This window comes from Lissotriton vulgaris, chromosome 7, assembly GCF_964263255.1.
Source record: "Lissotriton vulgaris chromosome 7, aLisVul1.2, whole genome shotgun sequence".
Classification (NCBI taxonomy): Eukaryota; Metazoa; Chordata; class Amphibia; order Caudata; family Salamandridae; genus Lissotriton; species Lissotriton vulgaris.
Genome location: NC_141695.1, coordinates 932,518,744 through 932,590,832, shown reverse-complemented (window position 1 = coordinate 932,590,832; position 72,089 = coordinate 932,518,744).

Here is a 72,089-nt window from a genome sequence, read left to right as displayed (position 1 = left end):
ATGATGATGACGAGAATCCTCCAGAGCGTGAAGATGGTGAAGTTTCTGAAGTAGATGAGGATGGGGAGGAACATTTGGCGGAGTGGGATGACTATCGTGCTCAAACACCATCTCCTTCTCAGGTGCCTGCAGCGGATTCTCCTCCAGTAGACATCGCAGGCTTCCACCAGTTAATGGATAGGGCAGCACAGCGATTCAAACTGCCACGAGCACACCGAGAGGAAGATTGCTTCCTATACGATTTCAAGAACCAGCCCTTGAAACAGATCCACACAGTCCCGATTATCGACTTCATCTGGTCTGAAGGGGAGAAAATAATGAAGACGCCAAACTCTCTACCAGCACAGCTGCCAAGGTTAGAAAAGAAATACAAAGCTCCTATAGGATCTCCAGCATGCCTTACAGGTCAACCTAAGCCCGACTCTGTCGTCACGCAGGCAGCTCAACGGGGTTCAAAGAATCCGGCGTCTACAATCACTGCTCCTCCGGACCGTGAGGGCCGTCGCCTGGATGCTATTGGGCGAAAATTTTCCTCCATGTCCTCTACAACAGTTCGAGTAGCTAACGCAATGGCCATTTTAGGCCGTTATGACCGTCAGGCTTGGGCTGACATGGCCGCCTACGTAGCGTTACTCCCAGATGCTTCCAAGGCAGAAGCACAGAAGATTCTGCAAGAAGGAGAAAGGACGGCAGAAGAACTTATAGATTGTGCAGTGGATGTAGCCTGCACAGGTTTTCGCCAGCTCGCTGGAGCGGCCGTCCTGCGTCGCCAGGGTTGGTTACGCTCAACTTCGTTTCGGCAGGAAGTTCAAGCACGAATCCTAGATATGCCATTTGACGGCGAGTCATTATTTGGAGCGCATATTGATGAAGCGCTACAATCTATTAAAAAGGACATGGACACTGCACGTGCTTTGGGTACCCTTCAGTTTAAGAAGCAGCCCTTTCGGGGTGCTCGAGGACGTGGCACTACGTCCACTTTTCGTGGAGGAAGCAGTCAATACCGGTCCTTCAACCAAGGTAACCAGCGTTACACCGGTAACCGCCAGCAGTCTTCCCGTCAGCAGCCTGCCAGAACTTACAGAGGGAAGTCTAATTTCAGAGGACAATCCAACAAACGTCAATGACTCCTCTGTCGAACGAAGGATTGGAGGTCAAATCTCTCTGTTTGGTTCTCAATGGTCCTCCATTACTACGGACCGTTGGGCACTCGACATTGTGAAGAGAGGCCATGCATTGGAATTTGTCGAGGTACCTCCTTCAACGCCACCTTCCGGACCGCCACCTCCGCACCTCAAAGAACTATTTCTTCAAGTTCGCCTTCTCCTACAAAAAGGTGCGGTGGAAGTTGTGCCAAAGTCGCAGAGAGGGAAGGGGTTTTATTCCCATTTTTTCCTCGTCATCAAAAAGAACGGAGAATGGAGACCAATACTGGACTTGAGAGCACTCAATCATTATCTCAAGGACCAGACCTTCCGTATGCTCACGCTTACAGAGATCTTGCGTTTGCTCTCAGTCGGAGATTTCATGACTACCATCGATCTCCGGGACGCCTACTTCCATGTCCCAATTCTAGCGGCTCATCGCAAATTCCTGCGCTTCAAGGTGGGGCACCTTCATTTCCAATTCAGGGTCCTTCCATTTGGCCTCCGTTCAGCCCCCCGAGTCTTTACAAAAATGTTGGCTCCGGTCATGGCTTTTCTTCGTCTCCAAGGCATACAGATATTTCCATATCTCGACGACTGCCTTCTGAAATCACAATCCCGCGCACAACTTCTACACCATACAACAATCTGCCAGACAGTGTTCCGTTCCTTGGGTCTGTCCATCAATCTGGAGAAATCTCAATTGCAGCCAACAACTTGCAAAGATTTCCTAGGAGCAACGCTGGATACCAACCTGGCCAAAGCATTTGTCTCCCAGGAACGTCAACAGAGGATCCTCCGGCTAGTTTCGCTACTTCTCGCAAAGAAGTGCGCTTCAGTCCGCTTGTTGAAGTCTTTTCTAGGGATGGCTTCGTCATGCATCGCTCTTGTCCCTCATTGCCGACTTCGAGCACGACCTATCCAACAGGCTCTGGACAAGCAGTGGCGTCAAGTCACCGGTTCCTTCAACGATCAGGTCTCCATCACCATTCCCATGAAGAAGGCGCTCAGATGGTGGGCACAACCACACCAGCTTGCAGCAGGCACGTCTTTTCTGTCCAACACCCCAGATCTAACACTGACGACGGATGCCTCCCTGGAGGGCTGAGGAGCTCACCTCCAAGACCTGTCCGTGAAAGGGAAATGGACCTTCCATCAAAAGTCCTGGCATATCAACAAGTTGGAGCTTATGGCTATCTTTCTGGCCCTGAAATCATTTCAACCAGTGCTGCAGGGAGAGTCAGTTCTCATACAAACGGACAACACGACCTGCATGCATTATATAAACAAGCAGGGCGGAACGAAGTCTCCGGTATTATCCCGCCTGGCAGAGGCGATTTGGGACTGGTCCATCAATCATCAAATCCAAATCACTGCAGTACATCTTCCGGGGTTGTCCAACCTCCTGGCGGATTCCCTAAGCAGATCCCGATCATCCAACCACGAGTGGGAACTCCACCAGCCAACACTCGATATGGTCTTTCACCGTTGGGGATTCCCTGCAATCGACCTCTTTGCGACTCCAGAGAACCGCAAATGCCCCGCTTACGCAAGCTGGCATCCCCACAAAGGGTCCCAAGGCAATGCCCTTTTGATGGATTGGTCGAATCTCTTCGCCTACGCTTTTCCTCCGATCCCTCTAGTGCCACGCGTACTTTGGAAGATGCGGAGAGAGCCTTGCCACATCCTTCTGATTGCTCCCAGGTGGCCACGACAGGCGTGGTTCTCAGAGCTGCTACTCCTGTCTCAATGCAAACCCATTCTTCTTCATCCTCGAATGGATCTTCTCTCCATGAACAAGGGTCAAATCTACCATCCGGACCCCTCTTCCCTGAGCTTGTCAGCCTGGAACCTGAGCACTGTGAATTTGCACATCTAAGCATCCCTCAGGAGTGTCGTAACATCCTCGCTCAGGCCAGGGCTCCATCAACTATAAAAACCTATAAGTTGAAATGGAAATGCTTTTGCCACTGGTGTGCAGACGCCGGAGTACATCCTTTGCGTGCCACGCCCGCTGAGCTCCTCCCTTTCTTTCTTCATCTGGCTCAGTCGGGTTTGTCACATGCTACTTTAAGAGTTTTTCTGGCGGCAATATCACGCTTCCGCCATGATGGCTCCGCCTCCTTATGCTCATCCAGATTGATACGTCAATTCTTCAAAGGACTTCTTCGGACTTTTCCTTCAGTTCGGCGTCCTCCTCCAGAGTGGCGCCTCAACATTGTTCTGTCACAATTAATGACTGCTCCGTTTGAACCAATCCATAGCGCAGACCTCAAGTATGTCACCTGGAAGGTTGCGCTCTTACTTGCTCTGACGTCCTCACGTCGAGTGAGTGATATGCATGCTTTCACGATTAAACAACCATTTCTACAGTTCAAACCGGATTCTGTGCTTTTACGCACTAACCCTACTTTCCTTCCAAAAGTGCCGTCAGACTTCCATATTAATGAACCTGTTATACTGAAGTCTTTCTTTGCAAATCCGCAATCACCTGCGGAACAACGCCTGCACTCTTTGGACATTAAAAGATGTTTAAAGTTCTACATCAGCAGAACAGCCCAGTTCCGAAAATCGGATCAGCTCTTCGTGGCCTATGGCCGTTTTCAAAAAGGGCGACCAGTCACCAAACCTACAGTAGCCCGCTGGGTGGCTTCGGCGATTGCTTTCTGCCATCAGAAAGAAAGCCTTTACAGTCTAGAGTAAGAGCCCACTCTACCAGGTCTGTGGCCTCTTCGACTGCACTCTTTGCCGGAGTTCCATTGCATCAGATTTGCAGAGCTGCCACGTGGTCCAGCAGGCACACGTTCACGAAGCACTACAACCTGGGTGCCATGGCTGAAGGGGATACCGCAGTGGGACAAGCTGTGCTCCGTAATCTTTTTCAATAAGGTGAGCCTCTGTTCTACCCTCCTCCTATGGTTTCCAGTCTTATGCATGTCTTTTCTATGTATACATATAGTTTTATAACTTCTATGGCATGGGTTTACACCTGTTGATTCCAACCTTTTGTGTATACATTGCATCCTGGAAACTTTGTGTTCGGATACGGACTGCTTACTATTCTATATTCAAGCATGTGAATCTATGAAAGACACCCCAATACTGGAGAAGAACAATTGTTACTTACCTGTAAACAGGTGGTTCTCCAGTATTGGTGTCTTTCATAGATTCACATGCGACCCTCCCATCCTCCCCTCAGAGGCTCGCTTCTCCTCATAGACTCTGTGGTCACTCTTGTGCTACGAAAATCTGAGGGCTTGAGCTCTGAGGAGAAGGTTCTAGAGGGCTGCTGGCGCCTGATTGGCTGCAGTTTGGACTAACATAATGACAAGGATAGGCTGCATTGGAACTTCTTTTTCCCCATGCATTCCTATGTGGAATCTCTTGGTTAGGTACCAGATGGTTATTGTATGCATTTTTTGGGTTTTTCCTTATTATGTATATATATATTTATTATATATTATTATATATTTAGCATTTATTGCTATTTTATTTACCGTGGGACTCCCACTCCGACGACGGGGAATATTCAAGCATGTGAATCTATGAAAGACACCAATACTGGAGAACCACCTGTTTACAGGTAAGTAACAATTGTTCATAGTTACCTAGTGCATAATTGCTGGTGTCTCCTCCTCCTGTGTTTCCTCGTCACTCCTGGCGATTTTTCACATGCTGTCCTGACATCATAAAGCTAGAGCAGGATGTCATCTGACATGAGGAACAATCAGTTGCCTAGCAAGCACTAAGATGCATTTATCATGGTATTGAAATGCGTTGCAGGGAAAACAGGGCATCCAGCTGAAGACCTAGATGGTGAGATGAATGAAACTGGTGCATTATTTGACACTTGCACATCTGTTTGAAGATGCGGTTAATCACAATGTTCTCGACTTCTCTATAACTTAACTGATAGGGATGTACTAAGATGAAGATGTTAAGATGTGGGTTATAGTTTTTATTCCCACTAACTTGTAGCGTAAACCTTCCTCCCTGAACTTATCAGATCACATAATTGCTATTGGTGTATCACAACCTAAAAGCATTGCACTGAGAAGGTGCCGCCATCACTTGGCTGGCAATCACACCTTTTTATCTAGGTCCTGATGTAAGTGCTAGAGTTGTGCAGAGAGTGGTAGCAAATGGGCATAGGATTGAGAGATGTACGCCAGGTTGAACATGAAAACTGATATTTAAATTTTTAGTAAGCTGTGGATTTTCACAATATTACTGACATCATAGTACTTATTATCAAGGCTCAGAAAATGTGTTTTCCATTGCTGTGCATACGCTAGAAAATATTCAAGTTCTAATGGACTAACAGTGGACTTTTCCATCTGCAGAATATACTGAATGACCAGAGGTGGCAGTGTTGCAGAAGAGAATTTGTCTGCGTTGCTGAGACCGCCCCCCCCCCCCCCCAAAAAAAAGAGAAGCCATTCCTCAGCACTCTGCCTTCCTTCATCAATTTACATGGTAAGTCAAACTCACATTGAATACTTTCTCTTGTCATTAAATAAGTTCATAGCATCTGATGGCCCTGAGTACCTTTCTAGTGGGGTTTGTGGCATAATTATATTTCTGTCACAACTGTAGCAAAATGGATGACGTTACGGTTATCATCATATTTAATCAAAGACTTTGTCTCCAAAGCTGACAAAGCCTGATTTAGATACCTGTGCTATCAATGTGTTTTCAGAGGACATTACTGTCTTTAAGGCTGGAATTAATTGCCTTAATTTGGAGGGATGGCGTTACTTTCTCATGGAGTGAATCTCGTTTGACCGGTTTCTCTGCACTCTGTATGTGCGACTCTGATACTCCAGATGGATTGCTGTTTAGGATACTCTGCTGTCTTCCAACTCCATCCTATTTTCAAAAGGGGCCCAATGCTTTCCCAGTACACCGCCTAGCTACCTTGCACTCATAATTACATATAGTTACCTAGTGCATAATTGCTGGTGTCTCCTCCTCCTGTGTTTCCTAGTCAGCCAGGGCGATTGGTCACGTGCTGTCCTGACATCATAAAGCTAGAGCAGGATGTCATCTGACATGAGGAACAATCAGTTGCCTAGCAAGCACTAAGATGCATTTATCATGGTATTGAAATGGGTTGCAGGGAAAACAGGGCATCCAGCTGAAGACCTAGATGGTGAGATGAATGAAACTGGTGCATTATTTGACACTTGCACATCTGTTTGAAGATGCGGTTAGTCACAATGTTCTCAACTTCTCTATAACTTAACTGATAGGGATGTACTAAGATGAAGATGTTAAGATGTGGTTTATAGTTATTATTCCCACTAACTTGTAGCATAAACCTTCCTCCCTGAACTTATCAGATCACATAATTGCTATTGGTGTATCACAACCTAAAAGCATTGCACTGAGAAGGTGATGCCGCCACTTGGCTGGCAATCGCACCTTTTTATCTAGGTCCTGATGTAGGTGCTAGAGTTGTGCAGAGAGTGGCAGCAAAAGGGCATAGGATTGAGAGATGTACGCCAGGTTGAACATGAAAACTGATATTTAAATTTTTAGTAAGCTGTGGATTTTCACAATATTACTGACATCATAGTACTTATTATCAAGGCTCAGAAAATGTGTTTTCCATTGCTGTGCATACGTTAGAAAAAATTCAAGTTCTAATGGACTAACAGTGGACTTTTCCATCTGCAGAATATACTGAATGACCAGAGGTGGCAGTGTTGCAGAAGAGAATTTGTCTGCGTTGCTGAGACCGCCCCCCCCCCAAAAAAAAGAGAAGCCATTCCTCAGCACTCTGCCTTCCTTCATCAATTTACATGGTAAGTCAAACTCACATTGAATACTTTCTCTTGTCATTAAATAAGTTCATAGCATCTGATGGCCCTGAGTACCTTTCTAGTGGGGTTTGTGGCATGATTATATTTCTGTCACAACTGTAGCAAAATGGATGACGTTACGGTTATCATCATATTTAATCAAAGACTTTGTCTCCAAAGCTGACAAAGCCTGATTTAGATACCTGTGCTATCAATGTGTTTTCAGAGGACATTACTGTCTTTAAGGCTGGAATTAATTGCCTTAATTTGGAGGGATGGCGTTACTTTCTCATGGAGTGAATCTCGTTTGACCGGTTTCTCTGCACTCTGTATGTGCGACTCTGATACTCCAGATGGATTGCTGTTTAGGATACTCTGCTGTCTTCCAACTCCATCCTATTTTCAAAAGGGGCCCAATGCTTTCCCAGTACACCGCCTAGCTACCTTGCACTCATAATTACATATAGTTACCTAGTGCATAATTGCTGGTGTCTCCTCCTCCTGTGTTTCCTAGTCAGCCAGGGCGATTGGTCACGTGCTGTCCTGACATCATAAAGCTAGAGCAGGATGTCATCTGACATGAGGAACAATCAGTTGCCTAGCAAGCACTAAGATGCATTTATCATGGTATTGAAATGGGTTGCAGGGAAAACAGGGCATCCAGCTGAAGACCTAGATGGTGAGATGAATGAAACTGGTGCATTATTTGACACTTGCACATCTGTTTGAAGATGCGGTTAGTCACAATGTTCTCGACTTCTCTATAACTTAACTGATAGGGATGTACTAAGATGAAGATGTTAAGATGTGGTTTATAGTTATTATTCCCACTAACTTGTAGCATAAACCTTCCTCCCTGAACTTATCAGATCACATAATTGCTATTGGTGTATCACAACCTAAAAGCATTGCACTGAGAAGGTGATGCCGCCACTTGGCTGGCAATCGCACCTTTTTATCTAGGTCCTGATGTAGGTGCTAGATTTGTGCAGAGAGTGGCAGCAAAAGGGCATAGGATTGAGAGATGTAAGCCAGGTTGAACATGAAAACTGATATTTAAATTTTTAGTAAGCTGTGGATTTTCACAATATTACTGACATCATAGTACTTATTATCAAGGCTCAGAAAATCTGTTTTCCATTGCTGTGCATACGCTAGAAAATATTCAAGTTCTAATGGAGTAACAGTGGACTTTTCCATATGCAGAATATACTGAATGACCAGAGGTGGCAGTGTTGCAGAAAAGAATTTGTCTGCGTTGCTGAGACCGCCCCCCCCAAAAAAAAGAGAAGCCATTCCTCAGCACTCTGCCTTCCTTCATCAATTTACATGGTAAGTCAAACTCACGTTGAATACTTTCTCTTGTCATTAAATAAGTTCATAGCATCTGAGGGCCCGGAGTACATTTTTACTGCGGTTTTTGGCATGATAATATTTCTGTCACGACTGTAGCAAAATGGATGACGTTTCGGTGATCATCATATTTTATCAATGACTTTGTCTCCAAAGCTGACAAAGCCTGATTTAGATACCTGTGCTAACAATGTGTCTTCAGAGGACATTACTGTCCTTAAGGCTGGAATAATTGCCTTAATTTGGAGCAATGGCGTTACTTTCTCATGGAGTGAATCTCATTTGACCGGTTTCCCTGCACTCTGTATGTGCGACTCTGATACTCCAGATGGATTGCTGTTTAGGATACTCTGCGGTCTTGCAACTCCATCCCATTTTCAAAAGGAGCCCAATGCTTTCCCAGTACACAGCCTAGCTGGCTTGCGCTCATAATTACATATAGTTACCTAGTGCATAATTGCTGGTGTCTCCTCCTCCTGTGTTTCCTCGTCACTCCGGGCGATTTTTCACATGCTGTCCTGACATCATAAAGCTAGAGCAGGATGTCCTCTGACATGAGGAACAATCAGTTGCCTAGCAAGCACTAAGATACATTTACCATGGTATTGAAATAAATGGGTTGCAGAGTAAACAGGGCGTCCAGCTGAAGACCTAGATGGTGAGAGGAATTAAACTGGTGCATTATTTGAGACTTGCGCATCTGTTTGAAAATGTGGTTAATCTCAAGGTTCTCGAACTCTCTATAACTTAACTGATAGGGATGTACTAAGATGAAGATGTTAAGATGTGGTTTATAGTTATTATTCCCACTAACTTGTAGTATAAACCTTCCTCCCTGAACTTATCAGATCACATAATTGCTATTGGTGTATCACAACCTAAAAGCATTGCACTGAGAAGGTGATGCCGCCACTTGGCTGGCAATCGCACCTTTTTATCTAGGTCCTGATGTAGGTGCTAGAGTTGTGCAGAGAGTGGCAGCAAATGGGCATAGGATTGAGAGATGTACGCCAGGTTGAACATGAAAACTGATATTTAAATTTTTAGTAAGCTGTGGATTTTCACAATATTACTGACATCATAGTACTTATTATCAAGGCTCAGAAAATCTGTTTTCCATTGCTGTGCATACGTTAGAAAATATTCAAGTTCTAATGGACTAACAGTGGACTTTTCCATCTGCAGAATATACTGAATGACCAGAGGTGGCAGTGTTGCAGAAGAGAATTTGTCTGCGTTGCTGAGACCGCCCCCCCCCAAAAAAAAGAGAAGCCATTCCTCAGCACTCTGCCTTCCTTCATCAATTTACATGGTAAGTCAAACTCACGTTGAATACTTTCTCTTGTCATTAAATAAGTTCATAGCATCTGATGGCCCTGAGTACCTTTCTAGTGGGGTTTGTGGCATGATTATATTTCTGTCACAACTGTAGCAAAATGGATGACGTTACGGTTATCATCATATTTAATCAAAGACTTTGTCTCCAAAGCTGACAAAGCCTGATTTAGATACCTGTGCTATCAATGTGTTTTCAGAGGACATTACTGTCTTTAAGGCTGGAATTAATTGCCTTAATTTGGAGGGATGGCGTTACTTTCTCATGGAGTGAATCTCATTTGACCGGTTTCTCTGCACTCTGTATGTGCGACTCTGATACTCCAGATGGATTGCTGTTTAGGATACTCTGCGGTCTTGCAACTCCATCCCATTTTCAAAAGGAGCCCAATGATTTCCCAGTACACAGCCTAGCTGCCTTGCACTCATAATTACATATAGTTACCTGGTGCATAATTGCTGGTGTATCCTCCTCCTGTGTTTCCTCGTCACTCCGGGCGATTTTTCACATGCTGTCCTGACATCATAAAGCTAGAGCAGGATGTCATCTGACATGAGGAACAATCCGTTGCCTAGCAAGCACTAAGATGCATTTATCATGGTATTGAAATGGGTTGCAGGGAAAACAGGGCATCCAGCTGAAGACCTAGATGGTGAGATGAATGAAACTGGTGCATTATTTGACACTTGCACATCAGTTTGAAGATGCGGTTAATCACAATGTTCTCGACTTCTCTATAACTTAACTGATAGGGATGTACTAAGATGAAGATGTTAAGATGTGGGTTATAGTTTTTATTCCCACTAACTTGTAGCGTAAACCTTCCTCCCTGAACTTATCAGATCACATAATTGCTATTGGTGTATCACAACCTAAAAGCATTGCACTGAGAAGGTGCCGCCGTCACTTGGCTGGCAATCACACCTTTTTATCTAGGTCCTGATGTAAGTGCTAGAGTTGTGCAGAGAGTGGTAGCAAATGGGCATAGGATTGAGAGATGTACGCCAGGTTGAACATGAACACTGATATTTAAATTTTTAGTAAGCTGTGGATTTTCACAATATTACTGACATCATAGTACTTATTATCAAGGCTCAGAAAATCTGTTTTCCATTGCTGTGCATACGTTAGAAAATATTCAAGTTCTAATGGACTAACAGTGGACTTTTCCATCTGCAGAATATACTGAATGACTAGAGGTGGCAGTGTTGCAGAAGAGAATTTGTCTGCGTTGCTGAGACCGCCCCCCCAAAAAAAGAGAAGCCATTCCTCAGCACTCTGCCTTCCTTCATCAATTTACATGGTAAGTCAAACTCACGTTGAATACTTTCTCTTGTCATTAAATAAGTTCATAGCATCTGATGGCCCTGAGTACCTTTCTAGTGGGGTTTGTGGCATGATTATATTTTTGTCACAACTGTAGCAAAATGGATGACGTTACGGTTATCATCATATTTAATCAAAGACTTTGTCTCCAAAGCTGACAAAGCCTGATTTAGATACCTGTGCTATCAATGTGTTTTCAGAGGACATTACTGTCTTTAAGGCTGGAATTAATTGCCTTAATTTGGAGGGATGGCGTTACTTTCTCATGGAGTGAATCTCATTTGACCGGTTTCTCTGCACTCTGTATGTGCGACTCTGATACTCCAGATGGATTGCTGTTTAGGATACTCTGCTGTCTTCCAACTCCATCCTATTTTCAAAAGGGGCCCAATGCTTTCCCAGTACACCGCCTAGCTACCTTGCACTCATAATTACATATAGTTACCTAGTGCATAATTGCTGGTGTCTCCTCCTCCTGTGTTTCCTAGTCAGCCAGGGCGATTGGTCACATGCTGTCCTGACATCATAAAGCTAGAGCAGGATGTCATCTGACATGAGGAACAATCAGTTGCCTAGCAAGCACTAAGATGCATTTATCATGGTATTGAAATGGGTTGCAGGGAAAACAGGGCATCCAGCTGAAGACCTAGATGGTGAGATGAATGAAACTGGTGCATTATTTGACACTTGCACATCTGTTTGAAGATGCGGTTAATCACAATGTTCTCGACTTCTCTATAACTTAACTGATAGGGATGTACTAAGATGAAGATGTTAAGATGTGGGTTATAGTTTTTATTCCCACTAACTTGTAGCGTAAACCTTCCTCCCTGAACTTATCAGATCACATAATTGCTATTGGTGTATCACAACCTAAAAGCATTGCACTGAGAAGGTGATGCCGCCACTTGGCTGGCAATCGCACCTTTTTATCTAGGTCCTGATGTAGGTGCTAGAGTTGTGCAGAGAGTGGCAGCAAATGGGCATAGGATTGAGAGATGTACGCCAGGTTGAACATGAAAACTGATATTTAAATTTTTAGTAAGCTGTGGATTTTCACAATATTACTGACATCATAGTACTTATTATCAAGGCTCAGAAAATCTGTTTTCCATTGCTGTGCATACGTTAGAAAATATTCAAGTACAGTGGACTTTTCCATCTGCAGAATATACTGAATGACCAGAGGTGGCAGTGTTGCAGAAGAGAATTTGTCTGCGTTGCTGAGACCGCCCCCCCCCCCCCCAAAAAAAAGAGAAGCCATTCCTCAGCACTCTGCCTTCCTTCATCAATTTACATGGTAAGTCAAACTCACATTGAATACTTTCTCTTGTCATTAAATAAGTTCATAGCATCTGATGGCCCTGAGTACCTTTCTAGTGGGGTTTGTGGCATGATTATATTTCTGTCACAACTGTAGCAAAATGGATGACGTTACGGTTATCATCATATTTAATCAAAGACTTTGTCTCCAAAGCTGACAAAGCCTGATTTAGATACCCGTGCTATCAATGTGTTTTCAGAGGACATTACTGTCTTTAAGGCTGGAATTAATTGCCTTAATTTGGAGGGATGGCGTTACTTTCTCATGGAGTGAATCTCGTTTGACCGGTTTCTCTGCACTCTGTATGTGCGACTCTGATACTCCAGATGGATTGCTGTTTAGGATACTCTGCTGTCTTCCAACTCCATCCTATTTTCAAAAGGGGCCCAATGCTTTCCCAGTACACCGCCTAGCTACCTTGCACTCATAATTACATATAGTTACCTAGTGCATAATTGCTGGTGTCTCCTCCTCCTGTGTTTCCTAGTCAGCCAGGGCGATTGGTCACGTGCTGTCCTGACATCATAAAGCTAGAGCAGGATGTCATCTGACATGAGGAACAATCAGTTGCCTAGCAAGCACTAAGATGCATTTATCATGGTATTGAAATGCGTTGCAGGGAAAACAGGGCATCCAGCTGAAGACCTAGATGGTGAGATGAATGAAACTGGTGCATTATTTGACACTTGCACATCTGTTTGAAGATGCGGTTAATCACAATGTTCTCGACTTCTCTATAACTTAACTGATAGGGATGTACTAAGATGAAGATGTTAAGATGTGGGTTATAGTTTTTATTCCCACTAACTTGTAGCGTAAACCTTCCTCCCTGAACTTATCAGATCACATAATTGCTATTGGTGTATCACAACCTAAAAGCATTGCACTGAGAAGGTGATGCCGCCACTTGGCTGGCAATCGCACCTTTTTATCTAGGTCCTGATGTAGGTGCTAGAGTTGTGCAGAGAGTGGCAGCAAATGGGCATAGGATTGAGAGATGTACGCCAGGTTGAACATGAAAACTGATATTTAAATTTTTAGTAAGCTGTGGATTTTCACAATATTACTGACATCATAGTACTTATTATCAAGGCTCAGAAAATCTGTTTTCCATTGCTGTGCATACGCTAGAAAATATTCAAGTTCTAATGGAGTAACAGTGGACTTTTCCATCTGCAGAATATACTGAATGACCAGAGGTGGCAGTGTTGCAGAAGAGAATTTGTCTGCGTTGCTGAGACCGCCCCCCCCCCAAAAAAAAGAGAAGCCATTCCTCAGCACTCTGCCTTCCTTCATCAATTTACATGGTAAGTCAAACTCACGTTGAATACTTTCTCTTGTCATTGAATAAGTTCATAGCATCTGATGGCCCGAGTACCTTTCTAGTGGGGTTTGTGGCATGATTATATTTCTGTCACAACTTTCGCAAAATGGATGACGTTACGGTTATCATCATATTTAATCAAAGACTTTGTCTCCAAAGCTGACAAAGCCTGATTTAGATACCTGTGCTATCAATGTGTTTTCAGAGGACATTACTGTCTTTAAGGCTGGAATTAATTGCCTTAATTTGGAGGGATGGCGTTACTTTCTCATGGAGTGAATCTCATTTGACCGTTTCTCTGCACTCTGTATGTGCGACTCTGATACTCCAGATGGATTGCTGTTTAGGATACTCTGCTGTCTTCCAACTCCATCCCATTTTCAAAAGGGGCCCAATGCTTTCCCAGTACACCGCCTAGCTGCCTTGCACTCATAATTACATATAGTTACCTAGTGCATAATTGCTGGTGTCTCCTCTTCCTGTGTTTCCTAGTCAGCCAGGGCGATTGGTCACGTGCTGTCCTGACATCATAAAGCTAGAGCAGGATGTCATCTGACATGAGGAACAATCAGTTGCCTAGCAAGCACTAAGATGCATTTATCATGGTATTGAAATGCGTTGCAGGGAAAACAGGGCATCCAGCTGAAGACCTAGATGGTGAAATGAATGAAACTGGTGCATTATTTGACACTTGCACATCTGTTTGAAGATGCGGTTAATCACAATGTTCTCGACTTCTCTATAACTTAACTGATAGGGATGTACTAAGATGAAGATGTTAAGATGTGGGTTATAGTTTTTATTCCCACTAACTTGTAGCGTAAACCTTCCTCCCTGAACTTATCAGATCACATAATTGCTATTGGTGTATCACAACCTAAAAGCATTGCACTGAGAAGGTGCCGCCGTCACTTGGCTGGCAATCACACCTTTTTATCTAGGTCCTGATGTAGGTGCTAGAGTTGTGCAGAGAGTGGTAGCAAATGGGCATAGGATTGAGAGATGTATGCCAGGTTGAACATGAACACTGATATTTAATTTTTTAGTAAGCTGTGGATTTTCACAATATTACTGATATCATAGTACTTATTATCAAGGCTCAGAAAATCTGTTTTCCATTGCTGTGCATACGCTAGAAAATATTCAAGTTCTAATGGAGTAACAGTGGACTTTTCCATCTGCAGAATATACTGAATGACCAGAGGTGGCAGTGTTGCAGAAGAGAATTTGTCTGCGTTGCTGAGACCGCGCCCCCCCACCCCCCAAAAAAAACAAGAAGCCATTCCTCAGCACTCTGCCTTCCTTCATCAATTTACATGGTAAGTCAAACTCACGTTGAATACTTTTTCTTGTCATTAAATAAGTTCATAGCATCTGAGGGCCCGGAGTACCTTTTTACTGCGGTTTTTGGCATGATTATATTTCTGTCACGACTGTAGCAAAATGGATGACGTTTCGGTGATCATCACATTTTATCAATGACTTTGTCTCCAAAGCTGACAAAGCCTGATTTAGATACCTGTGCTAACAATGTGTCTTCAGAGGACATTACTGTCCTTAAGGCTGGAATGAATTGCCTTAATTTGGAGCAATGGCGTTACTTTCTCATGGAGTGAATCTCATTTGACCGGTTTCCCTGCACTCTGTATGTGCGACTCTGATACTCCAGATGGATTGCTGTTTAGGATACTCTGCGGTCTTGCAACTCCATCCCATTTTCAAAAGGAGCCCAATGCTTTCCCAGTACACAGCCTAGCTGGCTTGCACTCATAATTACATTTCTCCAGTATTGGGGTGTCTTTCATAGATTCACATGCTTGAATATTCCCCGTCGTCGGAGTGGGAGTCCCACGGTAAATAAAATAGCAATAAATGCTAAATATATAATAATATATAATAAATATATATATACATAATAAGGAAAAACCCAAAAAATGCATACAATAACCATCTGGTACCTAACCAAGAGATTCCACATAGGAATGCATGGGGAAAAAGAAGTTCCAATGCAGCCTATCCTTGTCATTATGTTAGTCCAAACTGCAGCCAATCAGGCGCCAGCAGCCCTCTAGAACCTTCTCCTCAGAGCTCAAGCCCTCAGATTTTCTACCGCACGTCGTGTGTAAGGGAGTCTCCCTGAGCTCTGCTCAGTTTTCTTTCTTCAAGTGTTCCAGTTTCTTCCAAAATGTCTTCAAGTAAGAAGTCTCTCTTCAGAGCTTGTTCCTCATGTGGAAAGCTGAGATTATTTCATGATGACCCACACAGTAAGTGTATTTACTGCCTTTATCCGGACCATGAAGTGGGTACCTGTAAACTCTGTAGAAAATTCTCAGAGAAAACTCAAAAGGACAGAGAAGGCCGTTTACTTGTCTGGCTTCAGAGGCTTAAAGACAAAGATAATTTAATTTCTGACGCTGAAAGTCTTGGGTCAGGCCGTTCTAAAGCAGCTTCTAAGCGTGGTAGTGTGCAGGAGGTGCCTTCGCCATTTCTTAAAAAGAGGAAAGTTTCCCTCACAATGACCCCTGCGGTGTCTTCACCTTTGCCTACCACGTCTGGGCCCACGAGACAAAGCTCTCAGGCTCTTTCTGCTTCAAAGTCCAGTTTTTCTGTGAGGAAAACGGATTTACCGTCGACGACGGTGGTTTCTACTCCGTCGACGAGAATGGCTGTCTCTGGTTCCAAATCGACGACGACAGTCACAACGACGCTGGCCTCTGGATCGTCGCCGGCTCTAGCGTCGACGTCTTCATCGTCGATGAGAGTGGTTCTCAGCTCTAAGACTGTGTCTTCTGTGATTCCTATTTCATCTTCAACGACGAAAAAATCCCACTCGTCGACGACCCGGTCATCGTCGACTAGAGTTGTGAAGGCTTTGACTCCGTCTACGCTCTCGTCGACGAGCGCACCGTCGATGGCTATCCCGTCGACGAGGGGACCTGTTCCATCTGTTCCGTCGACGACCGCTCCGTCGACGACCGCTCCGTCGACGACCGTTCCGTCGACGACCGCTCCGTCGACGATGACTCCGTCGACGATGGCTCCGTCTACGATGGCTCCGTCGACGATGGCTCCGTCGACGATGACTCCGTCGACGAAGACTTTGAAAGTGAAGGTTCCGTCGACGATGACTCCATCAATACCAATGAAGACTGCTCCGTCGACGGTCTCCTCGTCGACGATGGCATCCAAGCCGATCCCATCGCAGAAGTCAATTGATGTCATGCCGTCGACGCGTACGCAGGACACAATTTCGACGCCGGCCTCTTCTTTTGCTACTATGCCTCTATTGCCCTTGCAGTCCAGCAAGCCACAGTTCGAGAATCTTACAGAGCAAGAGATGATTAATCCTCCATCTCCGCTGTTTGCGACTGATTCTGATCAAGAGTCTGATGACCAAGCTCACAGTCTTTCGGATCTAAATATTAAGTGCCAAGACTTCAGTAACGACGAGGAAGATGTTTATGGCCAACATCAAACAACTCACACTCAAGTTCCAACTGCGATGTTGCCTATCTCCATGATATCTAACCTCCAAAGTATGTTGGAAGACTACAATCGGCGTTTCCCACCAACGCCACAGGTTACAACGGTCCCATCAGTAATAAATCCAGTTTCTAACCCGGTTCTGGCTCCTCCTCAACCAGCGTCGCCTGTCCCTGGTCACCGAATTACATCAGTTCGTGTTCATACTACCATCTATCCAGAGGATGATGATGACGAGAATCCTCCAGAGCGTGAAGATGGTGAAGTTTCTGAAGTAGATGAGGATGGGGAGGAACATTTGGCGGAGTGGGATGACTATCGTGCTCAAACACCATCTCCTTCTCAGGTGCCTGCAGCGGATTCTCCTCCAGTAGACATCGCAGGCTTCCACCAGTTAATGGATAGGGCAGCACAGCGATTCAAACTGCCACGAGCACACCGAGAGGAAGATTGCTTCCTATACGATTTCAAGAACCAGCCCTTGAAACAGATCCACACAGTCCCGATTATCGACTTCATCTGGTCTGAAGGGGAGAAAATAATGAAGACGCCAAACTCTCTACCAGCACAGCTGCCAAGGTTAGAAAAGAAATACAAAGCTCCTATAGGATCTCCAGCATGCCTTACAGGTCAACCTAAGCCCGACTCTGTCGTCACGCAGGCAGCTCAACGGGGTTCAAAGAATCCGGCGTCTACAATCACTGCTCCTCCGGACCGTGAGGGCCGTCGCCTGGATGCTATTGGGCGAAAATTTTCCTCCATGTCCTCTACAACAGTTCGAGTAGCTAACGCAATGGCCATTTTAGGCCGTTATGACCGTCAGGCTTGGGCTGACATGGCCGCCTACGTAGCGTTACTCCCAGATGCTTCCAAGGCAGAAGCACAGAAGATTCTGCAAGAAGGAGAAAGGACGGCAGAAGAACTTATAGATTGTGCAGTGGATGTAGCCTGCACAGGTTTTCGCCAGCTCGCTGGAGCGGCCGTCCTGCGTCGCCAGGGTTGGTTACGCTCAACTTCGTTTCGGCAGGAAGTTCAAGCACGAATCCTAGATATGCCATTTGACGGCGAGTCATTATTTGGAGCGCATATTGATGAAGCGCTACAATCTATTAAAAAGGACATGGACACTGCACGTGCTTTGGGTACCCTTCAGTTTAAGAAGCAGCCCTTTCGGGGTGCTCGAGGACGTGGCACTACGTCCACTTTTCGTGGAGGAAGCAGTCAATACCGGTCCTTCAACCAAGGTAACCAGCGTTACACCGGTAACCGCCAGCAGTCTTCCCGTCAGCAGCCTGCCAGAACTTACAGAGGGAAGTCTAATTTCAGAGGACAATCCAACAAACGTCAATGACTCCTCTGTCGAACGAAGGATTGGAGGTCAAATCTCTCTGTTTGGTTCTCAATGGTCCTCCATTACTACGGACCGTTGGGCACTCGACATTGTGAAGAGAGGCCATGCATTGGAATTTGTCGAGGTACCTCCTTCAACGCCACCTTCCGGACCGCCACCTCCGCACCTCAAAGAACTATTTCTTCAAGTTCGCCTTCTCCTACAAAAAGGTGCGGTGGAAGTTGTGCCAAAGTCGCAGAGAGGGAAGGGGTTTTATTCCCATTTTTTCCTCGTCATCAAAAAGAACGGAGAATGGAGACCAATACTGGACTTGAGAGCACTCAATCATTATCTCAAGGACCAGACCTTCCGTATGCTCACGCTTACAGAGATCTTGCGTTTGCTCTCAGTCGGAGATTTCATGACTACCATCGATCTCCGGGACGCCTACTTCCATGTCCCAATTCTAGCGGCTCATCGCAAATTCCTGCGCTTCAAGGTGGGGCACCTTCATTTCCAATTCAGGGTCCTTCCATTTGGCCTCCGTTCAGCCCCCCGAGTCTTTACAAAAATGTTGGCTCCGGTCATGGCTTTTCTTCGTCTCCAAGGCATACAGATATTTCCATATCTCGACGACTGCCTTCTGAAATCACAATCCCGCGCACAACTTCTACACCATACAACAATCTGCCAGACAGTGTTCCGTTCCTTGGGTCTGTCCATCAATCTGGAGAAATCTCAATTGCAGCCAACAACTTGCAAAGATTTCCTAGGAGCAACGCTGGATACCAACCTGGCCAAAGCATTTGTCTCCCAGGAACGTCAACAGAGGATCCTCCGGCTAGTTTCGCTACTTCTCGCAAAGAAGTGCGCTTCAGTCCGCTTGTTGAAGTCTTTTCTAGGGATGGCTTCGTCATGCATCGCTCTTGTCCCTCATTGCCGACTTCGAGCACGACCTATCCAACAGGCTCTGGACAAGCAGTGGCGTCAAGTCACCGGTTCCTTCAACGATCAGGTCTCCATCACCATTCCCATGAAGAAGGCGCTCAGATGGTGGGCACAACCACACCAGCTTGCAGCAGGCACGTCTTTTCTGTCCAACACCCCAGATCTAACACTGACGACGGATGCCTCCCTGGAGGGCTGAGGAGCTCACCTCCAAGACCTGTCCGTGAAAGGGAAATGGACCTTCCATCAAAAGTCCTGGCATATCAACAAGTTGGAGCTTATGGCTATCTTTCTGGCCCTGAAATCATTTCAACCAGTGCTGCAGGGAGAGTCAGTTCTCATACAAACGGACAACACGACCTGCATGCATTATATAAACAAGCAGGGCGGAACGAAGTCTCCGGTATTATCCCGCCTGGCAGAGGCGATTTGGGACTGGTCCATCAATCATCAAATCCAAATCACTGCAGTACATCTTCCGGGGTTGTCCAACCTCCTGGCGGATTCCCTAAGCAGATCCCGATCATCCAACCACGAGTGGGAACTCCACCAGCCAACACTCGATATGGTCTTTCACCGTTGGGGATTCCCTGCAATCGACCTCTTTGCGACTCCAGAGAACCGCAAATGCCCCGCTTACGCAAGCTGGCATCCCCACAAAGGGTCCCAAGGCAATGCCCTTTTGATGGATTGGTCGAATCTCTTCGCCTACGCTTTTCCTCCGATCCCTCTAGTGCCACGCGTACTTTGGAAGATGCGGAGAGAGCCTTGCCACATCCTTCTGATTGCTCCCAGGTGGCCACGACAGGCGTGGTTCTCAGAGCTGCTACTCCTGTCTCAATGCAAACCCATTCTTCTTCATCCTCGAATGGATCTTCTCTCCATGAACAAGGGTCAAATCTACCATCCGGACCCCTCTTCCCTGAGCTTGTCAGCCTGGAACCTGAGCACTGTGAATTTGCACATCTAAGCATCCCTCAGGAGTGTCGTAACATCCTCGCTCAGGCCAGGGCTCCATCAACTATAAAAACCTATAAGTTGAAATGGAAATGCTTTTGCCACTGGTGTGCAGACGCCGGAGTACATCCTTTGCGTGCCACGCCCGCTGAGCTCCTCCCTTTCTTTCTTCATCTGGCTCAGTCGGGTTTGTCACATGCTACTTTAAGAGTTTTTCTGGCGGCAATATCACGCTTCCGCCATGATGGCTCCGCCTCCTTATGCTCATCCAGATTGATACGTCAATTCTTCAAAGGACTTCTTCGGACTTTTCCTTCAGTTCGGCGTCCTCCTCCAGAGTGGCGCCTCAACATTGTTCTGTCACAATTAATGACTGCTCCGTTTGAACCAATCCATAGCGCAGACCTCAAGTATGTCACCTGGAAGGTTGCGCTCTTACTTGCTCTGACGTCCTCACGTCGAGTGAGTGATATGCATGCTTTCACGATTAAACAACCATTTCTACAGTTCAAACCGGATTCTGTGCTTTTACGCACTAACCCTACTTTCCTTCCAAAAGTGCCGTCAGACTTCCATATTAATGAACCTGTTATACTGAAGTCTTTCTTTGCAAATCCGCAATCACCTGCGGAACAACGCCTGCACTCTTTGGACATTAAAAGATGTTTAAAGTTCTACATCAGCAGAACAGCCCAGTTCCGAAAATCGGATCAGCTCTTCGTGGCCTATGGCCGTTTTCAAAAAGGGCGACCAGTCACCAAACCTACAGTAGCCCGCTGGGTGGCTTCGGCGATTGCTTTCTGCCATCAGAAAGAAAGCCTTTACAGTCTAGAGTAAGAGCCCACTCTACCAGGTCTGTGGCCTCTTCGACTGCACTCTTTGCCGGAGTTCCATTGCATCAGATTTGCAGAGCTGCCACGTGGTCCAGCAGGCACACGTTCACGAAGCACTACAACCTGGGTGCCATGGCTGAAGGGGATACCGCAGTGGGACAAGCTGTGCTCCGTAATCTTTTTCAATAAGGTGAGCCTCTGTTCTACCCTCCTCCTATGGTTTCCAGTCTTATGCATGTCTTTTCTATGTATACATATAGTTTTATAACTTCTATGGCATGGGTTTACACCTGTTGATTCCAACCTTTTGTGTATACATTGCATCCTGGAAACTTTGTGTTCGGATACGGACTGCTTACTATTCTATATTCAAGCATGTGAATCTATGAAAGACACCCCAATACTGGAGAAGAACAATTGTTACTTACCTGTAAACAGGTGGTTCTCCAGTATTGGTGTCTTTCATAGATTCACATGCGACCCTCCCATCCTCCCCTCAGAGGCTCGCTTCTCCTCATAGACTCTGTGGTCACTCTTGTGCTACGAAAATCTGAGGGCTTGAGCTCTGAGGAGAAGGTTCTAGAGGGCTGCTGGCGCCTGATTGGCTGCAGTTTGGACTAACATAATGACAAGGATAGGCTGCATTGGAACTTCTTTTTCCCCATGCATTCCTATGTGGAATCTCTTGGTTAGGTACCAGATGGTTATTGTATGCATTTTTTGGGTTTTTCCTTATTATGTATATATATATTTATTATATATTATTATATATTTAGCATTTATTGCTATTTTATTTACCGTGGGACTCCCACTCCGACGACGGGGAATATTCAAGCATGTGAATCTATGAAAGACACCAATACTGGAGAACCACCTGTTTACAGGTAAGTAACAATTGTTCATAGTTACCTAGTGCATAATTGCTGGTGTCTCCTCCTCCTGTGTTTCCTCGTCACTCCTGGCGATTTTTCACATGCTGTCCTGACATCATAAAGCTAGAGCAGGATGTCATCTGACATGAGGAACAATCAGTTGCCTAGCAAGCACTAAGATGCATTTATCATGGTATTGAAATGCGTTGCAGGGAAAACAGGGCATCCAGCTGAAGACCTAGATGGTGAGATGAATGAAACTGGTGCATTATTTGACACTTGCACATCTGTTTGAAGATGCGGTTAATCACAATGTTCTCGACTTCTCTATAACTTAACTGATAGGGATGTACTAAGATGAAGATGTTAAGATGTGGGTTATAGTTTTTATTCCCACTAACTTGTAGCGTAAACCTTCCTCCCTGAACTTATCAGATCACATAATTGCTATTGGTGTATCACAACCTAAAAGCATTGCACTGAGAAGGTGCCGCCATCACTTGGCTGGCAATCACACCTTTTTATCTAGGTCCTGATGTAAGTGCTAGAGTTGTGCAGAGAGTGGTAGCAAATGGGCATAGGATTGAGAGATGTACGCCAGGTTGAACATGAAAACTGATATTTAAATTTTTAGTAAGCTGTGGATTTTCACAATATTACTGACATCATAGTACTTATTATCAAGGCTCAGAAAATGTGTTTTCCATTGCTGTGCATACGCTAGAAAATATTCAAGTTCTAATGGACTAACAGTGGACTTTTCCATCTGCAGAATATACTGAATGACCAGAGGTGGCAGTGTTGCAGAAGAGAATTTGTCTGCGTTGCTGAGACCGCCCCCCCCCCCCCCCCAAAAAAAAGAGAAGCCATTCCTCAGCACTCTGCCTTCCTTCATCAATTTACATGGTAAGTCAAACTCACATTGAATACTTTCTCTTGTCATTAAATAAGTTCATAGCATCTGATGGCCCTGAGTACCTTTCTAGTGGGGTTTGTGGCATAATTATATTTCTGTCACAACTGTAGCAAAATGGATGACGTTACGGTTATCATCATATTTAATCAAAGACTTTGTCTCCAAAGCTGACAAAGCCTGATTTAGATACCTGTGCTATCAATGTGTTTTCAGAGGACATTACTGTCTTTAAGGCTGGAATTAATTGCCTTAATTTGGAGGGATGGCGTTACTTTCTCATGGAGTGAATCTCGTTTGACCGGTTTCTCTGCACTCTGTATGTGCGACTCTGATACTCCAGATGGATTGCTGTTTAGGATACTCTGCTGTCTTCCAACTCCATCCTATTTTCAAAAGGGGCCCAATGCTTTCCCAGTACACCGCCTAGCTACCTTGCACTCATAATTACATATAGTTACCTAGTGCATAATTGCTGGTGTCTCCTCCTCCTGTGTTTCCTAGTCAGCCAGGGCGATTGGTCACGTGCTGTCCTGACATCATAAAGCTAGAGCAGGATGTCATCTGACATGAGGAACAATCAGTTGCCTAGCAAGCACTAAGATGCATTTATCATGGTATTGAAATGGGTTGCAGGGAAAACAGGGCATCCAGCTGAAGACCTAGATGGTGAGATGAATGAAACTGGTGCATTATTTGACACTTGCACATCTGTTTGAAGATGCGGTTAGTCACAATGTTCTCAACTTCTCTATAACTTAACTGATAGGGATGTACTAAGATGAAGATGTTAAGATGTGGTTTATAGTTATTATTCCCACTAACTTGTAGCATAAACCTTCCTCCCTGAACTTATCAGATCACATAATTGCTATTGGTGTATCACAACCTAAAAGCATTGCACTGAGAAGGTGATGCCGCCACTTGGCTGGCAATCGCACCTTTTTATCTAGGTCCTGATGTAGGTGCTAGAGTTGTGCAGAGAGTGGTAGCAAATGGGCATAGGATTGAGAGATGTACGCCAGGTTGAACATGAAAACTGATATTTAAATTTTTAGTAAGCTGTGGATTTTCACAATATTACTGACATCATAGTACTTATTATCAAGGCTCAGAAAATGTGTTTTCCATTGCTGTGCATACGCTAGAAAATATTCAAGTTCTAATGGACTAACAGTGGACTTTTCCATCTGCAGAATATACTGAATGACCAGAGGTGGCAGTGTTGCAGAAGAGAATTTGTCTGCGTTGCTGAGACCGCCCCCCCCCCCCCCAAAAAAAAAGAGAAGCCATTCCTCAGCACTCTGCCTTCCTTCATCAATTTACATGGTAAGTCAAACTCACATTGAATACTTTCTCTTGTCATTAAATAAGTTCATAGCATCTGATGGCCCTGAGTACCTTTCTAGTGGGGTTTGTGGCATAATTATATTTGCCCCAGTATTGGAACTTTCATAGATTCCCATGCTTTGTATCATTCCCCGTCGTCGGAATGGGAGCCTCGGTACATAGTAAAAACCATAGTAGTAAGCACAAAGTGAAAAAATAGGCCTAGGCCTCATCTCATTTTGTAGCTTATCCACCTCTTTTTGTAAAAGAGACCAAATTTCTGCAGCAGCCAATCAGAGCAGCCTCACCCCATAGAACCTTCCTGAGAGAAGCTCAGAGCCTCAGATTTTCTACCGCACGTTGTGCAAGGGAGTCTCCATTGAGCTCTGCTCAGTTTTCTTCAGTTTTTTTCTTCAACTACTTGGATTTTTTCTCAGCATGTCGGAGAGGAAAGCCCTTTTTAGAGCCTGTGCCACCTGCTCTAAGAAGAGGTTGTTTGTCGAGGATAAACATGAGGATTGTATTTACTGTTTGTATCCGGACCATGTTCCAACTGACTGTCCGATTTGCAGATCCTTCTCAGCCAAGACCCAGAGGGACAGGGAAGGACGTCTCCTCACATGGCTCCAGAAGTTGAAAGACCGAAAAGACATCATCTCTTCGGACAGTGAGGGCTCCTCGTCTATGGTGTCATCCAGAAGGTCTCAAAAAAGGGGTAGGTCCCCCCTTTCTGCTTCAGACGAGTCCCGTCACAAGGCCTTACCAGGGACCTCTGACAGGTCCGACAGGCCGGCTGCCCAAAAATCTCCTCACCGAGGTGAAAAGGAGAGGCAGGGTAAGCCTGAGGAACTTCTGGCCCCGAAAAAGGTGAGAAAGGCTTCTATAGTCTCTTCACCTTCTTCAGAAACGGTTCGTGGGGTCAAAAAGCCCTCAACCCCGACTCCAGAGGTCGCTTCAGACAAGAAGCAGAAGCCGTCGACGACTAAACTCCCAGGTACGTCGTCTACGAGTGTAAAAAAGGACAGCTCTGCCAAGGTTGCCTCGTCGACGGGCTCGTCGACGACGGCTGCGTCGACGCCTACACCGTCGACGGTTTTCAAGGCTCCGGAATCCTGCTCGTCGTCGACGAGAGTGACCACCTCCACGTCGACGACCATGTCTGCAAAGCTGCCGTCGACGGCTGTGTCGTCGACGAGAACGACTTCGACGACGACGATGTCGACGACGCCGGTTGCCATGTTGATGACGACGAGCTCGTCGACGGTCCCGTCGACGATTCCACCATCGTCGACGATGAGCTTCACCTCGTCGACGACGCTATCCTCGTCGACGAAGACAGTTTCTATATCTACTCTTACACTGTCGACACAGACACAGAAGACCTTCCCGTCGACGAGGGCCTCGTCGACGACGACCTCGTCGACGAGGGAAATGTCAGGAAAACAAGTTTTTTCGCGGAAAAGGCAGCAGATCACGCCAGAGATGACGTCTCCTCGCCAGGTGCAGAAGCTACCACCTTCACTACTATTGGAGGATGACTCTGAGGAAGAGACTTTCAGTGACTTTGGGCAGGCCTATAGCCCTTCTGACCTCCAGGTTAAGGTGCAGGAGTTTAGCTCTGAGGAGGAGCAGATGGAACGGCAACACTATGCTCCAGAGCATTATTATGAGGAGGAACATACTGCTACCAGGCACGTGCCTCCACAACAACCGATGCGTCAGTTACCGGAGGGTATGGTGGCAATACCATCCACTTTAGTGGCGGATTTACAACTTATGTTGCGTGATTACAAGCAACGATTCCCGGCGCCTCCGGAAGCCCAACAAGTGCGCCCCACGACCCCTCCGCCTCAGACATTACGTCCGGTGGCAGACCATTCTTTACCCCCAAGAGAGCGTGCCACTGCGCTGGAAGTGCGCCCTCAGGAGGTAGTACAGGTGCAAGACACTGATGATGATAATGACGCTGCGTCTTCAGATGCAGACCAGCAAGTGGATCCTGATCAAGATCAACAGGCTCCATGGAATACTGCGGACCCTATCGATCCGGATAACACCGACCCGGATAATATAACTTCGCCTCCAGCGGATGTTGGAGGGTTTCACAATTTAATGGACAGGGCATCCAAGAGATTTGGCCTCCCAGTGACCACAGTGCAATCGGATTGCTTTTTGTATGACTTTAAAGAACCTTTCAGGAAGTCAGTGAGGTCCATTCCAATCATTGAACATGTCTGGTCTGAGGGCTTGAAGGCTATGCATAATCCGGCCACAGTCCTCCCGGTGCTACCAAGACTGGAAAAGAAATACAAAGCACCTGATGGCAGTCCAGCATGTTTACTTGGCCAACCGAAACCGGATTCGGTCATTTCGCAGGCTGCCCAGAGCAAGTCCAAGAATCCTTCAGCACCGATGACTACGCCGCCGGATAAGGAGGGCAGGCGCCTAGACAATGTGGGCAAGAGATTTTCAGCTATGGCCAGTCTTCTGGTTAGGGCAGCCAATGCGTTAGCGATTCTGGGACGCTATGATCGACAAATGTGGTGCGATCTTGCCCCATTTGTAGACGAACTGCAGGATTCGTCTAAGGAGGATGTAAAGAAAATTTTGCTCGAAGGAGAGCGAGCCTCTTCGGAGGTCATCGATGTGGCAATGGATATTGCAACCACCGCATTCCGAGCGCTAGCCGGCTCGGCGGTTCTGCGACGCCAGGGGTGGTTAAAGGCCACATGGTTCAGACAGGAGGTTCAGAATAAGATCTTGGATCTTCCATATGACGGTGAGATGCTATTTGGCAAGCACGTCGATGAGGCCCTGCAAGGAATCAAAAAGGACACGGATACAGCTAAGTCCTTGGGTACATTGCAGTATCGTAAGGTGCCCTTCAGAGGAGCTAGAGGAAGAGGTTTTTCTTCCTATCGTGGAGGTAATCAAAATCGCTACTCTTCTGGTTCTCAGTCCAGCCAGTCGTACAAGCCACAATACTCTCAAAGAGGCTCTTTCTCTCGCCAGCAGCCTAAAGGACGTCAGGGGCAGCAGAGGAGAGACAACACAAGGAAACAATAGCGGCCAGGTGGCTCTTTCCACTGTTCCTGTCCCCTCATTCACACCTGTGGGGGGCAGGATTTCCCATTGCCTACACAACTGGATGATGATTACATCGGATCAGTGGGTCCTCCAAATTGTCAGAGAAGGACACACGTTGGAGTTTCAGGACCTTCCTCCAACAAGAGCGCCGGATGCCTTCCCTCCGAAACATCTCAAGCTCCTTCATCTCGAAGCCCACCAACTTTTCACCAAGGGGGCAGTAGAGCCTGTACCCCTTTCGCAGAAGGGGAAAGGGTTCTATTCCAGGTTCTTCCTGGTTCGGAAGACAAGGAACAAATGGCGTCCAATTTTAGATCTACGGCAGCTCAACACTTATCTCGTGAAGTTGTCCTTCAGGATGGTCACTCTTCAGGACATCCTGCGTCTGCTCAATCCAGGGGATTGTATGGCGACCCTCGATTTGGAGGACGCCTACTTTCACGTTCCTATCCATCCAGCTCACAGGCAATATCTGCGTTTTACAGTGGACAAGAGTCACTTTCAATTCAAGGTACTGCCATTTGGTCTCCGATCCGCCCCACGGATCTTCACAAAGGTTCTTGCTCCGGTGGCAGCTTTTCTCAGAAAACAAGCTATTCAGGTGTTTCCATACCTGGACGATTGGCTGCTGAAAGCTCCATCTCTTCAAGAAGCGTCCAGTGCAGTCCGGACGTGCAAGGATCTGTTCGAGCGGCTAGGTCTTCGACTCAACAGGGAGAAATCGGTCTTATACCCATCAAGGTCAGCGAGGTTCCTAGGAGCCATCCTAAACACGGACACTTGCTTAGCCCTTCCATCGGAGGAGCGCCAGACCAAACTAATGTGTTCAGCTCGTCTTCTCCAATCTCGAAAGACACTGACAGTTCGCAAATACAAATCACTGCTCGGATCGATTTCATCTTGCATTCCTTTAGTTCCGCACTGCAGGCTCAGAATGCGCCCACTACAAGAACAACTGGACAGACAGTGGCGGCAGGTCACAGGATCCTTCGACGACAAGCTTGTCGTTACCAAAGAAATGAGAAAAGCAGGCGGCTGGTGGCTGGAAAAAGACAATCTTTCCAGGGGCCTATCGTTCCTCATTCCTCCATCTCCCCTGATTGTAACAACGGATGCTTCCATGGAAGGATGGGGAGCGGTCCTCCAGGAGCTGAAGGTCAGCGGTCACTGGAGTCCAGTGCAACGCAAGTTCCATATCAACCTCCTAGAACTTCTCGCGATCCGCTTGGCTCTTCAAGCTTTTCTTCCGAGAATTCAAAACAGGACAGTGCTGGTCCGTACGGACAACACTACGGCCATGCACTACATAAACAAACAGGGTGGCACAAGATCCTCCACCCTCTCCAAGGAAGCCCAAACGATATGGAACTGGTTGATACAAAACAACGTCTCACTCTCAGCGGAACATCTAGCGGGGACACTCAATGTCAAGGCGGACGCTTTGAGTCGTCAGAGGACAGTCTCTCACGAGTGGGAACTGGATCAGACCGTTCTGGAGGAAATCTTTGCTCGTTGGGGGACACCATCGATCGACCTGTTTGCGACTCCCCAGAACGCCAAATGCCTGTCCTTCGCAAGCAGGGTTCACCATCGGGAATCCCTCGGGAATGCGCTTTTGATTGCCTGGTCAGGCGCCTTTGTTTACGCCTTTCCTCCCATTCCTCTGATTCCGAGGTTGGTCAGCAAACTCAAGGTGGAACCGTGCAGGATGATTTTGATCGCTCCAGCATGGCCCAGACAAGTTTGGTACTCGGAGCTTCTTCTCCTCTCACAGGACCAGCCAGTTCTCCTGCAGCCTGTTCCACAGTTGCTAACAATGTCTCACGGTCAGGTTCTACATCCGGACTTGAAGTCCCTGCGATTGACAGCGTGGCTCCTGAGTTCAGAGAGTTCCAGGGGTTAGATCTCTCAAGTGAATGTAGAGACATTCTAGCTCAGGCTCGAGCCCCTAGTACCAACAAGACCTATCGTGCCAAATGGAAGAGATTCTGTGTTTGGTGCCAGAAGGAAGGTTTACACCCGTATACTTCTTCTCCACACAAGCTCTTGCCTTACATTCTTTCGCTGGCGAAATCGGGATTGGCTCCATCGTCGATAAAGGTCCATCTGGCAGCCATCTCTAGATTCAGACGATCATCTTCAGGGCCTTCCCTATGGTCGGCCAGGATCGTCAAGCAATTCCTGAAAGGTTTATTCAGGGTTTTTCCTCCAGTCCGGCCACCTCCTCCGACCTGGCACTTGAATCTAGTTTTGTCATCCCTCATGAAAGCCCCTTTTGAACCTGTGCATAAGTCTGACCTTAAGTTTCTTTCCTGGAAGGTGGCTCTTCTCTTAGCCTTGACATCGGCTCGCAGAGTAAGCGAAATCCAGGCTTTCACGATTGAGGAACCATTTCTCCAGTTTAAGAATAATGTGCTGATTCTACGGACGAATCCTAAATTTATCCCGAAAGTTCCTTCGGAATTCCACCTAAATGAACCCGTGGTCTTGAAACCATTTTTTCCAAAACCTTCTTCACCTGCGGAAAGAACTCTGCACTCTCTGGACATTCACAGATGCCTGAAATTCTATCTGGAACGCACGAAGCAGTTCAGGAAATCTTCACAGCTCTTTGTTTCCTTCAGTGCTCCACGCAAGGGTTGTGCAGTTTCTAAGGCTTGTATTTCCCGTTGGATTTCCAGTGCTATACAATTTTGTCACCAGGCGGCTGGGAAACCTCTGCAGCGAGCAGTGCGTGCTCACTCTACCAGATCCATGGCTTCATCTGCGGCGTTATTCGCAGGAGTCCCTATCAAGGACATTTGCAGGGCGGCAACGTGGAGTAGTGTCCACACCTTCACCCGCCACTATTGCCTGGATTCTTCTGTGAAGGAGGATGCAGCAGTGGGCCAAGCAGTCCTGAGGAATCTTTTCCAATAAGTCGGTGAGCTTTCCTTTCTATCCCGCCTTCCTTTGCATATTTTGTATACTGCATTATTGTCATGTTTCATGATCCTATGTGTTCTGCTGTTTTAACAGTGATGTGTCACATTTTTAGGTTCAGGTATGACAAAATATGTTTTTCTTTACTGCTAGTTACTCTGATACAAAGCATGGGAATCTATGAAAGTTCCAATACTGGGGCAAGAAAACAAGTTACTTACCTGTAACTTTGGTTCCCCAGTATTGGTAACTTTCATAGATTCCCATGCGCCCACCCACCTCCCCTGGGAAAGCTCACTCTTCTGATCTTGGTGGATAGCTGTATACAACGGCTACGAAAATCTGAGGCTCTGAGCTTCTCTCAGGAAGGTTCTATGGGGTGAGGCTGCTCTGATTGGCTGCTGCAGAAATTTGGTCTCTTTTACAAAAAGAGGTGGATAAGCTACAAAATGAGATGAGGCCTAGGCCTATTTTTTCACTTTGTGCTTACTACTATGGTTTTTACTATGTACCGAGGCTCCCATTCCGACGACGGGGAATGATACAAAGCATGGGAATCTATGAAAGTTACCAATACTGGGGAACCAAAGTTACAGGTAAGTAACTTGTTTTCTTCTGTCACAACTGTAGCAAAATGGATGACGTTACGGTTATCATCATATTTAATCAAAGACTTTGTCTCCAAAGCTGACAAAGCCTGATTTAGATACCTGTGCTATCAATGTGTTTTCAGAGGACATTACTGTCTTTAAGGCTGGAATTAATTGCCTTAATTTGGAGGGATGGCGTTACTTTCTCATGGAGTGAATCTCGTTTGACCGGTTTCTCTGCACTCTGTATGTGCGACTCTGATACTCCAGATGGATTGCTGTTTAGGATACTCTGCTGTCTTCCAACTCCATCCTATTTTCAAAAGGGGCCCAATGCTTTCCCAGTACACCGCCTAGCTACCTTGCACTCATAATTACATATAGTTACCTAGTGCATAATTGCTGGTGTCTCCTCCTCCTGTGTTTCCTAGTCAGCCAGGGCGATTGGTCACGTGCTGTCCTGACATCATAAAGCTAGAGCAGGATGTCATCTGACATGAGGAACAATCAGTTGCCTAGCAAGCACTAAGATGCATTTATCATGGTATTGAAATGGGTTGCAGGGAAAACAGGGCATCCAGCTGAAGACCTAGATGGTGAGATGAATGAAACTGGTGCATTATTTGACACTTGCACATCTGTTTGAAGATGCGGTTAGTCACAATGTTCTCAACTTCTCTATAACTTAACTGATAGGGATGTACTAAGATGAAGATGTTAAGATGTGGTTTATAGTTATTATTCCCACTAACTTGTAGCATAAACCTTCCTCCCTGAACTTATCAGATCACATAATTGCTATTGGTGTATCACAACCTAAAAGCATTGCACTGAGAAGGTGATGCCGCCACTTGGCTGGCAATCGCACCTTTTTATCTAGGTCCTGATGTAGGTGCTAGAGTTGTGCAGAGAGTGGCAGCAAAAGGGCATAGGATTGAGAGATGTACGCCAGGTTGAACATGAAAACTGATATTTAAATTTTTAGTAAGCTGTGGATTTTCACAATATTACTGACATCATAGTACTTATTATCAAGGCTCAGAAAATGTGTTTTCCATTGCTGTGCATACGTTAGAAAAAATTCAAGTTCTAATGGACTAACAGTGGACTTTTCCATCTGCAGAATATACTGAATGACCAGAGGTGGCAGTGTTGCAGAAGAGAATTTGTCTGCGTTGCTGAGACCGCCCCCCCCCCAAAAAAAAGAGAAGCCATTCCTCAGCACTCTGCCTTCCTTCATCAATTTACATGGTAAGTCAAACTCACATTGAATACTTTCTCTTGTCATTAAATAAGTTCATAGCATCTGATGGCCCTGAGTACCTTTCTAGTGGGGTTTGTGGCATGATTATATTTCTGTCACAACTGTAGCAAAATGGATGACGTTACGGTTATCATCATATTTAATCAAAGACTTTGTCTCCAAAGCTGACAAAGCCTGATTTAGATACCTGTGCTATCAATGTGTTTTCAGAGGACATTACTGTCTTTAAGGCTGGAATTAATTGCCTTAATTTGGAGGGATGGCGTTACTTTCTCATGGAGTGAATCTCGTTTGACCGGTTTCTCTGCACTCTGTATGTGCGACTCTGATACTCCAGATGGATTGCTGTTTAGGATACTCTGCTGTCTTCCAACTCCATCCTATTTTCAAAAGGGGCCCAATGCTTTCCCAGTACACCGCCTAGCTACCTTGCACTCATAATTACATATAGTTACCTAGTGCATAATTGCTGGTGTCTCCTCCTCCTGTGTTTCCTAGTCAGCCAGGGCGATTGGTCACGTGCTGTCCTGACATCATAAAGCTAGAGCAGGATGTCATCTGACATGAGGAACAATCAGTTGCCTAGCAAGCACTAAGATGCATTTATCATGGTATTGAAATGGGTTGCAGGGAAAACAGGGCATCCAGCTGAAGACCTAGATGGTGAGATGAATGAAACTGGTGCATTATTTGACACTTGCACATCTGTTTGAAGATGCGGTTAGTCACAATGTTCTCGACTTCTCTATAACTTAACTGATAGGGATGTACTAAGATGAAGATGTTAAGATGTGGTTTATAGTTATTATTCCCACTAACTTGTAGCATAAACCTTCCTCCCTGAACTTATCAGATCACATAATTGCTATTGGTGTATCACAACCTAAAAGCATTGCACTGAGAAGGTGATGCCGCCACTTGGCTGGCAATCGCACCTTTTTATCTAGGTCCTGATGTAGGTGCTAGATTTGTGCAGAGAGTGGCAGCAAAAGGGCATAGGATTGAGAGATGTACGCCAGGTTGAACATGAAAACTGATATTTAAATTTTTAGTAAGCTGTGGATTTTCACAATATTACTGACATCATAGTACTTATTATCAAGGCTCAGAAAATCTGTTTTCCATTGCTGTGCATACGCTAGAAAATATTCAAGTTCTAATGGAGTAACAGTGGACTTTTCCATATGCAGAATATACTGAATGACCAGAGGTGGCAGTGTTGCAGAAAAGAATTTGTCTGCGTTGCTGAGACCGCCCCCCCCCAAAAAAAGAGAAGCCATTCCTCAGCACTCTGCCTTCCTTCATCAATTTACATGGTAAGTCAAACTCACGTTGAATACTTTCTCTTGTCATTAAATAAGTTCATAGCATCTGAGGGCCCGGAGTACATTTTTACTGCGGTTTTTGGCATGATAATATTTCTGTCACGACTGTAGCAAAATGGATGACGTTTCGGTGATCATCATATTTTATCAATGACTTTGTCTCCAAAGCTGACAAAGCCTGATTTAGATACCTGTGCTAACAATGTGTCTTCAGAGGACATTACTGTCCTTAAGGCTGGAATAATTGCCTTAATTTGGAGCAATGGCGTTACTTTCTCATGGAGTGAATCTCATTTGACCGGTTTCCCTGCACTCTGTATGTGCGACTCTGATACTCCAGATGGATTGCTGTTTAGGATACTCTGCGGTCTTGCAACTCCATCCCATTTTCAAAAGGAGCCCAATGCTTTCCCAGTACACAGCCTAGCTGGCTTGCGCTCATAATTACATATAGTTACCTAGTGCATAATTGCTGGTGTCTCCTCCTCCTGTGTTTCCTCGTCACTCCGGGCGATTTTTCACATGCTGTCCTGACATCATAAAGCTAGAGCAGGATGTCCTCTGACATGAGGAACAATCAGTTGCCTAGCAAGCACTAAGATACATTTACCATGGTATTGAAATAAATGGGTTGCAGAGTAAACAGGGCGTCCAGCTGAAGACCTAGATGGTGAGAGGAATTAAACTGGTGCATTATTTGAGACTTGCGCATCTGTTTGAAAATGTGGTTAATCTCAAGGTTCTCGAACTCTCTATAACTTAACTGATAGGGATGTACTAAGATGAAGATGTTAAGATGTGGTTTATAGTTATTATTCCCACTAACTTGTAGTATAAACCTTCCTCCCTGAACTTATCAGATCACATAATTGCTATTGGTGTATCACAACCTAAAAGCATTGCACTGAGAAGGTGATGCCGCCACTTGGCTGGCAATCGCACCTTTTTATCTAGGTCCTGATGTAGGTGCTAGAGTTGTGCAGAGAGTGGCAGCAAATGGGCATAGGATTGAGAGATGTACGCCAGGTTGAACATGAAAACTGATATTTAAATTTTTAGTAAGCTGTGGATTTTCACAATATTACTGACATCATAGTACTTATTATCAAGGCTCAGAAAATCTGTTTTCCATTGCTGTGCATACGTTAGAAAATATTCAAGTTCTAATGGACTAACAGTGGACTTTTCCATCTGCAGAATATACTGAATGACCAGAGGTGGCAGTGTTGCAGAAGAGAATTTGTCTGCGTTGCTGAGACCGCCCCCCCCCAAAAAAAAGAGAAGCCATTCCTCAGCACTCTGCCTTCCTTCATCAATTTACATGGTAAGTCAAACTCACGTTGAATACTTTCTCTTGTCATTAAATAAGTTCATAGCATCTGATGGCCCTGAGTACCTTTCTAGTGGGGTTTGTGGCATGATTATATTTCTGTCACAACTGTAGCAAAATGGATGACGTTACGGTTATCATCATATTTAATCAAAGACTTTGTCTCCAAAGCTGACAAAGCCTGATTTAGATACCTGTGCTATCAATGTGTTTTCAGAGGACATTACTGTCTTTAAGGCTGGAATTAATTGCCTTAATTTGGAGGGATGGCGTTACTTTCTCATGGAGTGAATCTCATTTGACCGGTTTCTCTGCACTCTGTATGTGCGACTCTGATACTCCAGATGGATTGCTGTTTAGGATACTCTGCGGTCTTGCAACTCCATCCCATTTTCAAAAGGAGCCCAATGATTTCCCAGTACACAGCCTAGCTGCCTTGCACTCATAATTACATATAGTTACCTGGTGCATAATTGCTGGTGTATCCTCCTCCTGTGTTTCCTCGTCACTCCGGGCGATTTTTCACATGCTGTCCTGACATCATAAAGCTAGAGCAGGATGTCATCTGACATGAGGAACAATCCGTTGCCTAGCAAGCACTAAGATGCATTTATCATGGTATTGAAATGGGTTGCAGGGAAAACAGGGCATCCAGCTGAAGACCTAGATGGTGAGATGAATGAAACTGGTGCATTATTTGACACTTGCACATCAGTTTGAAGATGCGGTTAATCACAATGTTCTCGACTTCTCTATAACTTAACTGATAGGGATGTACTAAGATGAAGATGTTAAGATGTGGGTTATAGTTTTTATTCCCACTAACTTGTAGCGTAAACCTTCCTCCCTGAACTTATCAGATCACATAATTGCTATTGGTGTATCACAACCTAAAAGCATTGCACTGAGAAGGTGCCGCCGTCACTTGGCTGGCAATCACACCTTTTTATCTAGGTCCTGATGTAAGTGCTAGAGTTGTGCAGAGAGTGGTAGCAAATGGGCATAGGATTGAGAGATGTACGCCAGGTTGAACATGAACACTGATATTTAAATTTTTAGTAAGCTGTGGATTTTCACAATATTACTGACATCATAGTACTTATTATCAAGGCTCAGAAAATCTGTTTTCCATTGCTGTGCATACGTTAGAAAATATTCAAGTTCTAATGGACTAACAGTGGACTTTTCCATCTGCAGAATATACTGAATGACTAGAGGTGGCAGTGTTGCAGAAGAGAATTTGTCTGCGTTGCTGAGACCGCCCCCCCAAAAAAAGAGAAGCCATTCCTCAGCACTCTGCCTTCCTTCATCAATTTACATGGTAAGTCAAACTCACGTTGAATACTTTCTCTTGTCATTAAATAAGTTCATAGCATCTGATGGCCCTGAGTACCTTTCTAGTGGGGTTTGTGGCATGATTATATTTTTGTCACAACTGTAGCAAAATGGATGACGTTACGGTTATCATCATATTTAATCAAAGACTTTGTCTCCAAAGCTGACAAAGCCTGATTTAGATACCTGTGCTAACAATGTGTTTTCAGAGGACATTACTGTCTTTAAGGCTGGAATGAATTGCCTTAATTTGGAGAGATGGCGTTACTTTCTCATGGGTTGAATCTCATTTGACCGTTTCTCTGCACTCTGTATGTGCGACTCTGATACTCCAGCTGGATTGCTGTTTAGGATACTCTGCTGTCTTCCAACTCCATCCTATTTTCAAAAGGAGCCCAATGATTTCCCAGTACACCGCCTAGCTGCCTTGCACTCATAATTACATATAGTTACCTAGTGCATAATTGCTGGTGTCTCCTCCTCCTGTGTTTCATCGTCACTCCGGGCGATTTTTCACATGCTGTCCTGACATCATAAAGCTAGAGCAGGATGTCCTCTGACATGAGGAACAATCAGTTGCCTAGCAAGCACTAAGATACATTTACCATGGTATTGAAATGGGTTGCAGGGTAAACAGGGCGTCCAGCTGAAGACCTAGATGGTGAGAGGAATTAAACTGGTGCATTATTTGAGACTTGCGCATCTGTTTGAAAATGTGGTTAATCTCAAGGTTCTCGAACTCTCTATAACTTAACTGATAGGGATGTACTAAGATGAAGATGTTAAGATGTGGTTTATAGTTATTATTCCCACTAACTTGTAGCATAAACCTTCCTCCCTGAACTTATCAGATCACATAATTGCTATTGGTGTATCACAACCTAAAAGCATTGCACTGAGAAGGTGATGCCGCCACTTGGCTGGCAATCGCACCTTTTTATCTAGGTCCTGATGTAGGTGCTAGAGTTGTGCAGAGAGTGGCAGCAAATGGGCATAGGATTGAGAGATGTACGCCAGGTTGAACATGAAAACTGATATTTAAATTTTTAGTAAGCTGTGGATTTTCACAATATCACTGACATCGTAGTACTTATTATCAAGGCTCAGAAAATCTGTTTTCCATTGCTGTGCATACGTTAGAAAATATTCAAGTTCTAATGGACTAACAGTGGACTTTTCCATCTGCAGAATATACTGAATGATCAGAGGTGGCAGTGTTGCAGAAGAGAATTTGTCTGCGTTGCTGAGACCGCCCCCCCCCCCAAAAAAAGAGAAGCCATTCCTCAGCACTCTGCCTTCCTTCATCAATTTACATGGTAAGTCAAACTCACGTTGAATACTTTTTCTTGTCATTAAATAAGTTCATAGCATCTGATGGGCCTGAGTACCTTTCTAGTGGGGTTTGTGGCCTGATTATATTTCTGTCACGACTGTAGCAAAATGGATGACGTTTCGGTGATCATCATATTTTATCAATGACTTTGTCTCCAAAGCTGACAAAGCCTGATTTAGATACCTGTGCTAACAATGTGTCTTCAGAGGACATTACTGTCCTTAAGGCTGGAATGAATTGCCTTAATTTGGAGCGATGGCGTTACTTTCTCATGGAGTGAATCTCATTTGACCGGTTTCCCTGCACTCTGTATGTGCGACTCTGATACTCCAGATGGATTGCTGTTTAGGATACTCTGCGGTCTTGCAACTCCATCCCATTTTCAAAAGGAGCCCAATGATTTCCCAGTACACAGCCTAGCTGCCTTGCACTCATAATTACATATAGTTACCTAGTGCATACTTGCTGGTGTCTCCTCCTCCTTTGTTTCCTCGTCACTCCGGGCGATTTTTCACATGCTGTCCTGACATCATAAAGCTAGAGCAGGATGTCATCTGACATGAGGAACAATCAGTTGCCTAGCAAGCACTAAGATACATTTACCATGGTATTGAAATGGGTTGCAGGGTAAACAGGGCGTCCAGCTGAAGACCTAGATGGTGAGATGAATGAAACTGGTGCATTATTTGACACTTGCACATCAGTTTGAAGATGCGGTTAATCACAATGTTCTCGACTTCTCTATAACTTAACTGATAGGGATGTACTAAGATGAAGATGTTAAGATGTGGGTTATAGTTTTTATTCCCACTAACTTGTAGCGTAAACCTTCCTCCCTGAACTTATCAGATCACATAATTGCTATTGGTGTATCACAACCTAAAAGCATTGCACTGAGAAGGTGCCGCCGTCACTTGGCTGGCAATCACACCTTTTTATCTAGGTCCTGATGTAAGTGCTAGAGTTGTGCAGAGAGTGGTAGCAAACGGGCATAGGATTGAGAGATGTACGCCAGGTTGAACATGAACACTGATATTTAAATTTTTAGTAAGCTGTGGATTTTCACAATATTACTGACATCATAGTACTTATTATCAAGGCTCAGAAAATCTGTTTTCCATTGCTGTGCATACGTTAGAAAATATTCAAGTTCTAATGGACTAACAGTGGACTTTTCCATCTGCAGAATATACTGAATGACCAGAGGTGGCAGTGTTGCAGAAGAGAATTTGTCTGCGTTGCTGAGACCGCCCCCCCCCCAAAAAAAAGAGAAGCCATTCCTCAGCACTCTGCCTTCCTTCATCAATTTACATGGTAAGTCAAACTCACGTTGAATACTTTCTCTTGTCATTAAATAAGTTCATAGCATCTGATGGCCCTGAGTACCTTTCTAGTGGGGTTTGTGGCCTGATTATATTTCTGTCACGACTGTAGCAAAATGGATGACGTTTCGGTGATCATCATATTTTATCAATGACTTTGTCTCCAAAGCTGACAAAGCCTGATTTAGATACCTGTGCTAACAATGTGTCTTCAGAGGACATTACTGTCCTTAAGGCTGGAATGAATTGCCTTAATTTGGAGCGATGGCGTTACTTTCTCATGGAGTGAATCTCATTTGACCGGTTTCCCTGCACTCTGTATGTGCGACTCTGATACTCCAGATGGATTGCTGTTTAGGATACTCTGCGGTCTTGCAACTCCATCCCATTTTCAAAAGGAGCCCAATGATTTCCCAGTACACAGCCTAGCTGCCTTGCACTCATAATTACATATAGTTACCTGGTGCATAATTGCTGGTGTATCCTCCTCCTGTGTTTCCTCGTCACTCCGGGCGATTTTTCACATGCTGTCCTGACATCATAAAGCTAGAGCAGGATGTCATCTGACATGAGGAACAATCCGTTGCCTAGCAAGCACTAAGATGCATTTATCATGGTATTGAAATGGGTTGCAGGGAAAACAGGGCATCCAGCTGAAGACCTAGATGGTGAGATGAATGAAACTGGTGCATTATTTGACACTTGCACATCAGTTTGAAGATGCGGTTAATCACAATGTTCTCGACTTCTCTATAACTTAACTGATAGGGATGTACTAAGATGAAGATGTTAAGATGTGGGTTATAGTTTTTATTCCCACTAACTTGTAGCGTAAACCTTCCTCCCTGAACTTATCAGATCACATAATTGCTATTGGTGTATCACAACCTAAAAGCATTGCACTGAGAAGGTGCCGCCGTCACTTGGCTGGCAATCACACCTTTTTATCTAGGTCCTGATGTAAGTGCTAGAGTTGTGCAGAGAGTGGTAGCAAATGGGCATAGGATTGAGAGATGTACGCCAGGTTGAACATGAACACTGATATTTAAATTTTTAGTAAGCTGTGGATTTTCACAATATTACTGACATCATAGTACTTATTATCAAGGCTCAGAAAATCTGTTTTCCATTGCTGTGCATACGTTAGAAAATATTCAAGTTCTAATGGACTAACAGTGGACTTTTCCATCTGCAGAATATACTGAATGACTAGAGGTGGCAGTGTTGCAGAAGAGAATTTGTCTGCGTTGCTGAGACCGCCCCCCCAAAAAAAGAGAAGCCATTCCTCAGCACTCTGCCTTCCTTCATCAATTTACATGGTAAGTCAAACTCACGTTGAATACTTTCTCTTGTCATTAAATAAGTTCATAGCATCTGATGGCCCTGAGTACCTTTCTAGTGGGGTTTGTGGCATGATTATATTTTTGTCACAACTGTAGCAAAATGGATGACGTTACGGTTTTCATCATATTTAATCAAAGACTTTGTCTCCAAAGCTGACAAAGCCTGATTTAGATACCTGTGCTAACAATGTGTTTTCAGAGGACATTACTGTCTTTAAGGCTGGAATGAATTGCCTTAATTTGGAGAGATGGCGTTACTTTCTCATGGGTTGAATCTCATTTGACCGTTTCTCTGCACTCTGTATGTGCGACTCTGATACTCCAGCTGGATTGCTGTTTAGGATACTCTGCTGTCTTCCAACTCCATCCTATTTTCAAAAGGAGCCCAATGATTTCCCAGTACACCGCCTAGCTGCCTTGCACTCATAATTACATATAGTTACCTAGTGCATAATTGCTGGTGTCTCCTCCTCCTGTGTTTCCTCGTCACTCCGGGCGATTTTTCACATGCTGTCCTGACATCATAAAGCTAGAGCAGGATGTCCTCTGACATGAGGAACAATCAGTTGCCTAGCAAGCACTAAGATACATTTACCATGGTATTGAAATGGGTTGCACGGTAAACAGGGCGTCCAGCTGAAGACCTAGATGGTGAGAGGAATTAAACTGGTGCATTATTTGAGACTTGCGCATCTGTTTGAAAATGTGGTTAATCTCAAGGTTCTCGAACTCTCTATAACTTAACTGATAGGGATGTACTAAGATGAAGATGTTAAGATGTGGTTTATAGTTATTATTCCCACTAACTTGTAGCATAAACCTTCCTCCCTGAACTTATCAGATCACATAATTGCTATTGGTGTATCACAACCTAAAAGCATTGCACTGAGAAGGTGATGCCGCCACTTGGCTGGCAATCGCACCTTTTTATCTAGGTCCTGATGTAGGTGCTAGAGTTGTGCAGAGAGTGGCAGCAAATGGGCATAGGATTGAGAGATGTACGCCAGGTTGAACATGAAAACTGATATTTAAATTTTTAGTAAGCTGTGGATTTTCACAATATTACTGACATCATAGTACTTATTATCAAGGCTCAGAAAATCTGTTTTCCATTGCTGTGCATACGTTAGAAAATATTCAAGTTCTAATGGACTAACAGTGGACTTTTCCATCTGCAGAATATACTGAATGACCAGAGGTGGCAGTGTTGCAGAAGAGAATTTGTCTGCGTTGCTGAGACCGTCCCCCCCAAAAAAAAGAGAAGCCATTCCTCAGCACTCTGCCTTCCTTCATCAATTTACATGGTAAGTCAAACTCACGTTGAATACTTTCTCTTGTCATTAAATAAGTTCATAGCATCTGATGGCCCTGAGTACCTTTCTAGTGGGGTTTGTGGCCTGATTATATTTCTGTCACGACTGTAGCAAAATGGATGACGTTTCGGTGATCATCATATTTTATCAATGACTTTGTCTCCAAAGCTGACAAAGCCTGATTTAGATACCTGTGCTAACAATGTGTCTTCAGAGGACATTACTGTCCTTAAGGCTGGAATGAATTGCCTTAATTTGGAGCGATGGCGTTACTTTCTCATGGAGTGAATCTCATTTGACCGGTTTCCCTGCACTCTGTATGTGCGACTCTGATACTCCAGATGGATTGCTGTTTAGGATACTCTGCGGTCTTGCAACTCCATCCCATTTTCAAAAGGAGCCCAATGATTTCCCAGTACACAGCCTAGCTGCCTTGCACTCATAATTACATATAGTTACCTGGTGCATAATTGCTGGTGTATCCTCCTCCTGTGTTTCCTCGTCACTCCGGGCGATTTTTCACATGCTGTCCTGACATCATAAAGCTAGAGCAGGATGTCATCTGACATGAGGAACAATCCGTTGCCTAGCAAGCACTAAGATGCATTTATCATGGTATTGAAATGGGTTGCAGGGAAAACAGGGCATCCAGCTGAAGACCTAGATGGTGAGATGAATGAAACTGGTGCATTATTTGACACTTGCACATCAGTTTGAAGATGCGGTTAATCACAATGTTCTCGACTTCTCTATAACTTAACTGATAGGGATGTACTAAGATGAAGATGTTAAGATGTGGGTTATAGTTTTTATTCCCACTAACTTGTAGCGTAAACCTTCCTCCCTGAACTTATCAGATCACATATTGCTATTGGTGTATCACAACCTAAAAGCATTGCACTGAGAAGGTGCCGCCGTCACTTGGCTGGCAATCACACCTTTTTATCTAGGTCCTGATGTAAGTGCTAGAGTTGTGCAGAGAGTGGTAGCAAATGGGCATAGGATTGAGAGATGTACGCCAGGTTGAACATGAAAACTGATATTTAAATTTTTAGTAAGCTGTGGATTTTCACAATATTACTGACATCATAGTACTTATTATCAAGGCTCAGAAAATCTGTTTTCCATTGCTGTGCATACGTTAGAAAATATTCAAGTTCTAATGGACTAACAGTGGACTTTTCCATCTGCAGAATATACTGAATAACCAGAGGTGGCAGTGTTGCAGAAGAGAATTTGTCTGCGTTGCTGAGACCGCCCCCCCCCCCAAAAAAGAGAAGCCATTCCTCAGCACTCTGCCTTCCTTCATCAATTTACATGGTAAGTCAAACTCACGTTGAATACTTTTTCTTGTCATTAAATAAGTTCATAGCATCTGAGGACCCGGAGTACCTTTTTACTGCGGTTTTTGGCATGATTATATTTCTGTCACGACTGTAGCAAAATGGATGACGTTTCGGTGATCATCATATTTTATCAATGACTTTGTCTCCAAAGCTGACAAAGCCTGATTTAGATACCTGTGCTAACAATGTGTCTTCAGAGGACATTACTGTCCTTAAGGCTGGAATGAATTGCCTTAATTTGGAGCGATGGCGTTACTTTCTCATGGAGTGAATCTCATTTGACCGGTTTCCCTGCACTCTGTATGTGCGACTCTGATACTCCAGATGGATTGCTGTTTAGGATACTCTGCGGTCTTGCAACTCCATCCCATTTTCAAAAGGAGCCCAATGCTTTCCCAGTACACAGCCTAGCTGGCTTGCACTCATAATTACATATAGTTACCTAGTGCATAATTGCTGGTGTCTCCTCCTCCTGTGTTTCCTCGTCACTCCGGGCGATTTTTCACATGCTGTCCTGACATCATAAAGCTAGAGCAGGATGTCCTCTGACATGAGGAACAATCAGTTGCCTAGCAAGCACTAAGATACATTTACCATGGTATTGAAATGGGTTGCAGGGTAAACCGGGCGTCCAGCTGAAGACCTAGATGGTGAGATGAATTAAACTGGTGCATTATTTGAGACTTGCGCAAATGTTTGAAGATGTAGTTAATCTCAAGGTTCTCGGCTTCTCTATAACTTATTTGATAGGGATGTACTAAGATGAAGATGTGGTTTATAGTTATTATTCCCACTAACTTGTAGCATAAACCTTCCTCCCTGAACTTATCAGATCACATAATTGCTATTGGTGTATCACAACCTAAAAGCATTGCACTGAGAAGGTGACGCCGCCACTTGGCTGGCAATCACACCTTTTTATCTAGGTCCTGATGTAGGTGCTAGAGTTGTGCAGAGAGTGGCAGCAAAAGGGCATAGGATTGAGAGATGTACGCCAGGTTGAACATGAAAACTGATATTTAAATTTTTAGTAAGCTGTGGATTTTCACAATATTACTGACATCATAGTACTTATTATCAAGGCTCAGAAAATCTGTTTTCTATTGCTGTGCATACGCTAGAAAATATTCAAGTTCTAATGGAGTAACAGTGGACTTTTCCATCTGCAGAATATACTGAATGACCAGAGGTGGCAGTGTTGCAGAAGAGAATTTGTCTGCGTTGCTGAGACCGCCCCCCCACAAAAAAAAGAGAAGCCATTCCTCAGCACTCTGCCTTCCTTCATCAATTTACATGGTAAGTCAAACTCACATTGAATACTTTCTCTTGTCATTAAATAAGTTCATAGCATCTGATGGCCCTGAGTACCTTTCTAGTGGGGTTTGTGGCATGATTATATTTGTCACAACTGTAGCAAAATGGATGACGTTACGGTTATCATCATATTTAATCAAAGACTTTGTCTCCAAAGCTGACAAAGCCTGATTTAGATACCTGTGCTAACAATGTGTTTTCAGAGGACATTACTATCTTTAAGGCTGGAATGAATTGCCTTAATTTGGAGAGATGGCGTTACTTTCTCATGGAGTGAATCTCATTTGACCGTTTCTCTGCACTCTGTATGTGCGACTCTGATACTCCAGATGGATTGCTGTTTAGGATACTCTGCTGTCTTCCAACTCCAACTCCAAAAGGAGCCCAATGATTTCCCAGTACACCGCCTAGCTGCCTTGCACTCATAATTACATATAGTTACCTAGTGCATAATTGCTGGTGTCTCCTCCTCCTGTGTTGGACTAACAGTGGACTTTTCCATCTGCAGAATATACTGAATGACCAGAGGTGGCAGTGTTGCAGAAGAGAATTTGTCTGCGTTGCTGAGACCGCCCCCCCCAAAAAAAAGAGAAGCCATTCCTCAGGACTCTGCCTTCCTTCATCAATTTACATGGTAAGTCAAACTCACGTTGAATACTTTCTCTTGTCATTAAATAAGTTCATAGCATCTGATGGCCCTGAGTACCTTTCTAGTGGGGTTTGTGGCATGATTATATTTCTGTCACAACTGTAGCAAAATGGATGACGTTACGGTTATCATCATATTTAATCAAAGACTTTGTCTCCAAAGCTGACAAAGCCTGATTTAGATACCTGTGCTAACAATGTGTTTTCAGAGGACATTACTGTCTTTAAGGCTGGAATTAATTGCCTTAATTTGGAGCGATGGCGTTACTTTCTCATGGAGTAAATCTCATTTGACCGGTTTCTCTGCACTCTGTATGTGCGACTCTGATACTCCAGATGGATTGCTGTTTAGGATACTCTGCTGTCTTCCAACTCGATCCTATTTTCAAAAGGGGCCCAATGCTTTCCCAGTACACCGCCTAGCTGCCTTGCACTCATAATTACATATAGTTACCTAGTGCATAATTGCTGGTGTCTCCTCCTCCTGTGTTTCCTAGTCAGCCAGGGCGATTGGTCACGTGCTGTCCTGACATCATAAAGCTAGAGCAGGATGTCATCTGACATGAGGAACAATCAGTTGCCTAGCAAGCACTAAGATGCATTTATCATGGTATTGAAATGGGTTGCAGGGAAAACAGGGCATCTAGCTGAAGACCTAGATGGTGAAATGAATGAAACTGGTGCATTATTTGACACTTGCACATCTGTTTGAAGATGCGGTTAATCTCAAGGTTCTCGACTTCTCTATAACTTAACTGATAGGGATGTACTAAGATGAAGATGTTAAGATGTGGTTTATAGTTATTATTCCCACTAACTTGTAGCGTAAACCTTCCTCCCTCAAATTATCAGATCACATAATTGCTATTGGTGTATCACAACCTAAAAGCATTGCACTGAGAAGGTGACGCCGTCACTTGGCTGGCAATCACACCTTTTTATCTAGGTCCTGATGTAGGTGCTAGAGTTGTGCAGAGAGTGGCAGCAAATGGGCATAGGATTGAGAGATGTACGCCAGGTTGAACATGAAAACTGATATTTAAATTTTTAGTAAGCTGTGGATTTTCACAATATTACTGACATCATAGTACTTATTATCAAGGCTCAGAAAATGTGTTTTTCATTGCTGTGCTTACGTTAGAAAATATTCAAGTTCTAATGGACTAACAGTGGACTTTTCCATCTGCAGAATATACTGAATGACCAGAGGTGGCAGTGTTGCAGAAGAGAATTTGTCTGCGTTGCTGAGACCGCCCCCCCACAAAAAAAAGAGAAGCCATTCCTCAGCACTCTGCCTTCCTTCATCAATTTACATGGTAAGTCAAACTCACGTTGAATACTTTCTCTTGTCATTAAATACGTTCATAGCATCTGATGACCCTGAGTACCTTTCTAGTGGGGTTTGTGGCATGATTATATTTCTGTCACAACTGTAGCAAAATGGATGACATTACGGTTATCATCATATTTAATCAAAGACTTTGTCTCCAAAGCTGACAAAGCCTGATTTAGATACCTGTGCTAACAATGTGTTTTCAGAGGACATTACTATCTTTAAGGCTGGAATGAATTGCCTTAATTTGGAGAGATGGGGTTACTTTCTCATGGAGTGAATCTCATTTGACCGTTTCTCTGCACTCTGTATGTGCGACTCTGATACTCCAGATGGATTGCTGTTTAGGATACTCTGCTGTCTTCCAACTCCAACTCCAAAAGGAGCCCAATGATTTCCCAGTACACCGCCTAGCTGCCTTGCACTCATAATTACATATAGTTACCTAGTGCATAATTGCTGGTGTCTCCTCCTCCTGTGTTGGACTAACAGTGGACTTTTCCATCTGCAGAATATACTGAATGACCAGAGGTGGCAGTGTTGCAGAAGAGAATTTGTCTGCGTTGCTGAGACCGCCCCCCCCAAAAAAAAGAGAAGCCATTCCTCAGGACTCTGCCTTCCTTCATCAATTTACATGGTAAGTCAAACTCACGTTGAATACTTTCTCTTGTCATTAAATAAGTTCATAGCATCTGATGGCCCTGAGTACCTTTCTAGTGGGGTTTGTGGCATGATTATATTTCTGTCACAACTGTAGCAAAATGGATGACGTTACGGTTATCATCATATTTAATCAAAGACTTTGTCTCCAAAGCTGACAAAGCCTGATTTAGATACCTGTGCTAACAATGTGTTTTCAGAGGACATTACTGTCTTTAAGGCTGGAATTAATTGCCTTAATTTGGAGCGATGGCGTTACTTTCTCATGGAGTAAATCTCATTTGACCGGTTTCTCTGCACTCTGTATGTGCGACTCTGATACTCCAGATGGATTGCTGTTTAGGATACTCTGCTGTCTTCCAACTCGATCCTATTTTCAAAAGGGGCCCAATGCTTTCCCAGTACACCGCCTAGCTGCCTTGCACTCATAATTACATATAGTTACCTAGTGCATAATTGCTGGTGTCTCCTCCTCCTGTGTTTCCTAGTCAGCCAGGGCGATTGGTCACGTGCTGTCCTGACATCATAAAGCTAGAGCAGGATGTCATCTGACATGAGGAACAATCAGTTGCCTAGCAAGCACTAAGATGCATTTATCATGGTATTGAAATGGGTTGCAGGGAAAACAGGGCATCTAGCTGAAGACCTAGATGGTGAAATGAATGAAACTGGTGCATTATTTGACACTTGCACATCTGTTTGAAGATGCGGTTAATCTCAAGGTTCTCGACTTCTCTATAACTTAACTGATAGGGATGTACTAAGATGAAGATGTTAAGATGTGGTTTATAGTTATTATTCCCACTAACTTGTAGCGTAAACCTTCCTCCCTCAAATTATCAGATCACATAATTGCTATTGGTGTATCACAACCTAAAAGCATTGCACTGAGAAGGTGACGCCGTCACTTGGCTGGCAATCACACCTTTTTATCTAGGTCCTGATGTAGGTGCTAGAGTTGTGCAGAGAGTGGCAGCAAATGGGCATAGGATTGAGAGATGTACGCCAGGTTGAACATGAAAACTGATATTTAAATTTTTAGTAAGCTGTGGATTTTCACAATATTACTGACATCATAGTACTTATTATCAAGGCTCAGAAAATGTGTTTTTCATTGCTGTGCTTACGTTAGAAAATATTCAAGTTCTAATGGACTAACAGTGGACTTTTCCATCTGCAGAATATACTGAATGACCAGAGGTGGCAGTGTTGCAGAAGAGAATTTGTCTGCGTTGCCCGAACCGCCCCCCGCCACCCCCCAAAAAAAACAAGAAGCCATTCCTCAGCACTCTGCCATCCTTCGTCAATTTACATGGTAAGTCAAACTCACGTTGAATACTTTTTCTTGTCATTAAATAAGTTCATAGCATCTGAGGGCCCGGAGTACCTTTTTACTGCGGTTTTTGGCATGATTATATTTCTGTCACGACTGTAGCAAAATGGATGACGTTTCGGTGATCATCATATTTTATCAATGACTTTGTCTCCAAAGCTGACAAAGCCTGATTCAGATACCTGTGCTAACAATGTGTCTTCAGAGGACATTACTGTCCTTAAGGCTGGAATGAATTGCCTTAATTTGGAGCGATGGCGTTACTTTCTCATGGAGTGAATCTCATTTGACCGGTTTCCCTGCACTCTGTATGTGCGACTCTGATACTCCAGATGGATTGCTGTTTAGGATACTCTGCGGTCTTGCAACTCCATCCCATTTTCAAAAGGAGCCCAATGCTTTCCCAGTACACAGCCTAGATGCCTTGCACTCATAATTGCATATAGTTACCTAGTGCAGAATTGCTGGTGTCTCCTCCTCCTGTGTTTCCTCGTCACTCCGGGCGATTTTTCACATGCTGTCCTGACATCATAAAGCTAGAGCAGGATGTCATCTGACATGAGGAACAATCAGTTGCCTAGCAAGCACTAAGATACATTTACCATGGTATTGAAATGGGTTGCAGGGTAAACAGGGCGTCCAGCTGAAGACCTAGATGGTGAGATGAATGAAACTGGTGCATTATTTGACACTTGCACATCTGTTTGAAGATGCGGTTAATCACAATGTTCTCGACTTCTCTATAACTTAACTGATAGGGATGTACTAAGATGAAGATGTTAAGATGTGGGTTATAGTTTTTATTCCCACTAACTTGTAGCGTAAACCTTCCTCCCTGAACTTATCAGATCACATAATTGCTATTGGTGTATCACAACCTAAAAGCATTGCACTGAGAAGGTGCCGCCGTCACTTGGCTGGCAATCACACCTTTTTATCTAGGTCCTGATGTAGGTGCTAGAGTTGTGCAGAGAGTGGTAGCAAATGGGCATAGGATTGAGAGATGTACACCAGGTTGAACATGAAAACTGATATTTAAATTTTTAGTAAGCTGTGGATTTTCACAATATTACTGACATCATATTACTTATTATCAAGGCTCAGAAAATCTGTTTTCCATTGCTGTGCATACGTTAGAAAATATTCAAGTTCTAATGGACTAACAGTGGACTTTTCCATCTGCAGAATATACTGAATGACCAGAGGTGGTAGTGTTGCAGAAGAGAATTTGTCTGCGTTGCCTGGACCGCCCCCCCAACCCCCCAAAAAAAACAAGAAGCCATTCCTCAGCACTCTGCCTTCCTTCATCAATTTACATGGTAAGTCAAACTCACGTTGAATACTTTTTCTTATCATTAAATAAGTTCATAGCATCTGAGGGCCCGGAGTACCTTTTTACTGCGGCTTTTGGCATGATTATATTTCTGTCACGACTGTAGCAAAATGGATGACGTTTCAGTGATCATCATATTTTATCAATGACTTTGTCTCCAAAACTGACAAAGCCTGATTTAGATACCTGTGCTAACAATGTGTCTTCAGAGGACATTACTGTCCTTAAGGCTGGAATGAATTGCCTTAATTTGCAGCAATGGCGTTACTTTCTCATGGAGTGAATCTCATTTGACCGGTTTCCCTGCACTCTGTATGTGCGACTCTGATACTCCAGATGGATTGCTGTTTAGGATACTCTGCGGTCTTGACACTCCATCCCATTTTCAAAAGGAGCCCAATGCTTTCCCAGTACACAGCCTACCTGCCTTGCACTCATAATTACATATAGTTACCTAGTGCATAATTGCTGGTGTCTCCTGCTCCTGTGTTTCCTCGTCACTCCGGGCGATTTTTCACATGCTGTCCTGACATCATAAAGCTAGAGCAGGCTGTCATCTCACATGAGGAACAATCAGTTGCCTAGCAAGCACTAAGATACATTTACCATGGTATTGAAATGGGTTGCAGGGTAAACCGGGCGTCCAGCTGAAGACCTAGATGGTGAGATGAATTAAACTGGTGCATTATTTGAGACTTGCGCATCTGTTTGAAGATGTAGTTAATCTCAAGGTTCTCGGCTTCTCTATAACTTAACTGATAGGGATGTACTAAGATGAAGATGTTAAGATGTGGTTTATAGTTATTGTTCCCACTAACTTGTAGCGTAAACCTTCCTCCCTGAACTTATCAGATCACATAATTGCTATTGGTGTATCACAACCTAAAAGCATTGCACTGAGAAGGTGACGCCGTCACTTGGCTGGCAATCACACCTTTTTATCTAGGTCCTGATGTAGGTGCTAGAGTTGTGCAGAGAGTGGCAGCAAATGGGCATAGGATTTAGAGATGTACGCCAGGTTGAACATGAAAACTGATATTTAAATTTTTAGTAAGCTGTGGATTTTCACAATATTACTGACATCATAGTACTTATTATCAAGGCTCAGAAAATCTGTTTTCCATTGCTGTGCATACGTTAGAAAATATTCAAGTTCTAATGGACTAACAGTGGACTTTTCCATCTGCAGAATATACTGAATGACCAGAAGTGGCAGTGTTGCAGAAGAGAATTTGTCTGCGTTGCTGAGACCGCCCCCCCAAAAAAAACTAGAAGCCATTCCTCAGCACTCTGCCTTCCTTCATCAATTTACATGGTAAGTCAAACTCACGTTGAATACTTTCTCTTGTCATTAAATACGTTCATAGCATCTGATGACCCTGAGTACCTTTCTAGTGGGGTTTGTGGCATGATTATATTTCTGTCACAACTGTAGCAAAATGGATGACGTTACGGTTATCATCATACTTAATCAAAGACTTTGTCTCCAAAGCTGACAAAGCCTGATTTAGATACATGTGCTAACAATGTGTTTTCAGAGGATATTACTGTCTTTAAGGCTGGAATTAATTGCCTTAATTTGGAGCGATGGCGTTACTTTCTCATGGAGTGAATCTCATTTGACCGGTTTCTCTGCACTCTGTATGTGCGACTCCGATACTCCAGATGGATTGCTGTTTAGGAGACTCTGTTGTCTTCCAACTCGATCCTATTTTCAAAAGGGGCCCAATGCTTTCCCAGTACACCGCCTAGCTGCCTTGCACTCATAATTACATATAGTTACCTAGTACATAATTGCTGGTGTCTCCTCCGCCTGTGTTTCCTAGTCAGCCAGGGCGATTGGTCACGTGCTGTCCTGACATCATTAAGCTAGAGCAGGATGTCATCTGACATGAGGAACAATCAGTTGCCTAGCAAGCACTAAGATGCATTTATCATGGTATTTAAATGGGTTGCAGGGAAAACAGGGCATCCAGCTGAAGACCTAGATGGTGAGATGCGGTTAATCACAATGTTCTCGACTTCTCTATAACTTAACTGATAGGGATGTACTAAGATGAAGATGTTAAAATTTGGGTTATAGTTTTTATTCCCACTAACTTGTAGCGTAAACCTTCCTCCCTGAACTTATCAGATCACATAATTGCTATTGGTGTATCACAACCTAAAAGCATTGCACTGAGAAGGTTCCGCCGTCACTTGGCTGGCAATCACACCTTTTTATCTAGGTCCTGATGTAGGTGCTAGAGTTGTGCAGCGAGTGGTAGCAAATGGGCATAGGATTGAGAGATGTACGCCAGGTTGAACATGAACACTGATATTTAAATTTTTAGTAAGCTGTGGATTTTCACAATATTACTGACATCATAGTACTTATTATCAAGGCTCAGAAAATTTGTTTTTCATTGCTGTGCTTACGTTAGAAAATATTCAATTCTAATGGACTAACAGTGGACTTTTCCATCTGCAGAATATACTGAATGACCAGAGGTGGCAGTGTTGCAGAAGAGAATTTGTCTGCGTTGCCCGAACCGCCCCCCCCACCCCCCCAAAAAAACAAGAAGCCATTCCTCAGCACTCTGCCTTCCTTCATCAATTTACATGGTAAGTCAAACTCATGTTGAATACTTTTTCTTATCATTAAATAAGTTCATAGCATCTGAGGGCCCGGAGTACCTTTTTACTGCGGTTTTTGGCATGATTATATTTCTGTCACGACTGTAGCAAAATGGATGACGTTTCAGTGATCATCATATTTTATCAATGACTTTGTCTCCAAAGCTGACAAAGCCTGATTTAGATACCTGTGCTAACAATGTGTCTTCAGAGGACATTACTGTCCTTAAGGCTGGAATGAATTGCCTTAATTTAGAGCGATGGCGTTACTTTCTCATGGAGTGAATCTCATTTGACCGGTTTCCCTGCACTCTGTATGTGCGACTCTGATACTCCAGATGGATTGCTGTTTAGGATACTCTGCCGTCTTGCAACTCCATCCCATTTTCAAAAGGAGCCCAATGCTTTCCCAGTACACAGCCTACCTGCCTTGCACTCATAATTACATATAGTTACCTAGTGCATAATTGCTGGTGTCTCCTCCTCCTGTGTTTCCTCGTCACTCCGGGCGATTTTTCACATGCTGTCCTGACATCATAAAGCTAGAGCAGGATGTCATCTGACATGAGGAACAATCAGTTGCCTAGCAAGCACTAAGATGCATTTATCATGGTATTGAAATGGGTTGCAGGGAAAACAGGGCATCCAGCTGAAGACCTAGATGGTGAGATGAATGAAACTGGTGCATTATTTGACACTTGCACATCTGTTTGAAGATGCGGTTAATCACAATGTTCTCGACTTCTCTATAACTTAACTGATAGGGATGTACTAAGATGAAGATGTTAAGATGTGGTTCATAGTTTTTATTCCCACTAACTTGTAGCGTAAACCTTCCTCCCTGAACTTATCAGATCACATAATTGCTATTGGTGTATCACAACCTAAAAGCATTGCACTGAGAAGGTGCCGCCGTCACTTGGCTGGCAATCACACCTTTTTATCTAGGTCCTGATGTAGGTGCTAGAGTTGTGCAGCGAGTGGTAGCAAATGGGCATAGGATTGAGAGATGTACGCCAGGTTGAACATGAACACTGATATTTAAATTTTTAGTAAGCTGTGGATTTTCACAATAATACTGACATCATAGTACTTATTATCAACGCTCAGAAAATTTGTTTTTCATTGCTGTGCTTACGTTAGAAAATATTCAAGTTCTAATGGACTAACAGTGGACTTTTCCATCTGCAGAATATACTGAATGACCAGAGGTGGCAGTGTTGGAGAAGAAAATTTGTCTGCGTTGCCCGCCCCCCCCCCCCACCCTCCCCCCACCCCCTAAAAAAAACAAGAAGCCATTCCACAGCACTCTGCCTTCCTTCATCAATTTACATGGTAAGTCAAACTCACGTTGAATACTTTCTCTTGTCATTAAATACGTTCATAGCATCTGATGACCCTGAGTACCTTTCTAGTGGGGTTTGTGGCATGATTATATTTCTGTCACAACTGTAGCAAAATGGATGACGTTGCGGTTATCATATTTAATCAAAGACTTTGTCTCCAAAGCTGACAAAGCCTGATTTAGATACCTGTGCTAACAATGTGTTTTCAGAGGACATTACTGTCTTTAAAGCTGGAATTAATTGCCTTAATTTGGAGCGATGGCGTTACTTTCTCATGGAGTGAATCTCATTTGACCGGTTTCTCTGCACTCTGTATGTGCGACTCCGATACTCCAGATGGATTGCTGTTTAGGAGACTCTGTTGTCTTCCAACTCGATCCTATTTTCAAAAGGGGCCCAATGCTTTCCCAGTACACCGCCTAGCTGCCTTGCACTCATAATTACATATAGTTACCTAGTACATAATTGCTGGTGTCTCCTCCGCCTGTGTTTCCTAGTCAGCCAGGGCGATTGGTCACGTGCTGTCCTGACATCATTAAGCTAGAGCAGGATGTCATCTGACATGAGGAACAATCAGTTGCCTAGCAAGCACTAAGATGCATTTATCATGGTATTGAAATGGGTTGCAGGGAAAACAGGGCATCCAGCTGAAGACCTAGATGGTGAGATGCGGTTAATCACAATGTTCTCGACTTCTCTATAACTTAACTGATAGGGATGTACTAAGATGAAGATGTTAAGATGTGGTTTATAGTTTTTATTCCCACTAACTTGTAACGTAAACCTTCCTCCCTGAACTTATCAGATCACATAATTGCTATTGGTGTATCACAACCTAAAAGCATTGCACTGAGAAGGTGACGCCGTCACTTGGCTGGCAATCGCACCTTTTTATCTAGGTCCTGATGTAGGTGCTATAGTTGTGCAGAGAGTGGCAGCAAAAGGGCATAGGATTGAGAGATGTACGCCAGGTTGAACATGAAAACTGATATTTAAATTTTTAGTAAGCTGTGGATTTTCACAATATTACTGACATCATAGTACTTATTATCAAGGCTCAGAAAATCTGTTTTCCATTGCTGTGCATACGTTAGAAAATATTCAAGTTCTAATGGACTAACGGTGGACTTTTCCATCTGCAGAATATACTGAATGACCAGAGGTGGCAGTGTTGCAGAAGAGAATTTGTCTGCGTTGCTGAGACCGCCCCCCCCCCCCCAAAAAAAAGAGAAGCCATTCCTCAGCACTCTGCCTTCCTTCATCAATTTACATGGTAAGTCAAACTCACGTTGAATACTTTCTCTTGTCATTAAATAAGTTCATAGCATCTGATGGCCCTGAGTACCTTTCTAGTGGGGTTTGTGGCATGATTATATTTGTCACAACTGTAGCAAAATGGATGACGTTACGGTTATCATCATATTTAATCAAAGACTTTGTCTCCAAAGCTGACAAAGCCTGATTTAGATACCTGTGCTAACAATGTTTTTTCAGAGGACATTACTGTCTTTAAGGCTGGAATTAATTGCCTTAATTTGGAGCGATGGCGTTACTTTCTCATGGAGTAAATCTCATTTGACCGGTTTCTCTGCACTCTGTATGTGCGACTCTGATCCTCCAGATGGATTGCTGTTTAGGATACTCTGCTGTCTTCCAACTCCATCCTATTTTCAAAAGGGGCCCAATGCTTTCCCAGTACACCGCCTAGCTGCCTTGCACTCATAATTACATATAGTTACCTAGTGCATAATTGCTGGTGTCTCCTCCTCCTGTGTTTCCTAGTCAGCCAGGGCGATTGGTCACGTGCTGTCCTGACATCATAAAGCTAGAGCAGGATGTCATCTGACATGAAGAACAATCAGTTGCCTAGCAAGCACTAAGATGCATTTATCATGGTATTGAAATGGGTTGCAGGGAAAACAGGGCATCCAGCTGAAGACCTAGATGGTGAGATGAATGAAACTGGTGCATTATTTGACACTTGCACATCTGTTTGAAGATGCGGTTAATCACAATGTTCTCGACTTCTCTATAACCTAACTGATAGGGATGTACTAAGATGAAGATGTTAAGATGTGGGTTATAGTTTTTATTCCCACTAACTTGTAGCGTAAACCTTCCTCCCTGAACTTATCAGATCACATAATTGCTATTGGTGTATCACAACCTAAAAGCATTGCACTGAGAAGGTGCCGCCGTCACTTGGCTGGCAATCACACCTTTTTATCTAGGTCCTGATGTAGGTGCTAGAGTTGTGCAGCGAGTGGTAGCAAATGGGCATATGATTGAGAGATGTACGCCAGGTTGAACATGAACACTGATATTTAAATTTCTAGTAAGCTGTGGATTTTCACAATATTACTGACATCATAGTACTTATTATCAAGGCTCAGAAAATTTGTTTTTCATTGCTGTGCTTACGTTAGAAAATATTCAAGTTCTAATGGACTAACAGTGGACTTTTCCATCTGCAGAATATACTGAATGACCAGAGGTGGCAGTGTTGCAGAAGAGAATTTGTCTGCGTTGCCCGCCCCCCCCCCCACCCTCCCCCCACCCCCTAAAAAAAACAAGAAGCCATTCCACAGCACTCTGCCTTCCTTCATCAATTTACATGGTAAGTCAAACTCACGTTGAATACTTTTTCTTGTCATTAAATAAGTTCATAGCATCTGAGGGCCCGGAGTACCTTTTTACTGCGGTTTTTGGCATGATTATATTTTTGTCACGACTGTAGCAAAATGGATGACGTTTCGGTGATCATCATATTTTATCAATGACTTTGTCTCCAAAGCTGACAAAGCCTGATTTAGATACCTGTGCTAACAATGTGTCTTCAGAGGACATTACTGTCCTTAAGGCTGGAATGAATTGCCTTAATTTGGAGCGATGGCGTTACTTTCTCATGGAGTGAATCTCATTTGACCGGTTTCCCTGCACTCTGTATGTGCGACTCTGATACTCCAGATGGATTGCTGTTTAGGATACTCTGCGGTCTTGCAACTCCATCCCATTTTCAAAAGGAGCCCAATGCTTTCCCAGTACACAGCCTAGCTGGCTTGCACTCATAATTACATATAGTTACCTAGTGCATAATTGCTGGTGTCTCCTGCTCCTGTGTTTCCTCGTCACTCCGGGCGATTTTTCACATGCTGTCCTGACATCATAAAGCTAGAGCAGGATGTCCTCTGACATGAGGAACAATCAGTTGCCTAGCAAGCACTAAGATACATTTACCATGGTATTGAAATGGGTTGCAGGGTAAACCGGGCGTCCAGCTGAAGACCTAGATGGTGAGATGAATTAAACTGGTGCATTATTTGAGACTTGCGCATCTGTTTGAAGATGTAGTTAATCTCAAGGTTCTCGGCTTCTCTATAACTTAACTGATAGGGATGTACTAAGATGAAGATGTTAAGATGTGGTTTATAGTTTTTATTCCCACTAACTTGTAGCGTAAACCTTCCTCCCTGAACTTATCAGATCACATAATTGCTATTGGTGTATCACAACCTAAAAGCATTGCACTGAGAAGGTGCCGCCGTCACTTGGCTGGCAATCACACCTTTTTATCTAGGTCCTGATGTAGGTGCTAGAGTTGTGCAGAGAGTGGCAGCAAATGGGCATAGGATTGAGAGATGTACACCAGGTTGAACATGAAAACTGATATTTAAATTTTTAGTAAGCTGTGGATTTTCACAATATTACTGACATCATAGTACTTATTATCAAGGCTCAGAAAATCTGTTTTCAATTGCTGTGCATACGTTAGAAAATATTCAAGTTCTAATGGACTAACAGTGGACTTTTCCATCTGCAGAATATACTGAATGACCAGAAGTGGCAGTGTTGCAGAAGAGAATTTGTCTGCGTTGCTGAGACCGCCCCCCCCCCCAAAAAAAAACAAGAAGCCATTCCTCAGCACTCTGCCTTCCTTCATCAATTTACATGGTAAGTCAAACTCACGTTGAATACTTTCTCTTGTCATTAAATACGTTCATAGCATCTGATGACCCTGAGTACCTTTCTAGTGGGGTTTGTGGCATGATTATATTTGCAAAAACAACAAGTGATGGACCGAATGCGGATCAGTGTCACACATTCCCCCAGTCAAAAGATCTGGGCCCGAATCCATCGTTTTTTTGCACTCCACACCACCCTGGGTTAGACAATGGCGATATGCAAATCAGCTCTGACCCTGTTGCCCCATGGGAACAGTCCAGTCCGAACTACAAAAGCCATGTCCTTCCCAGAACGGAATCAAGCATCCGAGGACCGGACCGGTTTCGAGGTAACACCTCTCATCAGCCCGGCTAGCTTGACTCCAAGTGGTGTGGAGTGCCTGGGACCCACGTCTGGGCATCCCCAGCGCACTTAGGGCGGCAATTGCAAAAACAACAAGTGATGGACCGAATGCGGATCAGTGTCACACATTCCCCCAGTCAAAAGATCTGGGCCCGAATCCATCGTTTTTTTGCACTCCACACCACCCTGGGTTAGACAATGGCGATATGCAAATCAGCTCTGACCCTGTTGCCCCATGGGAACAGTCCAGTCCGAACTACAAAAGCCATGTCCTTCCCAGAACGGAATCAAGCATCCGAGGACCGGACCGGTTTCGAGGTAACACCTCTCATCAGCCCGGCTAGCTTGACTCCAAGTGGTGTGGAGTGCCTGGGACCCACGTCTGGGCATCCCCAGCGCACTTAGGGCGGCAATTGCAAAAACAACAAGTGATGGACCGAATGCGGATCAGTGTCACACATTCCCCCAGTCAAAAGATCTGGGCCCGAATCCATCGTTTTTTTGCACTCCACACCACCCTGGGTTAGACAATGGCGATATGCAAATCAGCTCTGACCCTGTTGCCCCATGGGAACAGTCCAGTCCGAACTACAAAAGCCATGTCCTTCCCAGAACGGAATCAAGCATCCGAGGACCGGACCGGTTTCGAGGTAACACCTCTCATCAGCCCGGCTAGCTTGGCTCCAAGTGGTGTGGAGTGCCTGGGACCCACGTCTGGGCATCCCCAGCGCACTTAGGGCGGCAATTGCAAAAACAACAAGTGATGGACCGAATGCGGATCAGTGTCACACATTCCCCCAGTCAAAAGATCTGGGCCCGAATCCATCGTTTTTTTGCACTCCACACCACCCTGGGTTAGACAATGGCGATATGCAAATCAGCTCTGACCCTGTTGCCCCATGGGAACAGTCCAGTCCGAACTACAAAAGCCATGTCCTTCCCAGAACGGAATCAAGCATCCGAGGACCGGACCGGTTTCGAGGTAACACCTCTCATCAGCCCGGCTAGCTTGACTCCAAGTGGTGTGGAGTGCCTGGGACCCACGTCTGGGCATCCCCAGCGCACTTAGGGCGGCAATTGCAAAAACAACAAGTGATGGACCGAATGCGGATCAGTGTCACACATTCCCCCAGTCAAAAGATCTGGGCCCGAATCCATCGTTTTTTTGCACTCCACACCACCCTGGGTTAGACAATGGCGATATGCAAATCAGCTCTGACCCTGTTGCCCCATGGGAACAGTCCAGTCCGAACTACAAAAGCCATGTCCTTCCCAGAACGGAATCAAGCATCCGAGGACCGGACCGGTTTCGAGGTAACACCTCTCATCAGCCCGGCTAGCTTGACTCCAAGTGGTGTGGAGTGCCTGGGACCCACGTCTGGGCATCCCCAGCGCACTTAGGGCGGCAATTGCAAAAACAACAAGTGATGGACCGAATGCGGATCAGTGTCACACATTCCCCCAGTCAAAAGATCTGGGCCCGAATCCATCGTTTTTTTGCACTCCACACCACCCTGGGTTAGACAATGGCGATATGCAAATCAGCTCTGACCCTGTTGCCCCATGGGAACAGTCCAGTCCGAACTACAAAAGCCATGTCCTTCCCAGAACGGAATCAGGCATCCGAGGACCGGACCGGTTTCGAGGTAACACCTCATCAGCCCGGCTAGCTTGACTCCAAGTGGTGTGGAGTGCCTGGGACCCACGTCTGGGCATCCCCAGCGCACTTAGGGCGGCAATTGCAAAAACAACAAGTGATGGACCGAATGCGGATCAGTGTCACACATTCCCCCAGTCAAAAGATCTGGGCCCGAATCCATCGTTTTTTTGCACTCCACACCACCCTGGGTTAGACAATGGCGATATGCAAATCAGCTCTGACCCTGTTGCCCCATGGGAACAGTCCAGTCCGAACTACAAAAGCCATGTCCTTCCCAGAACGGAATCAATCATCCGAGGACCGGACCGGTTTCGAGGTAACACCTCTCATCAGCCCGGCTAGCTTGACTCCAAGTGGTGTGGAGTGCCTGGGACCCACGTCTGGGCATCCCCAGCGCACTTAGGGCGGCAATTGCAAAAACAACAAGTGATGGACCGAATGCGGATCAGTGTCACACATTCCCCCAGTCAAAAGATCTGGGCCCGAATCCATCGTTTTTTTGCACTCCACACCACCCTGGGTTAGACAATGGCGATATGCAAATCAGCTCTGACCCTGTTGCCCCATGGGAACAGTCCAGTCCGAACTACAAAAGCCATGTCCTTCCCAGAACGGAATCAAGCATCCGAGGACCGGACCGGTTTCGAGGTAACACCTCTCATCAGCCCGGCTAGCTTGACTCCAAGTGGTGTGGAGTGCCTGGGACCCACGTCTGGGCATCCCCAGCGCACTTAGGGCGGCAATTGCAAAAACAACAAGTGATGGACCGAATGCGGATCAGTGTCACACATTCCCCCAGTCAAAAGATCTGGGCCCGAATCCATCGTTTTTTTGCACTCCACACCACCCTGGGTTAGACAATGGCGATATGCAAATCAGCTCTGACCCTGTTGCCCCATGGGAACAGTCCAGTCCGAACTACAAAAGCCATGTCCTTCCCAGAACGGAATCAAGCATCCGAGGACCGGACCGGTTTCGAGGTAACACCTCTCATCAGCCCGGCTAGCTTGACTCCAAGTGGTGTGGAGTGCCTGGGACCCACGTCTGGGCATCCCCAGCGCACTTAGGGCGGCAATTGCAAAAACATGATTATATTTGTCACAACTGTAGCAAAATGGATGACGTTGCGGTTATCATATTTAATCAAAGACTTTGTCTCCAAAGCTGACAAAGCCTGATTTAGATACCTGTGCTAACAATGTGTTTTCAGAGGACATTACTGTCTTTAAGGCTGGAATTAATTGCCTTAATTTGGAGCGATGGCGTTACTTTCTCATGGAGTGAATCTCATTTGACCGGTTTCTCTGCACTCTGTATGTGCGACTCCGATACTCCAGATGGATTGCTGTTTAGGAGACTCTGTTGTCTTCCAACTCGATCCTATTTTCAAAAGGGGCCCAATGCTTTCCCAGTACACCGCCTAGCTGCCTTGCACTCATAATTACATATAGTTACCTAGTACATAATTGCTGGTGTCTCCTCCGCCTGTGTTTCCTAGTCAGCCAGGGCGATTGGTCACGTGCTGTCCTGACATCATTAAGCTAGAGCAGGATGTCATCTGACATGAGGAACAATCAGTTGCCTAGCAAGCACTAAGATGCATTTATCATGGTATTGAAATGGGTTGCAGGGAAAACAGGGCATCCAGCTGAAGACCTAGATGGTGAGATGAATGAAACTGGTGCATTATTTGACACTTGCACATCTGTTTGAAGATGCGGTTAATCACAATGTTCTCGACTTCTCTATAACTTAACTGATAGGGATGTACTAAGATGAAGATGTTAAGATGTGGTTTATAGTTTTTATTCCCACTAACTTGTAGCGTAAACCTTCCTCCCTGAACTTATCAGATCACATAATTGCTATTGGTGTATCACAACTTAAAAGCATTGCACTGAGAAGGTGACACCGTCACTTGGCTGGCAATCGCACCTTTTTATCTAGGTCCTGATGTAGGTGCTGAGGTTGTGCAGCGAGTGGTAGCAAATGGGCATAGGATTGAGAGATGTACACCAGGTTGAACATGAAAACTAATATTTAAATTTTTAGTAAGCTGTGGATGCTCACAATATTACTGACATCATAGTACTTATTATCAAGGCTCAGAAAATCTGTTTTTCATTGCTGTGCATACGTTAGAAAATATTCAAGTTGTAATGGACTAACAGTGGACTTTTCCATCTGCAGAATATACTGAATGATCAGAGGTGGCAGTGTTGCAGTCGAGAATTTGTCTGCTTTGCTGAGACCGCCCCCCCCAGCCCCCCCCAAAAAAAACAAGAAGCCAGTCATCCGCACTCTGCCCTCCTTCATCAATGTACATGGTAAGTCAAACTCACTTTGAATACTTTTTCTTGTCATTAAATAAGTTCATAGCATCTGAAGGCCCTGAGTACCCCTTTCTAGTGGGGTTTTTGGCATGATAATAATTCTGTCACGACTGTAACAAAATGGATGACGTTACGGTGATCATCATATTTTATCAAAGACTTTGTCTCCAAAGCTGACAAAGCCTGATTTAGATACCTGTGCTAACCATGTGTCATCAGAGGACATTACTGTCTTTAAGGTGGAATGAATTGCCTTAATTTGGAGCGATGGCGTTACTTTCTCATGGAGTGAATCTCATTTGACCGGTTTCCCTGCACTCTGTATGTGCGACTCTGATACTCCAGATGGATTGCTGTTTAGGATACTCTGCGGTCTTGCAACTCCATCCCATTTTCAAAAGGAGCCCAATGCTTTCCCAGTACACCGCCTAGCTGCCTTGCACTCATAATTACATATAGTTACCTAGTGCATAATTGCTGGTGTCTCCTCCTCCTGTGTTTCCTCGTCACCAAGGGCGATTGGGCACGTGCTGTCCTGACATCATAAAGCTAGAGCAGGATGTCCTCTGACATGAGGGACAATCAGTTGCCTAGCAAGCCCTAAGATGCATTTATCATGGTATTGAAATGGGTTGCAGGGTAAACAGGGCGTCCAGCTGAAGACCTTGATGTGAGATGAATGAAACTGGTGCATTATTTAACACTTGCACATCTGTTTGAATATGCGGTTAATCACACTGTTCTCGACTTCTCTATAACTTAACTGATAGGGATGTACTAAGATGAACATGTTAAGATGTGGTTTATAGTTATTATTCCCACTAACTTGTAGCGTAAACCTTCCTCCCGTAACTTATCAGATTACTTAATTGCTATTGGCGTATCATATCCTAAAAGCATTGCACTGAGAAGGGCACGCCGTCTCTTGGCTGCCAATCTCACCTTTTTATCTAGGTCCTGATGTAGGTGCTAGAGTTGTGCAGAGAGTGGTAGCAAATGGGCATAGGATTGAGAGATGTACGCCAGGTTAAACATGAAAGCTGATATTTAAATTTTTAGTAAGCTGTGGATTTTCACAATATTACTGACCTCATAGTACTTATTATCAAGGCTCAGAAAATCTGTTTTTCATTGCTGTGCATACGTTAGAAAATATTCAAGTTGTAATGGACTAACAGTGGACTTTTCCATTTGCAGAATATACTGAATGATCAGAGGTGGCAGTGTTGCAGTGGAGAATTTGTCTGCGTTGCTGAGACCGCCCCCCCCCCCCAAAAAAAGAGAAGCCATTCCTCAGCACTCTGCCTTCCTTCATCAATTTACATGGTAAGTCAAACTCATGTTGAATACTTTTTCTTGTCATTAAATAAGTTCATAGCATCTGAGGGCCCGGAGTACCTTTTTACTGCGTTTTTTGGCATGATTATATTTCTGTCACAACTGTAGCAAAATGGATGAAGTTTCGGTGATCATCATATTTTATCAATGACTTTGTCTCCAAAGCTGACAAAGCCTGATTTAGATACCTGTGCTAACAATGTGTCTTCAGAGGACATTACTGTCCTTAAGGCTGGAATGAATTGCCTTAATTTGGAGCGATGGCATTACTTTCTCATGGAGTGAATCTCATTTGACCGGTTTCCCTGCACTCTGTATGTGCGACTCTGATACTCCAGATGGATTGCTGTTTAGGATACTCTGCGGTCTTGCAACTCCATACCATTTTCAAAAGGAGCCCAATGCTTTCCCAGTACACAGCCTAGCTGCCTTGCACTCATAATTACATATAGTTACCTAGTGCATATTTGCTGGTGTCTACTCCTCCTGTCTTTCCTCGTCACTCCGGGCGATTTTTCACATGCTGTCCTGACATCATAAAGCTAGAGCAGGATGTCATCTGACATGAGGGACAATCAGTTGCCTTGCAAGCCCTAAGATGCATTTATCATGGTATTGAAAAGGGTTGCAGGGTAAACAGGGCGTCCAGCTGAAGACCTTGATGTGAGATGAATGAAACTGGTGCATTATTTGACACTTGCACATCTGTTTGAAGATGCGGTTAATCACAATGTTCTCGACTTCTCTATAACTTAACTGATAGGGATGTACTAAGATGAACATGTTAAGATGTGGTTTATAGTTTTTATTCCCACTAACTTGTAGCGTAAACCTTCCTCCCGTAACTTATCAGATTACATAATTGCTAGTGGCGTATCATATCCTAAAAGCATTGCACTGAGAAGGTCACGCCGTCTCTTGGCTGCCAATCACACCTTTTTATTAAGGTCCTGATGTAGGTGCTGAGGTTGTGCAGCGAGTGGTAGCAAATGGGCATAGGATTGAGAGATGTACACCAGGTTGAACATGAAAACTAATATTTAAATTTTTAGTAAGCTGTGGATGCTCACAATATTACTGACATCATAGTACTTATTATCAAGGCTCAGAAAATCTGTTTTTCATTGCTGTGCATACGTTAGAAAATATTCAAGTTGTAATGGACTAACAGTGGACTTTTCCATCTGCAGAATATACTGAATGATCAGAGGTGGCAGTGTTGCAGTCGAGAATTTGTCTGCTTTGCTGAGACCGCCCCCCCCAGCCCCCCCAAAAAAAACAAGAAGCCAGTCATCCGCACTCTGCCCTCCTTCATCAATGTACATGGTAAGTCAAACTCACTTTGAATACTTTTTCTTGTCATTAAATAAGTTCATAGCATCTGAGGGCCCTGAGTACCCCTTTCTAGTGGGGTTTTTGGCATGATAATAATTCTGTCACGACTGTAACAAAATGGATGACGTTACGGTGATCATCATATTTTATCAAAGACTTTGTCTCCAAAGCTGACAAAGCCTGATTTAGATACCTGTGCTAACCATGTGTCATCAGAGGACATTACTGTCTTTAAGGTGGAATGAATTGCCTTAATTTGGAGCGATGGCGTTACTTTCTCATGGAGTGAATCTCATTTGACCGGTTTCCCTGCACTCTGTATGTGCGACTCTGATACTCCAGATGGATTGCTGTTTAGGATACTCTGCGGTCTTGCAACTCCATCCCATTTTCAAAAGGAGCCCAATGCTTTCCCAGTACACCGCCTAGCTGCCTTGCACTCATAATTACATATAGTTACCTAGTGCATAATTGCTGGTGTCTCCTCCTCCTGTGTTTCCTCGTCACCAAGGGCGATTGGGCACGTGCTGTCCTGACATCATAAAGCTAGAGCAGGATGTCCTCTGACATGAGGGACAATCAGTTGCCTAGCAAGCCCTAAGATGCATTTATCATGGTATTGAAATGGTTTGCAGGGTAAACAGGGCGTCCAGCTGAAGACCTTGATGTGAGATGAATGAAACTGGTGCATTATTTGACACTTGCACATCTGTTTGAATATGCGGTTAATCACAATGTTCTCGACTTCTCTATAACTTAACTGATAGGGATGTACTAAGATGAACATGTTAAGATGTGGTTTATAGTTATTATTCCCACTAACTTGTAGCGTAAACCTTCCTCCCGTAACTTATCAGATTACTTAATTGCTATTGGCGTATCATATCCTAAAAGCATTGCACTGAGAAGGGCACGCCGTCTCTTGGCTGCCAATCTCACCTTTTTATCTAGGTCCTGATGTAGGTGCTAGAGTTGTGCAGAGAGTGGTAGCAAATGGGCATAGGATTGAGAGATGTATGCCAGGTTAAACATGAAAACTGATATTTAAATTTTTAGTAAGCTGTGGATTTTCACAATATTACTGACCTCATAGTACTTATTATCAAGGCTCAGAAAATCTGTTTTTCATTGCTGTGCATACGTTAGAAAATATTCAAGTTGTAATGGACTAACAGTGGACTTTTCCATTTGCAGAATATACTGAATGATCAGAGGTGGCAGTGTTGCAGTGGAGAATTTGTCTGCTTTGCTGAGACCGCCCCCCCCCCCCCCACAAAAAAAAAACAAGAAGCCAGTCCTCAGCACTCTGCCTTCCTTTATCAATGTACATGGTAAGTCAAACTCACTTTGAATACTTTTTCTTGTCATTAAATAAGTTCATAGCATCTGAAGGCCCTGAGTACCTTTCTAGTGGTGTTTTTGGCATGATAACAATTCTGTCACGACTGTAGCAAAATGGATGACGTTACGGTGATCATCATATTTTATCAAAGACTTTGTCTCCAAAGCTGACAAAGCCTGATTTAGATACCTGTGCTAACAATGTGTCATCAGAGGACATTACTGTCTTTAAGGTGGAATGAATTGCCTTAATTTGGAGCGATGGCATTACTTTCTCATGGAGTGAATCTCATTTGACCTGTTTCCCTGCACTCTATGTGCGACTCTGATACTCCAGATGGATTGCTGTTTAGGATACTCTAAGGTCTTGCAACTCCATCCCATTTTCAAAAGGAGCCCAATGCTTTCCCAGTACACTGGCTAGCACTCATAATTACATATGATTACCTAGTGCATAATTTCTGGTGTCTCCTCCTCCTGTGTTTCCTCGTCACCCAGGGCGATTGGTCACGTGCTGTCCTGACATCATAAAGCTAGAGCAGGATGTCATCTGACATGAGGGACAATCAGTTGCCTAGCAAGCACTAAGATGCATTTATCATGGTATTGAAATGGGTTGCAGGGTAAACAGGGCGTCCAGCTGAAGACCTTGATGTGAGATGAATGAAACTGGTGCATTATTTGACACTTGCACATCTGTTTGAAGATGCGGTTAATCACAATGTTCTCGACTTCTCTATAACTTAACTGATAGGGATGTACTAAGATGAACATGTTAAGATGTGGTTTATAGGTATTATTCCCACTAACATGTAGCGTAAACCTTCCTCCTGTAACTTATCAGATTACTTAATTGCTATTGGCGTATAATATCCTAAAAGCATTGCACTGAGAAGGTCACGCCGTCTCTTGGCTGCCAATCACACCTTTTTATCTAGGTCCTGATGTAGGTGCTAGAGTTGTGCAGAGAGTGGTAGCAAATGGGCATAGGATTGAGAGATGTATGCCAGGTTGAACATGAAAACTGATATTTAAATTTTTAGTAAGCTGTGGATTTTCACAATATTACTGACATCATAGTAATTATTATCAAGGCTCAGAAAATCTGTTTTTCATTGCTGTGCATACGTTAGAAAATATTCAAGTTATAATGGACTAACAGTGGACTTTTCCCTCTGCAGAATATACTGAATGATCAGAGGTGGCAGTGTTGCAGTAGAGAATTTTTCTGCTTTGCTGAGACCGCCCCCCCCCCCCCAAAAAAAAAACAAGAAGCCAGTCCTCAGCACTCTGCCTTCCTTCATCAATGTACATGGTAAGTCAAACTCACGTTGAATACTTTTTCTTGTCATTAAATAAGTTCATAGCATCTGAGGGCCCTGAGTACCTTTTTTCTGCGGTTTTTGGCATGATTATATTTCTGTCACGACTGTAGCGAAATGGATGACGTTACTGTGATCATCATATTTCATCAAAGACTTTGTCTCCAAAGCTGACAAAGCCTGATTTAGATACCTGTGCTAACAATGTGTCATCAGAGGACATTACTGTCTTTAAGGTGGAATGAATTGCCTTAATTTGGAGCGATGGCAATACTTTCTCATGGAGTGAATCTCATTTGACCTGTTTCCCTGCACTCTGTATGTGCGACTCTGATACTCCAGATGGATTGCGTTTTAGGATACTCTACGGTCTTGCAACTCCATCCCATTTTCAAAAGGAGCCCAATGCTTTCCCAGTACACCGCCTAGCTCCCTTGCACTCATAATTACATATAGTTACCTAGTGCATAATTGCTGGTGTCTCCTCCTCCTGTGTTTCCTCGTCACCAAGGGCGATTGGGCACGTGCTGTCCTGACATCATAAAGCTAGAGCAGGATGTCATCTGACATGAGGGACAATCAGTTGCCTAGCAAGCCCTAAGATGCATTTATCATGGTATTGAAATGGGTTGTAGGGTAAACAGGGCGTCCAGCTGAAGACCTTGATGTGAGATGAATGAAACTGGTGCATTATTTGACACTTGCACATCTGTTTGAAGATGCGGTTAATCACAATGTTCTCGACTTCTCTATAACTTAACTGATAGGGATGTACTAAGATGAACATGTTAAGATGTGGTTTATAGTTATTATTCCCACTAACTTGTAGCGTAAACCTTCCTCCCGTAACTTATCAGATTACTTAATTGCTATTGGCGTATCATATCCTAAAAGCATTGCACTGAGAAGGGCACGCCGTCTCTTGGCTGCCAATCACACCTTTTTATCTAGGTCCTGATGTAGGTGCTAGAGTTGTGCAGAGAGTGGTAGCAAATGGGCATAGGATTTAGAGATTTACACCTGGTTCTACATGAAAACTGATATTTAAATTTGTAGTAAGCTGTGGATGTTCACAATATTACTGAGATCATAGTACTTATTATCAAGGCTCAGAAAATCTGTTTTTCATTGCTGTGCATACGTTAGAAAATATTCAAGTTGTAATGGACTAACAGTGGACTTTTCCATCTGCAGAATATACTGAATGATCAGAGGTGGCAGTGTTGCAGTGGAGAATTTGTCTGCTTTGCTGAGACCGCCCCCCCCCCCCAAAAAAAAAAAAAAGAAGCCAGTCCTCAGCACTTTGCCTTCCTTCATCAATGTACATGGTAAGTCAAACTCACTTTGAATACTTTTTCTTGTCATTAAATAAGTTCATAGCATCTGAAGGCCCTGAGTACCTTTCTAGTGGGGTTTTTGGCATGATAACAATTCTGTCACGACTGTAGCAAAATGGATGACGTTACGGTGATCATCATATTTTATCAAAGACTTTGTCACCAAAGCTGACAAAGCCTGATTTAGATAGATGTGCTAACAATGTGTCATCAGAGGACATTACTGTCTTTAAGGTGGAATGAATTGCCTTAATTTGGAGCGATGGCGTTACTTTCTCATGGAGTGAATCTCATTTGACCTGTTTCCCTGCACTCTGTATGTGCAACTCTGATACTCCAGATGGATTGCTGTTTAGGATACTCTACGGTCTTGCAACTCCATCCCATTTTCAAAAGGAGCCCAATGCTTTCCCAGTACACTGCCTAGCTTCCTTGCACTCATAATTACATATGATTACCTAGTGCATAATTGCTGGTGTCTCCTCCTCCTCCTGTGTTTCCTAGTCACCCAGGGCGATTGGTCACGTGCTGTCCTGACATCATAAAGCTAGAGCAGGATGTCATCTGACATGAGGGACAATCAGTTGCCTAGCAAGCACTAAGATGCATTTATCATGGTATTGAAATGGGTTGCAGGGTAAACAGGGCATCCAGCTGAAGACCTTGATGTGAGATGAATGAAACTGGTGCATTATTTGACACTTGCACATCTGTTTGAAGATGCGGTTAATCACAATGTTCTCGACTTCTCTATAACTTAACTGATAGGGATGTACTAAGATGAACATGTTAAGATGTGGTTTATAGTTATTATTCCCACTAACTTGTAGCGTAAACCTTCCTCCCGTAACTTATCAGATTACTTAATTGCTATTGGCGGATCATATCCTGAAAGCATTGCACTGAGAAGGTCACGCCGTCTCTTGGCTGCCAATTACACCTTTTTATCTAGGTCCTGATGTAGATTCTAGAGTTGTGCAGAGAGTGGTAGCAAATGGGCATAGGATTGAGAGATGTATGCCAGGTTGAACATGAAAACTGATATTTAAATTTTTAGTAAGCTGTGGATTTTCACAATATTACTGACCTCATAGTACTTATTATCAAGGCTCAGAAAATCTGTTTTTCATTGCTGTGCATACGTTAGAAAATATTCAAGTTGTAATGGACTAACAGTGGACTTTTCCCTCTGCAGAATATACTGAATGATCAGAGGTGGCAGTGTTGCAGTAGAGAATTTGTCTGCTTTGCTGAGACCGCCCCCCCCCCCAAAAAAAAAAAAAAAACAAGAAGCCAGTCCTCAGCACTCTGACTTACCATGTACATTGATGAAGGAAGGCAAACTCACTTTGAATACTTTTTCTTGTCATTAAATAAGTTCATAGCATCTGAAGGCCCTGAGTACCTTTCTAGTGGGGTTTTTGGCATGATAATAATTCTATCACGACTGTAGCAAAATGGATGACATTACGGTGATCATCATATTTTATCAAAGACTTTGTCTCCAAAGCTGACAAAGCCTGATTTAGATACCTGTGCTAACAATGTGTCATCAGAGGACATTACTGTCTTTAAGGTGGAATGAATTGCCTTAATTTGGAGCGATGGCGTTACTTTCTCATGGAGTGAATCTCATTTGACCTGTTTCCCTGCACTCTGTATGTGCGACTCTGATACTCCAGATGGATTGCTGTTTAGGATACTCTACGGTCTTGCAACTCCATCCCATTTTAAAAAGGAGCCCAATGCTTTCCCAGTACACTGGCTAGCACTCATAATTACATATAGTTACCTAGTGCATAATTGCTGGTGTCTCCTCCTCCTGTGTTTCCTTGTCACCAAGGGCGATTGGGCACGTGCTGTCCTGACATCATAAAGCTAGAGCAGGATGTCATCTGACATGAGGGACAATCAGTTGCCTAGCAAGCCCTAAGATGCATTTATCATGGTATTGAAATGGGTTGCAGGGTAAACAGGGCGTCCAGCTGAAGACCTTGATGTGAGATGAATGAAACTGGTGCATTATTTGACACTTGCACATCTGTTTGAAGATGCGTTTAATCACAATGTTCTCGACTTCTCTTTAACTTAACTGATAGGGATGTACTAAGATGAACATGTTAAGATGTGGTTTATCGTTATTATTCCCACTAACTTGTAGCGTAAACCTTCCTCCCGTAACTTATCAGATTACTTAATTGCTATTGGCGTATCATATCCTAAAAGCATTGCACTGAGAAGGGCACGCCGTCTCTTGGCTGCCAATCACACCTTTTTATCTAGGTCCTGATGTAGGTGCTAGAGTTGTGCAGAGAGTGGTAGCAAATGGGCATAGGATTGAGAGATGTACGCCAGGTTAAACATGAAAACTGATATTTAAATTTTTAGTAAGCTGTGGATTTTCACAATATTACTGACCTCATAGTACTTATTATCAAGGCTCAGAAAATCTGTTTTTCATTGCTGTGCATACGTTAGAAAATATTCAAGTTGTAATGGACTAACAGTGGACTTTTCCATCTGCAGAATATACTGAATGATCAGAGGTGGCAGTGTTGCAGTGGAGAATTTGTCTGCTTTGCTGAGACCGCCCCCCCCCCCAAAAAAAAAAAAAAACAAGAAGCCAGTCCTCAGCACTCTGCCTTCCTTCATCAATGTACATGGTAAGTCAAACTCACTTTGAATACTTTTTCTTGTCATTAAATAAGTTCATAGCATCTGAGGGCCCCGAGTACCTTTTTACTGCGGTTTTTGGCATGATTATATTTCTGTCACGACTGTAGCAAAATGGATGACGTTACGGTGATCATCATATTTTATCAAAGACTTTGTCTCCAAAGCTGACAAAGCCTGATTTAGATACCTGTGCTAACAATGTGTCATCAGAGGACATTATTGTCTTTAAGGTGGAATGAATTGCCTTAATTTGGAGCGATGGCGTTACTTTCTCATGGAGTGAATCTCATTTGACCTGTTTCCCTGCACTCTGTATGTGCAACTCTGATACTCCAGAGGATTGCTGTTTAGGATACTCTACGGTCTTGCAACTCCATCCCATTTTCAAAAGGAGCCCAATGCTTTCCCAGTACACTGCCTAGCTGCCTTGCACTCATAATTACATATGATTACCTAGTGCATAATTGCTGGTGTCTCCTCCTCCTCCTGTGTTTCCTAGTCACCCAGGGCGATTGGTCACGTGCTGTCCTGACATCATAAAGCTAGAGCAGGATGTCATCTGACATGAGGGACAATCAGTTGCCTAGCAAGCACTAAGATGCATTTATCATGGTATTGAAATGGGTTGCAGGGTAAACAGGGCGTCCAGCTGAAGACCTTGATGTGAGATGAATGAAACTGGTGCATTATTTGACACTTGCACATCTGTTTGAAGATGCGGTTAATCACAATGTTCTCGACTTCTCTATAACTTAACTGATAGGGATGTACTAAGATAAACATGTTAAGATGTGGTTTATAGTTATTATTCCCACTAACTTGTAGCGTAAACCTTCCTCCCTTAATTTATCAGATTACTTAATTGCTATTGGCGTATCATATCCTGAAAGCATTGCACTGAGAAGGTCACGCCGTCTCTTGGCTGCCAATCACACCTTTTTATCTAGGTCCTGATGTAGATTCTAAAGTTGTGCAGAGAGTGGTAGCAAATGGGCATAGGATTGAGAGATGTATGCCAGGTTGAACATGAAAACTTATATTTAAATTTTTAGTAAACTGTGGATTTTCACAA